Genomic DNA, 72,089 nt, shown 5'->3' on the forward strand with positions numbered 1-72,089 from the left:
TTGAAAAAAAAAGTCCTTTGTCGGGCTAGTTTTCAAATATCGTAACATATGCTTGGCAGCTTGAAGATAAAAGCCAGTAGGACATGCCATAAATTGACTTAATTGTTGAATGACATACATGATATCTGCTCGAGTAGTGGTGAGATAATAAATCGTCCAACCAAACAGCGATAACTAAAAGGGTCAGATAGCAGGAGACTATTGTCTTGATATAGTCTTGTGGCACTATTCATTGGAACAGAGGTAGGTTTGGCACCTAATAAATTAGAATCCTCCAAAAGATCAAGACAATATTCTCTTTGAGATAAGTGAATTTTCTTTGATGATCAAACAACCTCAATACCCAAAAAAATATTTTAATGGGCCAAAGTCTTTAATTTGAAAATGTTGGTGCAAAATACATTTAATGGCAACAAGTTCAAAAATGAAATTACCAGTAAGAACGATGTCATCAACATAGACTAGAAGTATAAAAATTTGAGCACCAATGAATTTAACAAATAGACTATCATCAGATAAGGTCTGCTGATATTCATGAGATAGCAAAAGATGAGAAAGTTTATCATACCACATATGACTGGATTGTCGTAAACCATACAATGACTTCATCAGCTTGCAGCATTGATTTGGTCGAGGAGATGTAAATTCGGGTGGCAGAGTCATGTAAACATCTTCAAAAAGATCCCCATGTAAGAAAGCATTATTGACATTCAACTGATGTATGGACCAATGCTTCATAGAGACCAATGCCAAAACTAATCTGATGGTGGCAGGCGGGACAACAGGAGAGAAGATTTTCAAGAAATCAACAACTTTAGTCTGTGTGAATCATGTGGTCACAAGGCATGCCTTATATCGATCAATTGAACCATCAGGTTTGCGTTTGATGTAACAGACCCACTTACAGCCAACCGGCTTAACACCTATAGGACAATCAATAAAACGTCAAGTTTTGTTCAATTAAAGAGCATCCAGCTCATCTTTCATAACAGTATGACAATTAGAGTGTTGATTGGCGTCCTCAAAGGACTTTGACTCAACATCAGAATGTAGAGATAAAAGAAACTTATTATGTGAATATGAAAGAGAAGAAAAAGACATGACTGAAGATAAAGGATACATGCACTTTGAAAGAGAGTGATTTGGGGAGGTGAGAGAGGAATTACACAAGTAATCAGAGAGATATGCTGGAGGTCGATGAGGTCGGTCAGAATGACGAGAATAGGGATGCTCAGGTAGCGAAAAAGATGAAGTGGGAAGAGGAAGTGATGGTAGACTAGTATCTAGTGCGGAAGGAGATGAGGGTGTGTGACTCGAAAGAGATTTGGTGGTCATGAGTTCAAGTTGGTTAGGACACGACAATGAGAAAGAATGAGAGGTTTTTTTTTTTGGTCAAGGAAGGAGAGGTTGTTGGAGAAAAGAAAAAATTAGATGGAGGTGAGTCAATGAGTATGGGTGAGAGTTCAATTCGAAGTGTTTGTATTTTTGGGTTATGTGTTTTAATTGGATTAGAAAAATTGTTTGATTCAAAACTTTTTGTTGGGTTGAAAGGAGAAATCGGGCCATTTGTCTGGACCAAAAGAAAGACTAATTCATACAAAATAATATTTTAAAAAATTTTAATCTTTTTGTCATCCAAAAGATAAATGATATATTCTTTAAAACTATTTTGAAAACTAATGAAAACATCATTTTTGACTCTTGAATCAAATTTTGATTTATTTATCATTAGGGTAGAAACAAAACATAAGCATTCAAAAACTTTAAGGTCATGATAATTTGGTAGATGATTAAATAAAATTTCAAATGGTGTTTTAAAATTAATTATAGATGATGGAACTCTATTAAGTAAATAAACAGCATGTTTAACAGCATAAGATAAAAAAGATAATGGTAAATTAGATTGAAACATAAGAGCACAAATTATATTTAAAAGATGTTGATGCTTGCATTCTACCCTTTCATTGTGTCGTGGGGTTTTTAATACAACTACATTGATGAATAATGATTTGAAGCATAAAAATCAATAATGATTTGAAGTATAAAAATCATGTAAAATAAATTCTAGTTCATTATTGGAATAGACAATTTTAACTTTAGAGTTGAATTATATTTCAACTAAAAAAATAAAATTCTTTATATGATTTTGCACTTCTGCTTTTGGTTTTAACAAAATAACCCATCTAAAGCAACTAAAATCATCAACAATAGTTAAAAAATATTTATGATTATAAATAGAATTTTGTCAAAACAAATCCCAGATATCAAAATGTAACAAATCAAAACTTGCATTAGCTTTATTAAAGTTTTGAGAACAGGAAAGTTTCTTCTATTTAGGAAAAGGGAAAAGCTTTGCATACAAGTCATTAGGGTTTGTATGCTTTACAAGTTAATTAACGAATAAATCTCAAAAACGCGATACAAGGTCTACGTTCTTTTTCTTCTTCCTCTTTCTCTTCTTCTTCTTCTTTTCTTTCGTTTCTTGCCTTCTCTTTCTCCTTCTTCTTCTTCTTGCTGCACATTCTTCTTCTTCTTCTTTTGTTTCTTGCTTTCTCTTTCTCCTTCTTCTTCTTCTTGCTGCACATTCTTCTTTTTCTTCCTCTTCCTCTTCTTCTTCTTTTTTTTTTCGTTTCTTGCCTTCTCTTTCTCCTTCTTCTTCTTCTTATTCTTGCTGCACGTTCTTCTTCATTTACGTGCTTTTCTCTCTGTTTTCTTTCTTCGTTATTTTCGATTTCCATTTTTTTTGACATCAAGCTCTGAAATTATTTTTAAAGAAGAAGAAGCAGCAGAAGAGGAGGAAGAGAAAGAGATCTGAAATATGCATAAGGTGTACTTCGATGAATTTTGGGTGTATTTCTTAAATCCTTTGGGTGTATTTCTGTAATCCTTTGGGTGTATTTCTATAATCGTTTGGGTGACTTCCTGTAGCCGTTTGGGTGTATTTTTGTAATCATTTGGGTGTATTTCTGTAATCGTTGGGGTGTATTTCTGTAATCGTTTGGGTGTATTTCTGAAGTTCTATTATCTTCAAATTTGGCAAGAAAATTGTTTTCATGGAGGAAGAAGAAGAAGAGTAGTTCATAATGCATGGTGAGTAGCGCGCTTTAATTTGGAAACAGGAAGTTGTTGAATAACGTGCGTTTTATTTACTCTTGAATGTGGAAGTGTGTAATGCGTTAATTAAGTGTAATGCGTGTGTTTTATTGGACTTGTAAGACATGTAAGCCAAAAAGACTTGTATGTGTAGCAGATCTCTTAAAAAAATGACAAATATCACAAACTTTATCATGATGCATAGAAATAAAAGAAAATTACTTATCTAAATAATTAAGTATTTGTTCCGAAAGATGGCCCAAACGAAAATACCATAAGTCGGATAGCGTGATGGCTGATTTTGTTTTGATGGTATGAATGGAGTGTGAAGTTGATGAATTGTGACTGGGGATACTTTCAACAACATATAATACAAGACCAAGTTGTTGTAATATTCCCAAGTCGAGAAAAAATAATCAGGCAGATGAGAGGAGATAGTAAAATTCATATTTATTTTTGAAATTCATAGCCATAATGAATTTTCATTGTGGGAGGAGGTTGAAGGGATTTTAGGATCTGAATTGGTTGGTTTATCCATGAATGTCAACAGAGTTCATCAAAAAAAATTCTGAAACTATAATAAAACTGAAAGAGTACGTAAAACTGATAAAATATTGTTATGTATTTCTTTAATTGAAAAATTAAAAAGGTAAAATTATATATATAATTGTAATAAAATTTATGTATTCTGAATTTATGGATTGTGAAACTTTTTTATTGTCATAGACTAAGTAGATTATTTTTATAATGTTATGGACTAAGGTGGAAGAGAGATTTAATAACACTATAGCTCAAATATTAGGTTAAATTTAGTATGGATCATCATAACCCATTTTGGAACACTGCTTGATGAAGCATGTAGGGTAACGTACTCATATTATGGATTCTCTGTTGTGTCAAAGAAACTTCTATATTGGCCACGTTTTCGTCATCATATCTTCCTCAAAATGATTTCACCAAATTAAAAGTTGTGGCCTCCATGATATTCCTTTCTAATTATTTTGTTTTTCCGTTTAGAATTCATCAAGATACGTATCTTAATAAGTAGACTTTTACAATAATGCTCATGACAACCTATATAGCGAGCAAAGATTTGAATATCCATGCCACAATACCATGTGCTTATTTGTGTTTGTACTTGCATTTATTTATTGATTTTTTTTTCTTCTTCCACAACCATTTAGTTGATATGATATGATATAAATACTACTTAAGACTTGGTCGGTTTTAAAAAATATATCTTTTAATTTCAATATTTATTGTTTAAGAATTTTATTAAAAAATACGTTGAAATATTTTTTTTTGAAAAAAAATTAACGAAATTTCAAAAAATAAAACATTAATTAAGGGTTTTTCCTTTATGTGCATATATAGTTGTAGTAGTTTAGCTTAAAATATGTTTTGGTGTCATGGTAACGTAAGCATGCACCAAAGGAAATGAAATGAAAAAAAATATCATCGAGGATGGATACCGAGATTTTAGTGTATTGGAAATTGAAGAACATATCCATGGACTAATTATTATAAGATTGAGAATATATTAATTGAGGTGTATACAACGGGAAAGTACGAGGAGTCAATGGAATATTTGTATAATGTATATAATAGAGGTTTATAGAGTATTAGATATATAACCATTAGTGTTACTTTTTTTATCAGCCGAAGCTTTTGAGATGAGTGATATTATGACATGGTATTAGAGCGCTAGATCTGAAAGGTCAAGAGTTTGATTTTTGGTAAACTCTAAAATTAGTTTAAACTTTTAGAAAAATATTTATTATCCTTAATACTCGAATGGTGTTATTCTAGATAATACAGAAAATGTTTATTTTGTAACTCAATAGTCAATAACTCATTATATATATTGTACAAATAATTCATTGTCTTCCTAACAGATTCGTATACAATATAAAGGAATTTTGTGATTTTGTTGTCTTGAAAGTTTGGATCAAAATATGATGTTTCACAAGTGCACTTGTTTTAATGATTACTCATTTAATCTATTAATAGTTGAAACATGCGTTGGATAGAAAACAAGAAAAGAAGTTTTTTCATCTAATTATTCAATACTAGTTAACCATCACTTAATTAGTTAATTATAAACAAATATTCATTTAGTAATAATTGATGTTCACTACTACCGACATATTTTCTCTTATTACCACGTGAATATTGAATTCATGCCGACACATTTATTTTTCCCACCCTTGTTAGGTGAATTTTATTCACTCTCAAATAATACTCTGCATATATATGATAAATTTCTTGCACGCATAATAATTGATGTTAATATATATTTAATTTTAAAAAATCCTAAAAAATACCGGTGTTTATTATTTTTTATTAGTGATTATATTATTAAATTGTTAAATTAAAAAAATTAGACTAATAATTAAAAATAATAATTAAAAATAATAAATTCTACTAACTTTCTGACATTTTAATTTTTTTAATTGTAAAACTCTCTAAATTTTGATTATATGATGCATGATTATATATATATATATGATAATAAGAATAAATTGAATAATGATTAAGAATGAGGGGAAATTGGTGGTAGTCTCCATTAGGAGATATGAAATGTCAACCTCATTCGTCACATGAAAAGTGATTTCCACCATACTCCATGCTTATTGACAAGGAAAATTAATTAAACACTTTTTACAAAATTTAATGGAGCCACCAACATGACTTCGATAGTGACCTTCAATTCATTGACAAAGACAAGTGTATGTATATGGTTTTCAAATGAATCCTGGCATCTTTTTTTATTAGTTTAAATTTTTTTAAAAAATAAAATTATAATATAATATTAAAATTTTATTTTTAAAATTTTATTTTTTATAAATTTAAAAAATAAAAAAATAATATAAGAACAAAAAAAATATATGCAAAATCAAATAATTTTTTTAAAAAAATTCTTATTTTAAAAAATTATTAAAAATATAACTATTTATATTTTTTTCTATCCATTTAAATTTTTAAGAAGAGTAGAATCACGATAGATATGTTATATATGCATGTGCTTCGATAGCTGATCTTTGAGATAAGAGAATGTATGTGTCATATCTATTATTCTGATCTTCCACGTTTGAGATTTTTTTATGCTGAACCCACAAATTCGTGTCCATTTTTATGGATTTTATTTTTCTTCGAATGATAGTGAATGTGTTTTTAAGAAAAAATAAAAAAGAATAATTATGTCTTTATTTAATATTTACAAAAAAAAAAGTGGAATTATATACGTACTAATTATTAACGATTCACGTGGACTTCATATTCTGATTAATGATTGATAATTTAATTTCAACTAATTGTAATGGGCTATTATTATTATTATTATTATTATTTAACAGCCTTAAACGAAAGCCCTAGATAGTTTACTTTCCTTGTAGCCAAAGTACCATCATCATCCTTCATATATAGTATGCATGAAACAAGTTAACCTCTCGTTATTTTAATTAGAGCAATGCTAGGGGCCAGCAGTTTTATTGAATTTTGGCCAGCATGTAACTAGCAGAAGAAGGTGAGCCATTGGATGAAATCTCACACCAATCTTACACCATCAAATCATCATTGATAGCTAGGTGATGGCTAACAATCACAAAAATTACTGGCCCCTAGACTTTTCCTTTTAATTATTGGTTATAGCTGGTGGAATGAGAAAGGGACTTTTCAAGGCACTTTATTCAGTTTGATTCTTGAGTTTTCATTCTTTAATTTCCTCATCATAATTGCTTTGCTTATACCATGCATGCTCTATATATTTGTTTTTTTTTTCTTCTTCTTATTTTGTTATTTATATATAATCTGTATCTAAATCTACTCACTTAAAATTGTGAAAGAAAAAAAAGAAATTTTTGTATTTCATTAAAAGATATATGATATTTTTAAGTTAGTTTATCACCAAACAAATATGTACAGTTTAATTCTTTCTTTTATGTTATAGTCATATTTACACTTTTTATTTTTATATTGGATTGACAATGATATTTTTTTAGACTATAGATTATTAAGAGTGTTAATTTTAAATGTGACACCGTTTAATTTGTGGTAAAAAAAATTGGATTTTCAATTTCTGAAACATCCAAATTCTCGGATTCAAAATTGGACTATCCAATTTATGTTTCAAAAAAATTAAAAAATTTAAAATACAGAAATTAAATTCTCCAATTTATATATTTTTTATAATTTTAAAAATATTAAAAATTATAATATTTAAGTATATCACTCGTTTTACTTTTATAAAAAAAAAAATTTTGGCTCATATTTATAGGTTGGTCAATTCTCAATTGTATGAATGTTATAATCATATGGACAATGTTGTCACTTGCCACTTTATTCTTTACCTAGGAGGAATCAACTTTAAACCGAAAACAGGGGGAAGGTCTCTCTTCTTGTAGTTTTCACTTTTCACATTTGCATAGCTGTTTAGGCTTTATTGGTAGTCAATCTTGTGAGAAAGTTTTTCACTTACTATGTCTTAACCATGTCGGATACTGTTAAATTTAGTTTCTGACTTCCATTCTTTATAGAAATGAAAGCTTCTATTCACTCACATTTTCTTCACTATAAAATCAGATATTATTTACACTATTTACACAATTAATAATAAATGTGATGTGGGTAATTGATTTTCCTGTTTTTTTTTTTTTTTTGTTACTTGCAAAAGATCATTAAATTATTATTATAATTTTGAGTTGAATTCTTAGACGATAGAAAAAAAAATTACAATCAAAAGAATTGAATTGTAATTTTATTCACACTTAATATTCTACCAATACATTTTTATTTATTATTAATCAAATAAAACACAATATTTTGATAATTATCATTCATCAATGGTTTCTTTAATTTGGGAACATAATATTTTGATAATTCAAACGTTTTTGTCCAACTTAAAATAATTTAGGGACTTAATTGAAAAAAAAATTATAAGAATCTAATTATAAATTTGGCGAACTATACAGATCACAGAGAAAGTAAATTTTAAATTTTTTATTGTAAAAATATTTTTTAACCTTTATTTTTTGAAGGATTTAAAATTTAAAATTTAAAATTTTAAAAAATAATTGATATTAAATGAAAAAAAATATATTGCTAGTTGAACTCTTTTATCTAACAGTATTAGATTTTATCTAAAAGTAAAAGTATGTAATAAGGGAGTGAGAATATGGCATTTGATCACTTTCGAGTATAAAGAAACTTGTAAGAAAAGCCAAGTGTTCATTGTCTACATATGACTGCTCCATTCCCTGTTTCATTCTTGATAAATCTAAATTCGGTTCTATATATAGTGGCAGATTATGCTATTAGATTCATCCACAACAATAATGAAACATTTAAAAGAAAATCAATATAACTTTTCAGAGAATACAGAATTGTAATTTGTGATATTTGATGAGGTGAAACTTTAATACACAACCATAGAAGAATAATTAATACTGATCTGTAGTTATTCTTTACAAATATTCCCATTGACTCCATCAATATAATAAGGGAATATAAGTTTCATTCTTTAACTCTATTCAAATTGTATCAAATTCTATATTATTTCTCTGTTTTTTTCTCATCTATCTATTTGGAGCAGAATAATAATGTTGCTTTCCTTCAAAGAAGGAATCACATTCTCTCTTGAAATTTTTCTTTTCCTTTTTTCGGTTTCATCGGAAAAGCTTCTTCTAGGTGGCAAACACCAAAAGGCTAGTACCATGCAAATCAATTCACTACTGTCCGGTTTCGAATCTCGCTTTGTTCACGTAGTAATTCTCAAATGGAATTTTAACCTGCAATAAATTAGTCCTTAACCTATTGAATTTGGAAAAATCGTAGGAAAAAAAAACTAAAATGAGATATTTTATTTATACTCAATTCAAATTTATATAGAAGAAAATGAGAATGCAAAAAATTCTTAAAATCTAGTTATGGGTGCAAATATCCAAAAGCTTCTTCCTTGATTGAACAATGTCATCAAAGAAATCATCAAGTTGCCCTGTTATAGTCTCAAGACCACATCTCAAAAACCCAAAACAATGCTTCAAATTCTCAACTTTCTCTTCAATCACAACCTCTTCATATTCTTCTTCATACACCACTACTCTCTCCAACTCCACTTTCACTTCCTCCATGGCAACCTTTGCTTGTGTGAATTCATGTAGCAAAATCCCTGCCTGCCCATTATTATTAATCTCATGTTCAATCTCTTCTGCAACCTTGTGCTGCAACCTTCCCATTGAAGCCATGAAGCTTGATCCAAAACCCATGTTGTTGTTGTTGTTGTTGTTGTTGCCTTCATGATGATGATGATGATCATAACCTGTTTGTTGAAATGCAAAGCAAGAAAAAGAGCAACAATATGCAACCCCACATAGGAGAATCATGAGGAGCAATGAGCTAACACTCTTCATTGCATAAAGAACACCTCTGAATCCATTGAACTCATTCAACTTTGACTCAGTTGTGATACTCTTGTTTATACATTCACACAATGGTTGAATCCTTGCCTCCATCAAGCTCTTGTTCTCCTCTTCCAATCCTAGAATCTCCCTTTGACAAACTTTTATTGCCCTAATAACCTGCACATACATAAGAACATTAGACAATATTGTTAAAAAACTATATATTTCTATGTGGTCTCTGCTGCCATGATTGATTTGATTGTAAAGAATTGTGATCATGGCAACCTGATGTGAAAGCTCAGGAGTGAAGTGATGGTAGTTATCCATTGAGGAAGCTATATTGGAGGCAGAAGAGTAATAGTTTTCCATTCCAGAGATGGCAGATTTGAGAGCATGACACACATCCCAAAGCCTAGAGCTTTCATCCATGTACTCATCAAGCCATTTTCCTCCAACAGGCAAGCAAAGCCTCTGGACAAGAATGGTTAACTGTGAATGAAAAGATTGTAGAGATGAAAGAACCTTTGACATGAACTGCATAGACATGAAGTTGTTGTTGTTCTGGTGAAGGTTGTTGAGTCCTTGAGTAAGGAAGTTGTAGAAGCCATTGACAGAAGAGTTGTTGTTGTTGCATGGAGAAGCCATAAGCAAGATTAATAAGAGAAGAAGAAATAAGAAAAGAGAGAGAAGGGTTCTGAAGGAAAGTTGATGGAGATTGATGGGGTTTATATATAATTGGAAAGGTTAAGGAAAAATGGGATTGAGGGCAATGGAAGAAACGAAAGTTGGTAGTTTTTAGAGAGATTTCATTGATTTAACTTTGTGTGGTGAAAGTTACTCTATGTTGGGTGCAATTATGGCTGTTTCCTTTAGAGAGTGGAGAGGATGATTGAGAATCTATTGTTTTTTTCATTTTTTTAGTTAGAAATTTAAGTGCAGTTAATTTTATATAAAATTAATAGTTGATGGTTGAGAGTTATTTAAATAATAATTTAGTCAAACATATCAAATCATTTAACGACTCTCAAAATTTTATATAAAGTTAATTGTATTTAAATTTTTATTTTTTTATATAAAATAATCTTTTATTAATGTAAACAGATTGGGAGGGGAAAGAAAAAGAGTAATGCTTCTTACAAGACAAAAAAAAGGTATTAATTCCTTAAGAGTAATATTATTACAAAATGTAAAATGCACGTGTAATGAAAAATATAACTAATAAATTAGTTAACTAATAGTCTGACTGATCGGATAATGAATTAGATTCTAACAATTATGATCGGTGCAAAAATTTGACTTAGATCTTTTTTGGTGAGATGAGGTTAGGAGAAGAAGAGGAGTCTATTGTGTATTTATGCTTGTTTTTATAATTAATTTTATTTACTTCTTTGTTTCTATAATAAAAAAAATTGTGTAACAAAATAAAAATATATAAATTTATTTTAAATAATTAACAAAAATAAAATAATATATTTTATTAGATGTTCATCTTTTGATATTTCTTTTTGCAATTCATTTTGATTTTGGCTAAGAAAGAGACGTATGTTAATAGGATCATTATTCAATCGTATACAAATTACAATACATTTTCTATTTTTAGTTACACCCAACAATTTCATTTTATTGCCAATGAGTAATAGTTCAAATGGCATAATTTTCTCATACTCAATTAAGAGGTTGCGAGTTCGAGTCTCTTATCTTTGGTTAAAAAAAAAACAATTTCATTTTTAAATGAATAAATGACAGTAACATGACATACACATCTAGAATGTAAAACATATTATAATTTGATATTTTATGAGTAAATTTTATTCTTCATTTTTCTTCAAAATTTATTTAAACAAATAAATAAATTGATTATTTGATTTTAATATCTATGGTCAATAATGATAAAATCAGTACTCAACAGTATAAAAATTGCAATGCACTTTCTTTTTTTAGTTAGTGTCCAATAAATCTATTTTATTAAATGAATAAAGGACAATAATATGGCATACACATCTAGAATGTAAAACGTATTATAATTTGGTATTTGTTTTAAATATATGAATAAATTAATTAGTTAATCATTTTAAATTGAATAGCATCTAAAATTTTATTCTTCATTTCTCTCAAATATTTACTTAAACAAATAAATTAATTAATTATTTGACTTTAGCATCTATATGCAATAATAATAAGATCAGTACTCAGTGCAGTGTGCTATATAAATTACAATGCACATTCTCCTTTTAATTAACACTCAACAATGTAAATCTTGTTATCTATAAAATTATGTGAAGATTTTTCTTGTAACGATCTAATATTTAGTATGCTATGATCATAATAAAAATTAGGCGGAACTTCAAAAATTTGGGAGGAGGATTTTAACATAAAAATTTTATAATAATATTTATATTAAAATAAATTTATAAATATACTTATTTTAAAATTTATTACTAATATGACAATAAATAAATAACTATGATGTTTGATTAATTTTATTACTAGTGACACGTGGCATGCTGACGTGGATGGTTATTCCGCGTGTCACAATGTTATTTGACCATGTATCCGTTTGTGTCACGTGTCGCAACAGTATTCGTCCACGTGTTATTCATTATGTCATCGTTGTATATGCACTAAATTAGTCCCTCACTTTACATTAAGTGTCTCATTTTAGTCCCTGAAATTAAATATCGTGCACCAAACTAGTCCCTTCACTAATTTTTTCTCATTTTTTTTAAATTTAAAATTTTAATATCTTGGATACACTAATTTCAATTCTATTTTTTCATATATCGTTTAAATACAAGTGTTTTCATAAAAAAATTTTAAGATTTTAGTTTTAATTATATAATTTAGGGAGTCACTCACATAAAGACTCTTAAAATGTCTTTTTTTAAAGATGATTTTTAATAATTAATATTTAACTTATATAATTGATCAAACTGTGTTATTTTTGTCAAAATTAGACCAAATAAATCAATTTGACTGAAAAATCGATAAATCAAATCTTGAACCGATCTAAATTAATATTCTTTTTTATAGAAAATGACTATAATACTCTTATTGTAAAAAATGACTAAAATATTCTTATTATATATATTAATTTTAAAAATCTTAAATTCTAATTTTATGATGGCATAGAGAGAAGAGAAAGGGTGGAATTTAGATTTTTAAATATATAGTAGAAATATTTTAAGTCATTTTCTGTAATAGGGGTATTATAGTCATTTTAATAAAAAATATTAATTTAAATCGGTTCAAGATTTGGTTTATCGATTTTTTGGTCAAATCGATTTATTTCATCTAATTTTGACAAAAATAACACAGTTTGTTCGATTATATAGGTTAAATATTAATTATTAAAAAAATCTTTAAAAACAGATGTTTTAAGCATCTTTATGTGAGTGGCTCCCATTTTTTTAATAATTTAACATTGGTAAATTTTATAATATATAAGTATGTTATTATAAAAAAATAATTATATGATTGATTAGACACATTTTTTCATAAAAAAATATGTGTTTTTAACAAAAATTAATAATTAAAATAAATATTTTTTTTATGAAATACACGTTTTTGTTATGTGTAAATGAGCTAGATTGAAGACACTTCAAGCACCATCACTACCATCTTTGACCTCTGCAGTCTAGACGAAAGAGATTGGAGATGGTAATGAGGGAAGTTTGAAATGCCTTCACGTCAACTCCAAGACGGCGGTTATTAAGGGTATCCGCAAGAAAAAAAATATTTTATAAAAGTACTGAAAGAGGTCGGAGATGGTAGTGAAGGTGCTTGAAAAGCCTTCACGTCAACTCCAAGTCGGCGATTAGGGTATTCACAAGAGAAAAAATATTTTATAAAAACAATTTTATTTGAAGAACATGTGAAAAAATAGAATTGAAATTAATGCATTCAAAAATATTGAGAATTTTGAATTTATAGAAAAAATGAGAAAAAACTGGTGAAGGGACTAGTTTGGTGCACGACATTCAATTTCAGGGACTAAAATGAGTCACTTAATGCAAAGTGAGGGACTAATATGGTGCATATACAACGATGACATAATGGATGATACGTAGACGAATACTGTTGTGACACGTGGTATAATCATCCACGTCAGCATGTCACGTGTCACTGGTCACCACATCATCATACCATTACACGTGGCCAAATCATGAAGTGACACGTGTCACTTACAGTCCACGTCATCATGCCATGTCATCACGTCGTTAATAGAAAATGGGCCAGGGACTAATTTGGTACACTTTTTTCAATTCCAGGAACGTAATTGGTGCAATTGGAATCTCAGATACGATTTTAGTGTATGACGACAATCTCAATGACTATTTTGAGATTTAACTCGTATAAATAAACTAATAAGACTTTTAATTTATAAAGTCTATTGAAGTTCAAATATAAGATATTATTGTAAAATAAATAACTATATAGATAAAAAAAATTAATTTTAATACAACTAATTCCAACACTAAAGTTTTTAAATCTGATTGATAATAAGAATAATAAATAATAATGAAAATGAGATTTTAATTTGTATGAATAAGTCAACAAAATTTTTAACTTGTGAAAGTCCATTCAAGCCAAATCCAAAATATTAATGCTTAAAATAAAAAATGATTGAATAAATACGGAGAATGAGAATGATTCTATAAATCTAATATAAAAATATAAAACATAAATTAATTGGATCAAATTTGTTTTTTTTATAGTAATATTACTAGTTTTTTTTATAAAAATTCTGGCAGTTTTTATGGTCAAACTAAGTTCTGCCTATGAAGAGAGGTGTTGTTGGATGATTGGATCTAAATCTAGTCGATTGCAAACGTGACTCTAGTTGAAAGTCTTTAAATTATAGAGTGTTCAATTTATCAGGAGACTATGATACTTTTTAATAATAAATATGCTATTTAATTAATATATAATTAAAAAATACAATTAAATTATTTTATATTATTTTAATTTTATATTTATTTATTTTTAAATTAATTATATTTTTAATTATAAATAATTATTATAAATATAAATTTTATTACACTTACCAAAAGATAATAAATATTTTTATTTATTATAACATAATTTTTTTATGATTACATAATATTTATTAATCTTATTTTTTAATAATTGCACATAATATATAACAATATAATAGATATAGAATAATTAATTAATTATAAAAATTTAAAAAATAAAATTTATTTATTTTAACATAAAAATAAAATAAAAAATATTTATTGTGAAAGAAAAAATATTAAAATTTTATATAATTATTTAAGTGAGACTGATTTTATCGATTATAACTTATTAGTTAAATTAATAAATTAGTAAATTAGTAATCTGATTCGATAATAAATTAGATTCTAACAATGATGATTGAAGCAAAAATTTAACTTTGACTTTTTTCGGTGAGATGAGGTTAGGAGAAAAAGAGAACTCTATTGTGTATTTATATTTATTTTTTAATTAATTTTGTTTATTTTTTGGTATGGTATTTTGATGGAATAATTCTATAATAAAAAAATTGTGTAACAAAATAAAAATATATAAATTTATTTTAAATAAATAATAAAAATAAAATAATATATTTTATTAGATGTTCATTTTTTATATTTCTTTCGTAATCCATTTTGATTTTGGTTAAGAAAGAGACGTGTGTTAATAGGATCAATATTCAATTGTATACAAGTTACAATGCGTTTTCTATTTTTAGTTAACACCCAGCAATTTTATTTTATTAAATAAATATAAGACAGTAATATGACATACACATGTAGAATGTAAAACATATTATAATTTAATATTTTATGAGTAAATTAATTATTTAATCATTTTAAATTAAATAGCATCTAAAATTTTATTCATTATTTTTATTCAATATTTATTTTAACAAATAAATAAATTGATAAAATCAGTATTCTTCAGCAGTATACAAATTAGAATGCACTCTCCTTTTCTTCAGTTAGTATCCAACAATTTTATTTTATCAAATGAATAAAGTACAATAATATGACATACACATTTAAAATGTAAAACGTATTATAATTTAATATTTTTTAAATATATAAATAAATTAATTAGTTAATCATTTCAAATTGAATAGCATCTAAAATTTTATTCTTCATTTCTCTCAAATATTTACTTAAATAAATAAATTATTTAATTATTTGACTTTAGTATCTATAGTCAATAATGATAGAATCAGTACTCAGGGCAGTGTGGTATACAAATTACCAAGCACGTTCTCCTCTTAATTAACACTCAACCATGTAAATATTGTTATTTGTGAAAGAAATTATGCGAAGGTTTTTTTGTGTAACGATATAATTTTAGTATATTATGATCACACTAAAAGTTAGATCGAGTTTTACATAAAAACTTTATAATAATATTTATATTAAAATAAAAATTATAAATATACTTATTTTAAAATTTATTACTAATATGACAATAAATAAATAATTATGTAGGCAGATATTATAAAATATTTTAACAATTTCAGAATTTAAATGGTAAAATAAATAAGTATATAGATAAAAATTTAATTTTACAATAAAAAATTAATTTTACTATAACTAATTCAAACATTAAAATTATAAAATCTAATTGATAATGAGAATAATAAATAATAATGAGAATAAAATTTTAATTTGTATAAATAAGCTAATAAGACTTTTAATTTATAAAAGTCTATTGAAGTTAAGATATTAAGGTAAAATAAATAGCTATATAGATAAAAGAAATTAATTTTAATACAACAATTCTAACACTAAAGTTCTAAAATTTGATTTTGTATAAAGTCAAGTCCAAAATATTAATGTTTAAAATTGAAAATGATTGAATAAAAGTAGAGAGTGAGAATTGATCCCACAAATCTATTATAAAAACACAAGATATAAATGAATTGAGTCACATTTATTTTTTATAGTAATATTATTAGTTCTCTTATTAAAATTTTGGAAGATTTCATGGGCAAACTAAGCTCTCCCTATGAAAAAAGGTGTTGTTGGATAATTGGATTCAAATCGAGTCCGTTGCAAACGTTGCTTTAATAGTTTTTAGTTTATCACAAGGCTCTGCTATTTTTTAGAAATAAACATGTTATTTAATTAATATATAATAAAAAATATAATTAAATTATTTTATTTTTTTAATTTTATACTCATCTATTTTTAAATTAATTATATTTTTTAATTATAAATATTTATTATAAATATAAATTTTATTAAACACCTACCAAAAGATAATAAATATTTTTATTTATTATAACATGATTTTTTTATTACATAATATTTATTAATGTTATTTTTTAATAATTGCACATAATATATAACAATATAATAGGTATAGAATAACTAATTAATTATCAAAATTATAAAAATAATACTTACTTTGGTATAAAAATAAAATAAAAGATATTTATTATGAAAATTAAAATATTAAAATTTTATATAATTATTTAAATAAGGATAATTTTATTGATTTTTTTTTGTGACTATAATTTTATTGATTTAATTAATGATTTATTAGTTAAACTAGTAAACCTTTAAATTAATATTTTAAATAATTAATAAAAATAAATAATATATTTTATTAGATGTTCATATTTTTATATGTTTTGCTCGTAATCTATTTTAGTTTTGGTGAAGAAAGAGAAGCACGATGAAATACTCAGTTTAATACAATTTACAATGTACTTCTTATTTTTAGTTAGCACCCAACAATCTCATCATCTTGTTAAATGAATAAAGGACAGTAATATAACATACACATCTAGAGTTAAAAACTAACATATTATAATTTGATATTTTAGAAGTAAATTAATTATTTAACCATTTTAAATTGAATAGCATCTAAAATTTCATTCTTCACTTTTTTCTCAATATTTACTTAACCAAATAAATAAGTTGATTATTTGACTTTAGTATCTATAGTCAATGATAATAGGATCAGTACTGAGTGCAGTGGTATACAAATTACAATGCATATTCTCCTTTTAATTAGCACTAAACAATGTAAATCTTATTATTTACGAAACAAATTATGCGAAAGCTTTTTGTAACGATCTAATTTTTACTATGCCATCACATTAAAAGTTAGGTAGAATTTAAAATTTAGAAGGAGGATTTTAATATAAAAGTTTTATAATAATATTTATATAAAAATAAAATTTATAAAAATACTTATTTTAAAATTTATTACTAATATGACAATAAATAAATAATTATATAGACAGATATTATAAAATAAAAAATTTTAGAATTTAAATGGTAAAATAAATAATTATATAGATAAAAAATTAATTTTACTATAACTAATTAAAATATAAAAACTATAAAATATAGTTCATAATGAGAATAATAAATAATAATGAGAATAAAATTTTAATTTAAATAAATAAGCTAATAAGACTTTCAATTTGTAAAAGACTATTAAAATTTAAATCTAAGATGTTATTGTAAAATAAATAACTATATAGATAAAAAAATAGATTTTAATACAACTAATTCCAATACTAAAGTTGTAAAATTTGATTGATAATAAAAATAATAAATGATAATGAGAATGACATTTTAATTTATATGAATAAGCCAATAAAATTTTTAATTGTCAATGAGTTATAACTTAAATAACATAGTCTCTTCATACTCAATTAAGAGGTTGCGGATTTGAATTTTTTGTATTTGGTAAAAAAATAAAAAAATAAAAAAAAATAAAATAAAAATAAAACTTTTAATTTGTGAAAGTGCATTGAAGTCAAGTCTAAAATATTAATGCTTTAAATTAAAAATTATTGAATAAAGATAGAGATTGAGAATTGATCCCACAAGTCTAATATAAAAATATAAGACATAAATTAATTGAGTCACATTTATTTTCTTTTACAGTAAATATTAGTAGGTTTTTTATAAAAATTCCCAAAGTTTTCATGGTCAAACTAAGCTCTGCTCATGGAGAAAGATGTTGTTGGGTGATTAAATCCAAATCGAGCCGATTGCAAACGTGACTCTAATTTAGAATCTTCAAATTACAAAGTGTTTTAATTTACCATCAGATTTGGATACTTTTTACTAATAAATATATTAGTTAGTTAATATATAATAATAAAGTATAATTAAATTATTTTATATTATTTTAATTTTATACTCACTTATTTATAAATTAATTATATTTTTAATTATAAATAATTATTATAAATATAAATTTTATTCAACACCTACCAAATTTTTTTTATTAATTATAACACAATTTTTTTATGATTACATAATATTTATTAATGTTATTTTTTAATAATTGCAATATATAACAATATAATAGGTATAAAATAATCAAAAAATGATAATGAGAATGAGATCTTACTTTATACAAATAAGCCAATAAAACTTTTAATTTATGAAAGTCCATTGAAATCAAGTTTAAAATATTAATGCTTAAAATTAAAAATGATTGAATATAGATAGAGATTGAGAATTAAAATTAATCCCACAAATCTAATATAAAAATATAAGATATAAATTATTTGAGTCACATTTATTTTTTTATAGTAATATTATTAGTTCTTCTATTAAAATTTTGGGAGTTTCCATGGTCAAACTAAGCTCTGTCCATGGAAAGAGGTGTTGTTGGGTGATTGGATTCAAATCGAACCGGTTGCAAACATGGCTCTAATTCAGAGTCTCCAAATTATAAAATGTTTAATTTACCACCAGACTAAAATACTCTTTAGTAATAAATATGCTACTTAGTTAATATATAATAAAAAAGTATAATTAAATTATTTTATATTATTTTAATTTTATATACTCACATATTTTTAAATTAGTTATATTTTTAATTATAAATAATTATTATAAATATAAATTTTATTAAACACCTATCAAAAAAATAAATATTTTTATTAATTATAACATAATTTTTTTTACGATTACATAATATTTATTAATGTTATTTTTTAATAATTACAGATAATATATAACCATATAATAGGTATAAAATAATTAATAAATGATAATGAGAATGTGATCTTACTTTATCCGAATAAGCCAATAAAATTTTTAATTTGTGAAAATTCATTGAAATTAAGTTCAAAATATTAATGCTTAAAATTAAAAATGATTGAATAAAGGTAGAAATTGAGAATTGATCTCACAAGTCTAATATAAAAGTATAAGACATAAATTAGTTAAGTCACATTTTTTTAAAAGTAATATTATTAGTTCTTTTTATAAAAATTTTGGGAGTTTTTATGGTCAAACTAAGTTCTGTCTATGGAGAGAGGTGTTGTTGGGTGATTGGATCCAAATCGAACCAGATACAAACATGGCTCTAATTTAGAGTCTCCAAATTACAAAGTGTTTAATTTACTACCAGATTAAGATACTCTTTAATAATAAATATGTTAGTTAGTTAATATATAATAAAAATATAATTAAATTATTTTATATTATTTTAATTTTATACTCACTTATTTATAAATTAATTATATTTTTAATTATAAATAATTATTATAAATATAAATTTTATTAAACACCTACCAAAAAATAAATATTTTTATTAATTATAGCATAATTTTTTTATGATTACAAAATATTTATTAATGTTATTTTTTAATAATTGCAAATAATATATAACAATATAACAGATATAAAATAATTAATAAATGATAATGAGAATGAGATTTTACTTTATACGAATAAGCTAATAAAATTTTTAATTTGTGAAAGTCCATTGAAATCAAGTTTAAAATATTAGTGCTTAAAAATAAAAATTATTGAATAAAGGTAGAAATTGAGAATTGATCCCACAAGTTTAATATAAAAATATAAGACATGAATAATTGAGTCACATTTATTTTTTTATAGTAATATTATTATTTCTTTTATAAAAATTTTGGACTTTTCATGGCCAAACTAAACTCTGTTCATGGAGAGAGGTGTTGTTGGGTGATTGGATTCAAATAGAATCGGTTGCAAACGTGGTTCTAATTCAGAGTCTCTAAATTACGAAGTGTTCAATTTACCATCAGACTAGAATACTCTTTAATAATAAATATACTAGTTAATTAATATATAATAAAAAAAATATAATTAAATTATTTTATATTATTTTAATTATATACTCACTTATTTTTAAATTAATTATATTTTTAATTATAAATAATTATTATAAATATAAATTTTATTAAACACCTATCAAAAAATAAATATTTTTATTATTTATAACATAATTTTTTTTATGATTACATAATATTTATTAATGTTATTTTTAATAATTGCAGATAATATATAGCAATATAATAGGTATAAATTATTAAAAAATAATCATGAGAATGAGATCTTACTTTTTAAAATGTGAATGCTTAAAATTAAAAATGATTGAATAAAGGAGGAGATTGAGAATTGATTCCACAGGTAGGGGTGAATGCGGATCAAATCGGATCTAATATCCACAGTTTTAAAGGTTGGATCCGATCCCCAAATTTGCGGATCGGATCGAATATCGAATATATCCTCAAAACATAAAAAAAATTTAAAAAGTTTATTTTTATTAAAAAATATCAATAAAATTCATTTTTTTAGTCTTTTAAATATGTTTACTCTTAAAATAATATTAAACATACTTTTCTTAAATAATAAATTAAAATAATACAACATATATTATAATTATTAGTTGAAATAAAATATGAAAATAATATTTATCTATTTATTTTTTTTATTTTTACGGATACGCGGATATGCGGATCAGATATGCGAATACCAACACAAAATCTGCAATCCGATCTGACAAGTGTGCGGATCTGATCCGATCCAAAAGCCTTGCGGATCGGATCCATATCCGCAATTTTTGGGTCGGATTCGGATAAACACCGGGATATACGGATTGGATTCGATCCATGAACACCCCTACCCACAAGTCTAATATAAAAATATAAGACATAAATTAGTTGAGTCACATCTATTTTTTTATAGTAATATTATTAGTTCTTCTATAAAAATTTTAGGAGTTTCCATGGTCAAACTAAGCTCTGTCCATGAAAAGAGGTGTTATAGGGTGATTGGATCCAAATCGAGCCGTTGCAAACGTGGCTTTAATTCAGAATCTCCAAATTACAAAGTGTTTAATTTACCACCAGACTAGGATACTCTTTAATAATAAATATGTTAGTTAGTTAATATATAATAAAAAAGTATAATTAAATTATTTTATATTATTTTATTTTTATATACTCATTTATTTTTAAATTAATTATATTTTTAATTATAAATAATTATAATAAATAATATATTTTATTAAACACCTACCAAAAACATAAATATTTTTTATTAATTCTAACATATTTTTTGTATGATTACATAATTTATTAGTGTTATTTTTTAATAATTACGGATAGTATATAACAATACAAATAGGTATAAAATAATTAATAAGTGATATTGAGAATGAGATCTTACTTTATAGAAATAAGCCAATAAAACTTTTAATTTGTAAAAGTCTATTGAAATCAAGTTCAAAATATTAATGCTTAAAAATAAAAATAATTGAATAAAAGTAGAGATTGAGAATTGATCCCACAAATCTAATATAAAAATATAAAACATAAATTAATCAAGTCACATTTATTTTTTTCTATAGTAATATTATTAGTTCTTTTAAAAAATTTTTGGGAGTTTCCATAGTCAAACTAAGCTCCGTCAATAGAGAGAAGTGTTGTTGGGTGATTGGATCCAAATCGAGCCGGTTGCAAAAGTGGCTTCAATTCAGAGTCTCCAAATTACAAAGTGTTTAATTTACCACAAGACTAAGATAATACTCTTTAGTAATAAATATGCTACTTAGTTAATGTATAATAGAAAAATATAATTAAATTATTTTATATTATTTTAATTTTATATACTCACATATTTTTAAATTAATTATATTTTTAATTATAAATAATTATTATAAATATAAATTTTATTAAACACCTACCAAAAAAATAAATATTTTTTTAATTATAACATATTTTTTATGATTACATAATATTTATTAACGTTATTTTTTAATAGTTACAGATATATATAACAATATAATAGGTATAAAATAATTAATAAATAATAATGAGAATGAGATCTTACTTTATACGAATAAGCCAATAAAATTTTTAATTTATGAATGTCTATTGAAATCAAGTTTAAAATATTAATGCTTAAAATTAAAAATGATTGAATAAAGGTAGAGATTGAGAATTGACCCACAAGTCTAATATAAAAATATAAGACATAAATTAATTAAGTCACATTTTTTTTTTTTACAGTAATATTATTAGTTCTTCTATAAAAATTTTGGGAGTTTCCATGATCAAACTAAATTGCCCATGAAAAAAGGTGTTGTTGGGTGATTGAATCCAAATCGAGTCGGTTGCAAACATGGCTCTAATTCAGAGTCTCTAAAGTACAGAGTGTTCAATTTACCACCAAATTAGGATACTCTTTAATAATAAATAAGCTCATTAATTAATATATAATAAAAAATATAATTAAATTGTTTTATATTATTTTAATTTTATACTGACTTATTTTTTAAATTAATTATATTTTTAATTATAAATAATTATTATAAATATAAATTTTATTAAACACCTACCAAAAAAATAAATATTTTTGTTATTTATAACATCATTTTTTTTATGATTACATAATATTTATTAATGTTATTTTTTAATAATTGCAGATAATATATAACAATATAATAGGTATAAAATAATTAAAAATGATAATGAGAATGAGATCTTACTTTATACGAATAAGCCAATAAAATTTTTAATTTGTAAAAGTCCATTGAAATCAAGTTTAAAATATAAATGCTTAAAATTAAAAATGATTGAATAAAGGTAGAGATTGAGAATTTATCCCACAAGTTTAATATAAAAATATAAGACATAAATTAATTGAGTCACATCTATTTTTTTTATAGTAATATTATTAGTTTTTTTATAAAAATTTTAGGAGTTTTCATGGTCAAACTAAGCTCTGCCCATGGAGAGAGGTATTGTTGGGTGATTCGATCCAAATTGAGTCGGTTGCAAACGTGACTCTAATTCAGAGTCTCTAAATTACAGAATGTTCAATTTACCACCAGATTAAGATACTCTTTAATAATAAATATGCTAGTTAATTAATATATAATAAAAAGTATAATTAAATTATTTTATATTATTTTAATTTTATACTCACTTATTTTTAAATTATTTATATTTTTAATTATAAATAATTATTATAAATATAAATTATATTAAAAATCTACCAAAAAAATAAATATTTTTATTATTTATATCATAATTTTTTTATGATTACATAATATTTATTAATGTTATTTTTTAATAATTGCAGATAATATATAATAATATAATAGGTATAAAATAATTAATAAATGATAATGAGAATGAGATCTTACATTATACGAATAAGCCAATAAAACTTTTAATTTGTGAAAGTCTATTGAAATCAAGTTCAAAATATTAATGCTTAAAATTAAAAATGATTGAATAAAGGTAGAGATTGAGAATTGATCCCACAAGTCTAATATAAAATATAAGACATAAATTAATTAAGTCACATTTATTTTTTTTGTAATAATATTATTAGTTTTTTTATAAAATTTTTGAAAGTTTTCATGATCAAACTAAGTTCTGCCCATGAAGAGAGGTGGTGTTGAGTGATTGAATCCAAATCAAATCGATTACAAATATAGCTCTAATTCAGAGTCTCTAAAATACAAAGTGTTTAATTTATCACTAGACTAGGATACTCTTTAGTAATAAATATACTAGTTTGTTAATATATAATAAAAAATATAATTAAATTATTTTATATAATTTTAATTTTATACTCGCTTATTTTTAAATTAATTATATTTTTAATTATAAATAATTATTATAAATATAAATTTTATTAAACACCTATAAAAAAATAAATATTTTTATTAATTATAACATAATTTTTTTATGATTACATAATATTTATTAATGTTATTTTTTAATAATTGCAGATAATATATAACAATATAATAGGTGTAAAATAATTAATTAGTTATTAAAAATTTAAAAATTATACTTACTTGCTTACTTTGGTATAAAAATAAAATAAAAAATATTTATTATGAAAAAAAATAAAATTTTATATAATTATTTAAATAAAAATATTTCTACTGGTTTAATCGATGATTTATCAATTTAACTAATAAACTAATATTTTAAATAATTAATAAAATAAATTAATATATTTTATTAGATGGTCATCTTTTTATCTCTTTTTTCATTATCTATTTTGATTTTAGTAAAGAAAGAGAAATACGATGAAATATTCAATCGTATACAAATTACAATATATTTTCTATTTTTAGTTAGTACCCAACAATCTCATTTTATTAAATGAATAAACGACAGTATGACACATACATCTAGAGTTTAAAAATAACGTATTATATAATTTGATATTTTACGAGTAAATTAATTATTTAACCATTTTAAATTGAATAGCATCTAAAATTTTATTCTTCATTTTTTCAATATTTATTTAACCAAATAAATGAATTGATTATTTGATTTTAATATCTATAATCAATGATGATAAAATCAGAATCAGTACTCAATCGTATACAAATTACAATACACTCTTTTTTAGTTAGGACCCAATAATTTCATTTTATTAAATGAATAAAGAACAGTGATACGTACACATCTGAATGTAAAACATAGTATAATTTGATATTCTATGAGTAAATTAATTATTTAACCATTTTAAATTAAATAGCATCTAAAATTTTATTCTTCATTTTTCTTTAATATTTATTTAAATAAATAAATAAATTATTATTTGATTTTAGTATCTATAGTCAATTATGATAGAATTAATATCAGTCGTATACAAATTATAATACATTTTTTATTTTTAGTTAGAATGCAAAATATATTATAATTTGATATTTTTTTAAACATATGAGTAAATTAATTAGTTAATCATTTTAAATTGAATAGCATCTAAAATTTTATTTTTCATTTTTCTCAGATATTTACTTAAACAATTAAATTAAGAGTAAATATTCTTTTCGACCCCTGTTATTTTTAAATTTTGACTACTTGTCCCCTTACGTTTATAAAATATCAAATCGGTTCCTATCCATCTATTTCGTAAGACCAATAAGCCCTTTCGTAGGTTTTTTTCCGTTCATAGTCGTCGAAAAAAACTGTGGTATAACATACAGCCTGTGACATGGCTTGAGGGCATCCTATTATGTTTTCGTTGGGACCATTAAGCCCCGTACAATCAACAAAATGACGTAGTTTTGCTTGAAAGTCCTTTTGTGTCTTATTGTAAAATTCCATTTCCCCCCTTTTCTGAACCTAACACTAGCTTCAAGCATGAGCGATCCAGAGCAATCTTCAACCTCTCACACACGCCATGTCTGGAGGAAGACTACGGTGGGTTCGAGTAGTAATGCAAGGGAGGACAAGAAGGCCGAGTTCCAGCACTCTAAATGCAAGTGCGAAACTTATGCAATCATGCAAGAATTTGTGACATCGAAGAACCCAGACAGAATCTTTCTGGGTTGTTCCTACTATCATGTAAGTGTGCTTCTATCTTCCATTCATGTAATCAACTTCTTCTGTGGTTTAACAAGTTGTATTCACTATAATGGCAATTGCAGACGGAACAACGTCACTACAACTATTTTGTTTGGTTGGATGAACTGATTTCTAAATATTTTGGGCATGAAGATGACAATGATGATGAAGGAAGAATGATGATACTGGAGAATAGATTGGAGCAACTGAAATATAAGATTGAGCTTGAAAATGAAAAAAAATAAAAAATATGTAGTAATTACTATAGTGTATTTGTTATGCTGGCAATGTTAATTCTATTAACAGCAATTGTGTATGTAGTATTTTAAGGTATATTCTGTTGCTGTAAGTAATATATGGATAAGGTTAAGACATGAATTAATTTACTCTGTAATTGCAGGTTCTATAAGAATGGAATGTGAAATTTTTTTTTGTAAGAATCCTAAGTGTGAAACCATGATAATTATGGACAATGATGTATAAGCAAAGCATAATATATATATATATATATATATATATATATATATATATATACTGCTAAGTACAAAGACCTACTTTAGTTTGTTGATGTATCAGCCAAAAACATTATCATATGTCTGAAATCACAAAACAAAAAACATGTTTCAGTAGTCTACCAAATTTCATAATTGTAGCCTTAAGTCTATTACATATTGTAATTTGACAACCAAAAAAAATTACACCAAAATATTCATAGTCTCCATAACTATGAATACAAGTATGTCATTTCTAAAGTCTTGGCAGCCTAAACCCATATGTTCGCTTGAATCTAGGGATACATTTAGGCTTATGGTGGGGACAAACTTAAAGGGAGTTATGGCAGTCCCTGAACTAGTTGCTCTATCAGTTATTTGTTGCTGCTGACTTGGTGGTGTTACACTTAGGGATGATGCCTGCTGGAGAAGGTGCTGAACTGTTAGGGTTGTGGCCGATTGCAGTGGGTGCTGAATTGTTAGGGTTGTGAATTGCGGTTGAGGGTGATGAAGTGTAGGTGCTAGTAGCCTGGTTATTGTTTGCTTGGGTCTGAAATTTGGTTATTGTTTGCTTGGGTCTGAAATTTGGTCCCTGATTGAGTGTAGTTGGGTTGGTAGGGTTTGAGTGCTCAGTATTGAAACCGACTCCCTAAAGCACATGAAAACAATAGAATTCAGAGGATATGCTCATGAGCTAAATATGTTGTAGTGTACACAAGAATCTAAAAAATAAAATTACATCTGTAGGTGGTGGGACAGACTGTGAGCATTGTATCTCAACTCTTGCCTCTTTTTGGACTGAAACAGGGGTGGATCTCTTTGGAACCTTTTTCTTTTTCTTTTTTGCTTTAGCCTGTAAAGTGCATAAAAGAAGTAAAGTTGTTCATAAAAAAAAAACAAACACTAACTAACTATAGGATGTAAAAAAGCGGGCTACCACTGAGTTCAGTGGTGTGGCAATAACATTTTGGGGGTTATTTGGTTGAGCTCCTTTCCTGGCCTGTGTATAAGGAAAACAACATCTCAACTACTTAAGTGCATAAAAGAAATAACTACTCAAGTTGTTTCATGCATATAAAGAATTAGAACTATTCTGCTCATTCTATGCATGTAACCAATATCTAGAATATAACAAAAATATGTAGAACCCTTTAACCTATGTTGGAGGTTGATCTATAGGGGTCTATGATAATTGGTCTCCATTTTGTTGTTGCTTTGCCTTCTTTCATTTTGGCTGTCAATTCGGGTTTATAGGTACGCCTTTGTAAGTCCTATGGTAGTATTCCTTCTGGCTACATTTACTGCATGTTACCTGAAATGACTTCTTCACCTTGGGACCTTGTGGCAGCATTTGAGACTCAATCACCACATCAATAGTCCTTTTTTGTTGGTCTCCCAGCGAGTCTCTTAATTATTGGTGCTTCTAGACGCAACTTGTTGGTTTCTTCCTAAAACTCTTTAGAGTTCACTAGCTTTATTGAATCCCCATAAGTAGCCTTAATCGCTTCCATTGTAAGCCATTTGTGTGCAAAATTCTCTCGCCTCAGATTTTGTTTCCTTAGTCTTGATATAGCAGCTATTACATGTTTGCATGGCAATCTTGTCAGGAAAAGAAACATGAATCACCGTTAACTGAATCTACAGCACTATAACATAAGATACAATGCCAGGCACAAAGTAGATGATTAAACTTGTTATTTGCCAAACATTACAAGCACATGTTTGTCTTTGCAAATTCACAACAACTCTTATTTGGTATCTCTGGACTTCAAATAAGACCCTGGTTTCATCCCCAGCCCACTCTGCCATCCACCTGTTATTTTCAGGGATGATGTACTCATCTAGGCTCCAGCCTTAATTACTGAACTGGAGCCAATTTACCATTGCACTTGCTTAACCTATGTTTGTATCCTGCCATCTTTCGCATAGTGTAGTTGCGAAGCTCTTCGCACATAGTTAAAATTGGTTTGGCCCTGTACTCCATGATCTTGGCATTCCAAACTTCGCACATGTTGTTGGTTATATTGTCACACTTTGGACCGTGACTAAAGTACGCCTTGGTCCATGCACCAGGATCAAATTTGCGTAGATACTCCTAAGCATCCTTATTCACCTTCTTCACAAGCTCCATTGAGTTCTTGAATTCTCTCATTGTTGTGCTATTAGAAGCCTTCCAAATTAGTCCTTTTGTTTACTTGTCCTTGAAGTGCTTGATGAAGTTTTTTCATATGTGTAGGACACAATTTCTATGATGAGCTTGTGGCATTACCTCATGCAAAGTCTTGGCCAATCCCTTTAATAACATGTCAACCGAATTTTAAATTACAAACGAATAAGAAAAACGACGTATGGTTAAGAATGAGGGTGATGTATGGTTGCTGAAGTGTGCACAAGGGGGATAATGGGATTTCAAAATAATATGCCAAAAAGGCTTCCAAGCAAAATGACGTCGTTTTGTTGATTGTACAGGAGTTTAATGGTCCCAACAAACACATAGCATTCCACGTAGGATGTTCTCAGGCTATGTCATAGACTGCACGTTACATCTTAGTTTTTTTTCGACAACTATAAATAGAAAAACCTACAAAAAAATTTATTGATCTTATGAAATAGATGAATAAGAACTGATTTGATATTTAATAAACGTAAGAGAGCAAATAGTCAAAATTTAAAATGAACAAGAATCAGAAAGGATATTTACTCTTAAATTAATAAGTATTCCACTTTAGTATCCATAGTTAATGATGATAGGATCAGTAATCAGTGTAGTGGTATACAAATTACAATGCACCTTCTCCTTTTAATTAGTACTGAACAATGTAAATCTTGTTATTTGCAAAACAAATTATTTAGAAGTTCTCTGTAATGATCTAATTTTTAGCATGTCATCCTATTTATTAGCTAATATTTATTTATCTCGGTGAAAAAGGTTTGGTGGTTAATATTTCAGTCCAAAGACACAAATAACATTTACCGATTTTCATAAAATTAATACTTTATATTATAAGTTTCTGTTCTCTTTTTTCTATATTAAATTATTAATGTTTTCACTTGTCATATCTTTTCAATTTTATAACCAAACATAACTTTTATTTTTAAATGTTTTTATGAAAAAGTCTCTAAGATTTGTGTGACTAAATATTCTTTTTACGTGTTTTATTATAATAAAGGTTATATTCCCTAAATTTTACATTACTTCCCTCAGCTCAATCTTTTTGGGCGTCCGACGCCCAGCGCCCAGCCACCAGAATATTTTAAAACGTTACGTAAATATTCAGTTTTTAAATATCAAGTAATCAACTATTAAATATTAATCAAGCATCTAGCAACATAATTAATTTATGATTAATTTACCAAATTTTATTTATCGGTATTAGCTTACAAAACCGATTTTTTCTCGATATTTTCTAGTTCGCTTCCTTCTTAGCTTTCGATCAAAACAGTATATATATATATATATATATATATATATATATATATATATATATATATATATATATATATATATATATATATATATATATAAATAATCGAATCTTCAGTTTTGAAAAAATTCTTTATTTTAACAAATTTAATATGATTGTGAAGAGGAAAAAGAAATGAACGCTTTAATTGATTTAAAATCTTCTTTAAAATTTTAGAATCAAACTCAAGCTTGTCAACTATGGTGATTTCACTTTTCTCTCTCGTTCTCTTCTGTCAAGATTACTTATGACAAAGAAAAAAAGAAGTAGAAGGTGGCTTGAAATGAATCATCAAATTCAATTAATAAAATATTATTATAAAAAATATTAATATACTAAAATATTATTATTTAAATATATTATTATTGAATAAATTATTATTATTATTTTCATAAAATATCATTATTTATTTTTTTTATATTTAAAATGGGCTCGTCAAACTAAATCTAGTCTGGTCACTCAAATTTTGCGAATCCTAGCGTATAAAGCTCGAAAAATCAGTTACTGAAAATCTGATTGTTACGCTTTTAATCTTGTTAATCTTCGTCAGGATATTTGTAGTTCGGGATACTACCATAAAGATGCTTAAAATATCTTTTTGTAAAAATGCTTATATTTCACATTATTATTGGACGTATTAATAAATTAGTTATTTTAAATTTTTTAACAAATTAGAATAAAACTAATTTTTTTATAACAATAATAATAAATTCATTTTTTTTAGAGATTTAATTATATTTTTAAATTTTTAGAGATTTAAATATCCACAAAACCAAAAATCAGGAATATATTTGTCTTTTTATTAAAAATTTAAAAATATTTAATTTAAATTGTGTAATTTGATCGGATTAAATTCAGTCTAATAATTATAATATAAATAATTGAGTTTATTATTATTGCTATAATAAATTAATTTTATTATGCTTTATTAAAAAATAAATTATTAACTAATTTAATAAAAATATTCAATAATAACATCACACACGTAAACATCTTTAAAAAAAATATTTTTAATATCTTTATTAAAGTGGTCTCCTTTATAGTTTTGTTAATCCTTTAAGCTGGGTTTATTTATCAGCAAGAAACATTAAAATAGGAACATACAAATAGACATTATATTTGAATTAATATATTTTAAAAGTCAGAACGTAAAGACACTAATAAGAGACATAATTTTATTTTTATTTTTTGTCATTATTTTTATTAATTTTTTATATTTATTTTATTTTATTATTATATATTTTAAAAAATTTTAATAAAAAATTAAATTTTTATAATTTATTATAATTTATTACGAAACAAAATATAAAAACACTAATTTTGATGAAAATTCTATAGTAAATGATGATAGGTTCGGTAATGTAGTGTACAAGTTATAATACACCTTTTTTCGTTAGTACCCAACAATTTCATTTTATTAAATGAATAAAAGACAATAATATAATATACACATTTAAAATATAAATCATATTATATTTTGATATTTTCTTAAGCATATGAATAAATTAATTATTTAATAATTTTAAATTGGATAACATTTAAAATTTTATTCTTTATTTTTCTCTAAAATTTACTTAAACAAATGGATCATTCTATTACGTATTAAAGCAGAACAATAATAGTAACTCCAATGATAATTATTTTAAGTTTCTTTTTTGACATAAAGGCATTTTTGGTCGTTGGAGTGTAAACTCAAATGAATTTCTTTTTCAGAGAAATTCTCAACATCCAACAAAAATTTGACATGTGGAATGTCAATAAAAAAAGTTAAAAACATATATAAAATGATAATTGCAGAAATCATTTTTAATATGGAAAGAGAGATGGTGTTTTAGTTGAATATTGATATTTAAAGTATATTATAATATTGTGAAAATCATTCAGCATACCCCTACGTGATGCAACACGCCCTCTACGTGTTGGTTAATATATTGCCACGTGTCCAACACGCTCCCACGTATTGGCCAGAATGCTGCCATGTGTCTAACACGCTCCCACGGATTGCAACACACCCTCTATGTGTTGATTTCTCTTCTACAAAATTTACCCATCTATAATTACACCAAATAATCTCATTTCCCAAAAAAACACCAAAATTTTTTTCACACAAAAAAAATCAGCCTGATAATTCTATTATATGCATTTATATTATACCGACTGCTATTACATATAAATGAATTAAAAAATATGTTACATATAAATAAATTAAAATATATATTACATACATATTATATGTATGTTAATTAATTTTACAAATTAGTTTAATTATATTTTTTTATATTAAATAATTTTATAAATTAGTTTAAATTAATTAATAATTATAATAATTAAATAAGCAGCAGCATAGATAGTTAAAAGAGAATTTAATTAAATACATATGACAATTTCATAATATTTGTTATCAACTATAAAATTTAACTATATTTTTTTGTATTAAGTAATTTTACAAATTAATATAATTCTGAATTATATATTGTGTATTATTGTTATATATGATTTTTTTAATATTAATATCTTTTAATAGTAAATTATTTTTAATTTATAAATTTAAATAATATTATTGAAAAAAATAATAGCTATATTAATTTTAATTATTTTAATTAATTAATTAAGTGAAACCATAACGGGAACTAAAGTTAGTTCCTTCTAATGGAGAAGAGAGAGATGTTTTGAATTCTTATTTACTATTTATGACTGATATGGAGTTATTTTTTATGACCCAAGGTCGTGGCATGCTTGTAATATGAAAATGTACTACAGTTAAAAAGCGAACTCTACTCCCTGATTTACTCTTTTCCCAACTTCATGATTTTTTCCCAAAATCAAAGGGTTTTTTCTGGAGAAGAGTTTTTAACGAGGCATCATAGTAGAGGCTAAGGGAAAAAAGGCTATTAAAAACCCTTAGTAGCAAGAAGGTATCTCCCCAATCAATAAAGATCTTTTTTCATTTGCAATATCTCCTATAAACTCCTTTCTATTTTCTAAGTCTTTCTATGAAACGCGCCGACTTAAGCTCGACAAAACGTGAAAATCCCATGAACCGACCTAGATGGTCGTCAGGATAAAACGACGAGGTACAAGTCGGTGTAATGAGGTTATAAAAGTTGATCGTAAAAAACTCGGAAACATCCCGACTCATAAGTCGAAAGGAAAAAACCGAGTAGAAAAGAAAACGAATCGCAAAAATAACCTAAATCATAAGAATTCAATAAAACAAAGTTGAGTATAAGGGATAACAAAAAAGAGATTGAAGTTTAAAGGCTGTCAAAAAGTCCTTACACAAAAGGGTTCAGAAAAACAGACAAGCCAAAGGAAAAGGTTTTCAGAAAAAGATCAAGGGGACTTCGAAAAATCAAAATCAGAAAAGCATACACGCATAAGTTAACTTAAACCCTTATCCAAAAAAGGGTATTTATTTTGTTAATTTAAAACCCTTATTAAAAAGGGTACTTTTCAAATATTTTGTTTATGGCCTTAAAAGGCCAAAAGAAATTGTCCAAACACCACCAACAAACAAAGAGTTTAAATAAGGGGGACACACAGGCCGAGCCCCCATATAGCCATAAAAAAGTTATTTCTGCAGAAGAGTAGACGGATCACCACCACCAGAGTCAGGAAGAGCGCCACCAGGATCAGGAAGAGAGGCAACCCCGGGAGATGAAGAGGAAGTCGGAGGAACAACAGAAGAACTCGAAGCGTCCTTGGAACGAGGAGGGGACTCAATAATCCTCTGCCCCCGAGTCTTCAATTCTGACTCGGAAATGATTACGGGGGCAGGAGGATCCACAATAGCACCATCAATGATGACTTTGTCTGGATCTAAAGGAGAAAGATCCAAGTCAGGAGCAATAATTCCGACCTGCTCCTTAAAAATCCTCCAAGCCTCCTCGGCACCATCAGCGACAGAGTCCTCCAACTCGGCATACGCATTTCGAGAGTTCAGCAAATCCTTCTTCACAGATACAAGATCTTGAAATAAACTCTGATAATTCTCCTGTGCTGCTTTCCTCAAACCCGCCTCCATATTGCATTGGGATTGCAGTTTACTCTCCTTCTCCCGAAGGCTATCCCTCTCCGCCCTCAGCTTGGCAATCTCCTCCTTCAACTCCCTCTCATGCTCTTGATAAGAAAGAAGCCTTCCCTCCAGCTCTTCAACCTTCGAGGTTAACCCCAAAGAGCTGAGAGGAGTCTTCTCAAAAATATCCAAGAGCTTGCCACAAACACCCGCCGCCCTAAAACTCTCCTCAGCCAGAGTGGTAAGGTGGTTCCGAACAGAGACATCATCCATACTTATATGAGGATAAATGTTCTTTTGGACGAATGCGAGAGCATCCGCCTTAACCCCACCATCAAAAGAAGAGCCAGACTCTAAAGTCTCGCGCTTCTTTTTCTCTGGCTCAGAAAGAAGTCGGGCGGAGGGGAGCGGCCGAGACAAAGCTGAAGAAGAAATTACAATGGGCTGGGAAGGAGTCCGCATAGTCTGAGGAGGAGGAGGAGGAGAAGGAGGAGAGATGATCGCCCTGGTACCACCAGTCCTAGCCCGAGATCTTGCCTTAGCCTCCTGAACTCTTTGGTAAGATTCCTGAGCATTCTTCCTTGCCATATCTGCAAAAGAAACAATTAGCAAAAATTACAAGTCGGCAAACCTCAAGTCGGCAGATACAAGTCGAAAATAAGAAATGTATATACATATATAAAAACTACCTAGTTGCGACCGAACAAAGGTCGGCTATCCCTGGAGGAATTTCCTAGTATCCAAGTATGGGGCCCTCCCCCACATTTCTCGGAAAAATCCCACAATGGCCGCCTCCACCTCATCCAGGTCGTCCAGACCGTACTTCTCACAGGGGGAGGCCTCCAACCAATAGAGGGGAAAGCGAGGGGAAGAATTCTCATCCAAGAAAAAGGGGTGGTGACCCTCTACAGCTTGCACTTTGAAAAAATAATTTTTGAAGTCGTGGAAGGATTCGTCAAAAAGGGTGAAAATTCTCCGACCTTGTATGGCTCGGAAAGACACCCATTGCTGCTTGTTATTTAGCCCACTGAAGGGCTTAGTCATGTGGAAAAGATAAAAGAAAATCCTCAAAGAGGTCGGAAAGTCCAAAGCGTGACTTATAAATTGGTAAATTCTCAGAAAACCCCAAGAATTGGGGTGAAGCTGGGTAGGGGTAACTCGACAGTGGCGTAAAACAGCTATTTCAAATTCAGAAAACGGAAGAAAAACACCCAAACGGGTGATCATACATTCATACATAAAGAAAAAATGAGGGGCCGCCTCATTGGCCCTCCCAAAACAAACCCGGTCTTCTGAACCCGGGACTACCAACTCATACTTTGGCTCGTCCTCCTCAGAAGTACAAATTCTGTGGTGAGTACGAAGGTGGGTGATAAACTCGGCGTCAACCAAGGGTTCCTCCCCTAGGACTGTGACATCAACCCATTGAGAAAGAACATCTACAGAAGCCATTTCCTTTTCTTATAAAGGGTGACAAAAACCTACAAAAGAAAAAAGAAAAAGAAAATCAAAAACACGGTCTCTAAAGGGAGGAGATACGGAACCAAAGTCTACAAACCAACCTATCTATCTACAAAATAAAGCATGCAAACACAAAGCATGTTACGAAAGAAGAAAAGCTAACCTTTATCCAAAAATGAAGGTTGGAAGAAGCAGAAGTCTCCGAAACACAAGAATGCAGCATGAACGAAGAAAGAAGAAATTCGAAAAATTGCAGAAACGAAAAAATGAAAAAGAGCGAAAGTATTTATAAACGTGCTAAGGGACATAATGGTAAAAGCGGGGCAGTCATTAATGAGAATGCACCGTTATCAAGACCTACGCACATCCCTAACGGACACGACGCTTGATTAGACGTAACTGTCAGAACCAAAAGGACACAGAAAATCACGTCGGTCCTCCAACAAGTCGGCTGCGACCCCGAGCAGAATACTTGAACCCAAATCTTGAAAAAATTGGGCTCGAGTAGGGGCACTGTTCATACCCTAGCCCAATAATAAAGGCCCAGGATCAAGCAAAAGACCTAATCCAAAAGGTTGGGCCTCACCATTACCAATCCTCATCCTATGAAGTCGGTACTCACCACGACCTGTTCTATAGAAGTCGGGCACGAGATTAGCTGGCGGATAAACACTCATTCAAATGAGTAACTGCCCATAGAATCTCTCTAACCACTTCCACGAGCCATATCTTAACCTCCCTAAGATAATGGGACGGTTAACACCCTAAAAATATGGCACTACTCCAACGGTGGTTATTGGTTCACCAATATAAATACGCTGACACCCCTCAAGTATCTCTAAGTTCCAATACATTCTAAACCTGCTTAACCCCATGCTGACTTAGGCATCGGAGTGTCTTTGCAGGTACCACTCCCCATTCTCTCTCACACACAAGTCGAAAGGAGACTCCCAGACGTAAACCAAGTCAGAGACCACCCTCCTCTAGCGCTTGGGCCTCACAAACAAGCCCAACCACCATCCGGTTCTAGGTAAGCCCCGGAACAGTAGTGTACAAGTTATAATACACCTTTTTCCGTTTGTACCCAACAATTTCATTTTATTAAATGAATAAAAGACAATAATATAATATACACATTTAAAATATAAATCATATTATATTTTGATATTTTCTTAAGTATATGAATAAATTAATTATTTAATAATTTTAAATTGGATAACATTTAAAATTTTATTCTTTATTTTTCTCTAAAATTTACTTAAACAAATGAATAAATTAATTATTCAACTTTAATATCGATCATTCTATTATTTGTTTCCATCCGTATTAAAGCAGAACACTAATAGCAACTCCAATGATAATTATTTTAAGTTTCTCTTTTGACATAAAAGCATTTTTGGTTGTTGGAGTGTAAACTCAAATGAATTTCTTTTTCAGAATTCTTACTCAGAGAAATTCTCAACATCCAACAAAAATTTGACATGTGGAATGTCAATAAAAAAAGTTAAAACATATATAAAATGATAATTGCAGAAATCATTTTTAATATGAAAAGAGAGATAGTGTTTTAGTTGAATATTGATATTTAAAGTGTATTATAGTATTGTAAAAATCATTCAGTATAACCCCACGTGATGCAACACGTCCTCCACGTGTTGGTTAATATATTGCCACGTGTCCAACACGCCCCCTACGTATTGGCCAGAATGCTGCCATGTGTCTAACACGCTCCCACAGATTGCAACACACCCTCTATGTGTTGATTTCTCTTCTACAAAATTCACCCATCTATAATTATACCAAATAATCTCATTTTTCAAAAAAATACCAAAATTTTTTTCACACAAAAAAAATCAGCCTGATAATTCTATTATATGCATTTATATTATACCGGCTGCTATTACATATAAATGAATTAAAAAATATGTTACATATAAATAAATTAAAATATATATTACATACATATTATATGTATGTTAATTAATTTTACAAATTAGTTTAATTATATTTTTTTATATTAAATAATTTTATAAATTAGTTTAAATTAATTAATAATTATAATAATTAAATAAGCAGCAGCATAGATAGTTAAAAGAGAATTTAATTAAATACATATGACAATTTCATAATATTTGTTATCAACTATAAAATTTAACTATATTTTTTTGTATTAAGTAATTTTACAAATTAATATAATTCTGAATTATATATTTTGTATTATTGTTATATATGATTTTTTTAATATTAATATATTTTAATAGTAAATTATTTTTTAATTTATAAATTTAAATAATATTATTGAAAAAATAATAGTTATATTAATTTTAATTATTTTAATTAATTAATTAAGTGAAACCACAACAGGAACTAAAGTTAGTTCCTTCTAATGGAGAAGAGAGAGATGTTTTGAATTCTTATTTACTATTTATGACTGATATGGAGTTATTTTTTATTACAGGTGGGTCATAAATAAAAATTGAAATGAGTTTTTTCCGGAGATGGTTTAAGCCATAATATCAAAAAACAAAAAAAAAAAACTAAAAAATCTTCGTTTTTAGCATTTAGAGCGTCATTTGTATTATTATATAAAATAGTTATATTTATATTACTTTTTATCTATACTTTTTTTTTACATTTTTGTAATATATAATATTTTTTATTATATAACTGTATAATAAATTTTTTTAATTTTTAATGCATTTAATTCATTTTCCAATAAATTATTTTTAGGGATTTGTTTACACTAAACAATTGCCTTATTCATGTACACTGATTTAATTTGAGAGATCCAATTTTAACAGAAGTATAATGTACTAAAGTTATGAAGCACAGTCATTTTTTTATTACTTATCGATATTTGTTTAATATGCATGTTTTTTTTTGTTCAATCGTATCTTAAAAAAAATAAAAAAATTATTTGGATATGTTTGGACATATTTAAATACTATTATGTGATAATGTATCCAATCTTATTCTTTAACATGTATTTTTGAAATGAGTTTAAAAATAGTATATATTATTAATTATTAATAAAAAAATATTTTATATATTTTATATAATTAAAAAAATAAAAAAATAATTTTATATTTTAATATCAATAAAATACTAAAATATTATTACAGTTTATAAAAAAAACCTTATATTATATATATATCATACCCACGTATTTTATAAAAATTTTAAATTCATCTGTCCGCTTATCTCGTATCATATCATGTCTCGTATCTGGATCAGTATTCGTACATCATAGTACCAAAGCAATACCGAACTAATTCATCAATGAAAGGACAACACTTTTATCTACTGTTAACTGATTTTAAAGGCAAATGAGAGCTTTGCATAAAGCCATAAACCATCATCTTCTCCTTCGTTCTTTTTAAAAATAAAATAGTTGGTAGAGCAAAGTGTATTATTCATGTTGTTTCTGATATTAACTCATCATTACCGTGTCTAGTTCTACCGAAATAATTAATTAGATTTTTGACATAATGACACACAAAAATAAGCCCACGTCAATTTCATTTATAATATCTTCAACATATTTTGTGGTATTTACACAGTTGATTATAAGTGAATATATTTAAATTTCTTCTAATATATATTTGGTCATAAAAGTGAAACGTATAGTTATTCAAGTGATACTAAATCTCATTATTTGTGTGTGTACATTTAAATTCAAAAAATCCGTTATTTAAAGTTCTTTGAGTATTTCAAGTATTATTGAATTAATTATTGTATTAATAGCAAAACTCAAACTATAGTGAAGTCTGTTTAAAGTGCTTGTAACGGCCACTTTCCATAAAACACACAACATATGCTTAATATTGTGACAATATACACAAGCTTTTTAGTTAAGAATATGATATCATCCAAATATATATTTTAATTATAACTTAATTTAGTTACATCCTCAATCTTACTTTTCTTTATACATGTATATTTTTACTATTCTAAATAACTACGGGAAAAACATGGTGTGCAAGAGCCATTGGCCTATCTGGAATTGGTGGAATCTCAATATCCCCTTCTAACATCTTCAAAGCATCCAAAATTGTTGGCCTTGAATCAGCTACTACATGAGAAGACAGAACACCAACCATTAAGAATCTTTCTATTATTTTCCTACTAGTAAGGTTTTCATCTATTAACATAGAAGCATCCAAAGCTGATTCTAAGTTACCAGATTTCAGCAATGACCAAACCCAATCTGAGATAAAGAATGCAGATGTTCCAGATGAAGATAAATCAAGAGCTTTTCTTCCACACAATATTTCCAGTATAACCACACCAAAACTATAGACATCACTCTTTTCAGATAATTGGCCATAAAGTGCATATTCTGGTGCCAGGTACCCATGAGTTCCAGCAACTCTTGTATTTATCAGAGACCTACTTTCAATGTTTTGTTTAGCCAACCCGAAATCCGCAACTCTTGCATTCATACCTGCATCAAGCAGAATATTGGTGGTTTTGATATCTCTGTGATAGATTGCAGGTTTAACTCCAAAGTGCAAATAGACCAACCCATTTGCCACATCCAAGATTATGCTCTTTCTTTGAGACCAAGTAAGTGATTTCTTCATATTTCGGTTGTCCATGGAAGAGAAGAGATGGTCTTCAAGGCTACCATTTGGCATGTAATCATAAACAAGATATCTTTGGCTTTCTCTGTACCCGGAATCCTCCTCTTCTTCTTTATCAACCACACAACACCCTCTTAGCAGCACTAGATTCCGGTGTTTCAAGTTGCTAATAATCTCCACCTCCCTGTAGAATTCTTCATCTCCTTGAGAATCCGATTCTTCTATCCTTTTAACTGCAACGATTGTGCCATCAGGTAGAATGCCCTTGTAAACTAAGCCAGAACCACCTCTGCCAATGAAGTTCTGGGTTGAAAAATTGTTAGTGGCCTTCACTAGGTCCTCAAACTTGAACCAAGTTGACCCTGTATTTGGTCTCACTCGAGTCCTAGACCCTTGCACTGTCAGTTCAGCACAGACATACAAATTCTCAGCAGCTTTTCTCGTCCCCAACCTGTTGTACCATAGACACAAACCTATCAAGGAAGACACAACCAAGATTCCAATTGAAGCTCCAATTAAACCAAATACAAGAGCATGATTATGGCTCCTTCTTCTGGCACCTCTCCCTTGATCACTAATAAGTGGCAACTCATAAATACAAGACATAGCACCTCTGCTTTCAGGGCCAAGCTCGTTTGCGATTCCAGCAGCATATAGAATTGAAAAATAAAAACAGTCTTGGGAATGAGAAGCATTTCCATCAATAGCATTCATCTTTTGCAGAACATTTAGACCTTCTGTGACACAAATGTCGCAGTTGGCAGAGACACTGAGGTCTGGCTTACAGGCATCGTTGAACCGAGTTGTAGGACCAAGATTGTTGATCCAGTCTTGCTTAGATTGGATGTTAGCGCATAGGTTGGGACTGATAACAAATTGAAGCGGGTCAAAACAAGAGGAAACAAGGTTGTTTGGAAGTGAGAGAGCACTGAGCTTGGATTGGAAGTGATGAAGGCAGGATTTTGAGGTGGGAAGATTCGGGAACTGGAAAAGGGAGTTTTCTTTGAGGTTTTGAGCAAGTGCTATGCCAAAGAGGGATAACAGAGCAGTGCAACAAAAACTTGAACGTGTTTTGTTTTTGGATGGGAAAGGTTGGAAGTTATGGCAGCTAGAGGAGTTCCATGGGACTGTCAGCACGTAATCCATTCCCACTGGGCATACAGAGTTGTTGCTGCTATGGGAAATGGTGGGAGATGATGATGATGATGATGATGATGATGATGACGATGATGATGATGAGAATGGCCTTGTAGGAGCCACAAGAAAGATTAGGAGAAGCACAAAAACAGGTTTCATGTTTATGATTACTGTGTTTTTGCTGTGTTGTTTGTTTCACATTTTGTGTGTATTTAAGGATGTTATAGAAGAACTAATGAGTCAATGACATAGTGAAAGACGGGGTAGAAAGAACTGAGCCACTGACACCATTTCAAGGAACACGGCATTGATCAGAAATAAAAGCTTATGACTTTGCATTAACAAGAGTGGTTGAAGACTTGAAGTAAGTTCGTATGGAGAGGTAGTGCGGAAACCAATGCACTAGTTGACTTTGAAATGCTCATTCGTCATAACTATTTTCCAATTCTTTTACATGATTTTATTTTATTTTATGCTAATTTTACTCGTGTATCAGGATTCACCAATTAAATCTCGATCCAAAAAAAAAAAAATTCAAAACCACCATAGTATATATACATAAGTCCAAATTTGTTACTCTCTTACAAAACATAATGCTAAAATGTCAAGGCTTGTACCAAAATTTGTATCTTAATATATTATAAACCAAGAGATAAGTAAGGATTAAAAATGAAACATCAGCTTAACACGTAACTTAGAAATTTTTAAGTGATGAATGAAGAATTCATTTCCGGCTGATGAAACTCTCTTCTAATAAAGAAATTTTTTAACACTACACATTGACAAGATTCCTCCTCGAAAGGTATAGTGTATTTTCTAAAAACTTTATCGAACTATACATAAATAGCCTCCAAATATGAAATAGGCACCAGTTGTATTCAGCCATTAATAATTTAGCAAACTAGTTAAAAAAAAACGGCCAGTATGATGCATGAAGTTTTCTTACACTTCTACCTGATCCGACATCAATATGCTATGCATCACAAATTCATAATCACACTGAACCACATTGTTCTATTTTTCATGCCAAAAAGAATCAACCAGTTGAACTACCAGAAGGCGGCTGTTGCTGAGAAAGGAAAGGAACTTCCACCACTGTTCCACTGATGTTGTCTCCCACAACTACAGTATCTCCTTCTGAAGCAGCTTGCCTCTTAATGTAGCCTAATCCGTAGTGTTCAGATTGCTTTCTTCCTGATGCATAGCTGGTCAACTTTCCAACCTGCATGATTCACAGAAAACATCAACTTCTTCCAACCCGTTGAAGATAAAATCAGGATTACAGAATGCAACTCAATATCAGGTGCATAGGGAACTAGTATTACCTAAGAGTTACCAATATCTCTGAGGTGATAGGGGCCAAATAAAATGCAACAATTCATTAAAAATAATGCAATCATGAATAAAAAAATGAAATAAATAACCTTTTTGCCATCAACTGTAATAATGCTGCCAGGTTCAGCAGCAGCAGAAAGATGCAATCCCCATAACCGCTGCTTGATTCCATCATAAGTTATCAGCCTAGCTATAGTTTCCTGTCCTTTGTAACAACCTAAGATCAAAAACAGACCTAAGCATCCAACAAGTATCAACGTTATATGCAGATCAGTAGCTGCAAAATAACAGTCAACACACCCTTATTTAGAGAAATCGAGTTCCATAGACAGGCTTCTAAGACATTGAATTCCTTAGTAAGCTCCATTCCTGGAGCAGGCCTTCCTGAGAAGTCAAGTCATGATCAAAAGATAATGCAAAAGTATGTATATATTAATTATATATAAAGTCCATATAATCTAAAGTCAAGTCAGTGATACTCTCAATACCTTGAATTATCCGTAATTTATTCCATGCATTAGAACCCATTGGAATAGCCCCTTGAGCAAGAATAGCATTCCAGACAGATGGAGCAGCTGCTGGAGACATCAAGAATGAAAAACCACCTTCAGAAAGGATATTTCCAACCCCTATAGTTAAAGGCTGCTTATCAACCTACAAATTTCAAAGACATTTCAGAGAATTCCTTTACATGAATATTAATAGATTATGTAGGTTTTTAAGCTTTTCAAGTTTTCAACCATAGGAAAACATTATAACAGATATTAATTATGTAATGCTGTTGAAACTTTATATGGGAAGAATAAGTTTAAATCATTTTAAGAAGTTATGAAGAAGTTAAACATGCAAAATTTGAACAACTAATAATTGGTACACATCACACTAGATTATCAGTATGGTCACGCTCACATTAAAATGTTGATGTGTGCCATATGGTTTTCCCACAAGTTCACCAAGTTTCAAGTTCTCCATGACCTGTTCATTTCATTATTTTGAAAATTACCAACTTAGTCATTCAAAACACTAAGGTTGTTTGTACCTTTGTGAATTGGATGTTTGGTGGGAAGGAAAGGCTTATAGTGTGAATTTTACACTACAAGTACAAGCCCTCCATTCCTCTCCAACCTTCCAACTTGCAAACAACCTAAAGGTGTAAAAGAAAAATACTGTTTCTTGCTTTTTATCTAATAAGTAAGATGTTTCTTACCTGGTCACTTTTAGGTCCCAACAAAACAAATAAGCTTGTTTGCTCAGTAATGTCTTGAATCTCTACCTTATCAGCAAAAAATATGTACCTTGAAATCATTATATGGAAAGATTTAATTCGTGCAGCTTCCATAGTCTGATGATATTCCTCAAGAAAAAAGCTTTTCCTTTTCTCTTATCCTCCCCACCCCCCAACTCTCTTAACCCAAAAAAAAAAAAAGGGTTTAAGCTCTTTGTGAGAATGCTATCATTAAATGATGTTACCTACTTATTCAGCATTTCCGTAATGGTCCTACAGGTCTCAGGTGAAACCACTAATGTGATTGCATTTTTCTGTCAAAGCAATAGGAGAAAGTCATCAGCTACTTCAAAACTTAGATATCACTACATTGTAGAAAAGAGAACAACCACTAACAAAGTCAGAGAAAACAAGCAAGAAATGAAGTTTACCATGATCCATGCATGTGCAATATCTATTGTTCGAGCTGTTGGGGTCACAAAGGCAGTGTCACATCCCTATGGATTTCAGTTAGAAATCCCATTACTTAAGCCTGTATTATAATATGAAATATAAAAATAAATTGAAGAGAACTTCCAAAGAACGCCTTAGTTCAATGAAACAATGCTACTTTCTTCCAGTACGTACTTGCCCCGGCTGCAGACATTCAAAGTTTGCAGTAGTCTGATTGTGAAGGAACTGGGTACGATCTTCTCCACTGACTTCATTTCAGATTTGACAAAATATATGCATAGAAAATTAATAAAACATTAAACATTTCAAGGGTTTACTTCCCCAATAGGTTTAAGTTGTGTTGTGAATGCTTAGTTTTATACCACATTTCACTTGATCTACAAGTAACTAATAAGTACCACATTACACACTAATCATGAACAGAAAATAGCAAAAGAAAAATAGTCATGCAAAAATATTTTGCCCCTTTTTTTTGTCGTTAGTGTCTCTTTATGCATGTTTCTGCCAATTTTACTTTATCTAACCTAATATGGCTAGGAAATTTTGTTAACAATGATAGAGAAAGCAAGTATACCTCTAATCCGCCCAAAATGTGAAAGATCAACAACCTACACAATTAGACGCCACAAAGAATCAAATTAAGTAAACAACTAAATCCCACATATTATCTAGCACAATTGTAATGAACCTAGCTAAAATGGTACATTCATCGAACTATTAGACTTCAAAAATTGTATTAGCTTTAACATTTTGTTAGACACATCCAAAGCAATGAGTATTTAGTTATGGTAATCCACGAAGACTGAAGCATCTCTACTTCTCTAGAATCACGGATTAATCAGCTCAAGGAACTAAAACAAACCGTCAACTAAAAAGCAGCAAGTTACAGGCACAAATAATCAAATAAAACAACAAAATTACCGCAACTCCGTTCTCCGAGCCATCGAGCGCTTCATCATCATTATAAAATGTTTCAACGATCCCTTCCTCAGAAACCCTAGCACCTGCAGTTTTAACAGTGTCCTGCAAAAGAATCAAGAAAATAATAACACAACTAAAGAAAAGAAAGCTTTAAAAAATAAGAACAATTAAAAATAGTAAAAAGAGAGAAGCTGAGAGCAGACCAGGAAGTCATGGTCGATTGGCGGAGGGGAGAGGTCGAAAGAATTTGCCGAAATGGACCATGAATTTAGCTTACTCTTTTGATGATGATGATGATGATGTGGCGACCAAAACGCAGCGTTTCGGGGAACACGATATCTTGAGAGCAGTGAGAGATGAGATGCTACTAACATGGTGGTAGTAGTAGTAGTTGCCATTTCGCAATTCACACGCACACTTGCTTTGGATTAGAACGCAAAATCTATAGGAATTTCAAAGCAGGTGTATTGTGCATATTGAAATTTGAAAATAATAAATAATAAAAAATAAAGTGTGTGGTGGTGGTCTGGTGGAGTTGGAAGCCCAACATAGGGTTCAAATGGACCTTGGTACTGGTGTGTCCAAAACCCAATCCTTTTAATATTACTGATATTAGCATCCATTTTAAGCCCAATAATATTGAATCTCCGTATATAATGAGCTCATATTGGACTCCACATGGGCTATCACAATCCTCCATCTAGGTTGCCCTGTGTATGTAAACACCTCATCTTGCTTTGTTTGTTTTTATTTTTCGTATTTGGTGGTAATGGCATATATGTGGTGTCTTGCGTTGTTTTCAAATTTTCATAGAGACCAACTTGATGTGAGATCTTAGACGTTGAACAAAGCTTGTGTGAATATCTAGTTATCTTCTAATATATATTGGCCGTATTCCTTTTGAAAAAATCTCAATTATGCAAGAATTGATCCAAATATCACATTGATCAGTAATTTTTAATGTTGACATTAGTATTAGCATAATTAAATATCAAAATATATCTGTCCAACTCCACGCTCAATCCTGGTGCATTTCATACTTAGTATATTTCATAATGAACTTCATGTTTGTAACCAACATATTATGGGGATATAAAAAATATTATTTATACACCAACATCAGTCACTAAAATCAGTTAGTAATGTATTTGTATATAAATATATGTGTGATATTTCAACATATATTTTATACGATAGTTTACATTGATGGCTGATTTTAATGTATACACGTAGTATAATTGGATAGATTATAGATATATTATGTATGAAAATTTTTTCCCCATAATCTTTTGTGCCCACTGTTATGCCATTCATTCACATTCTTCATGTTTTAAAATTTTGCCTGATTTGTTTGCCATTGTAGACGTATAAACGGAGCAGTATAAGGGAATCTCGTTTGCAACTGGTGTGTTCATAATTGAATTTGATATTTTGTCAGCTATGTTAAACTGCAATAGTGACTATCTGCTGGTCATGATTTAGAGCAATGATGAAAGAAAGCCAAGGCCAATAATCTAGCTTGTTCACTGGTGAAAGTGGTGCTCGGAAAACCAAGACAACAAAATTTATTAGAACAATATAATAGAACATGTTCTTGAAGTAAGATGTTTGTTGAAATGGTGAGTTCAGGGGAGATGAAGGGAAGAACTTCACGAAACTTGAAAACAGAGGAGAGTGTATTTTCTGTCACAATTCTGTCATTCTTGAATTTATCAATTCTGTCATTCTTGAATTTATTTTCTGTTTGCACACCAAAAAACCAATTCAATTCACTTTTCTTAGCTAATAAATAGCAACAACTTGATGAGCTGCATAACTAACTATCTAGTCAGCATTCTAACAAACTTATTTCCTAATTACTCACTAACAGAATCTGCCTATATCCACAACTCCTAACTAACTAGCTTGCTAACCACTACACATGACTCATTAGCTCACGTAACACCCCCTCTCAAACCAGAATCGGTGACATTCACCAGTCTGAGTTTGCTACAACATTTTTGAAACATGTTAGGAGCTAATACTTTGGTTAATATGTCAGCTGTTTGGTTAATTGTGGTAATAGGCAACAACTTGATTACTTGTTCTTGCCATTTATCTCTTACAACATGACAATCCATCTCTATATGTTTGGTTCTCTCGTGGAAGACGGGGTTTGCCGCAATATGCAAGGCTGATTGGCTGTCACAATACATAGCAATTGGCTTCTGTAGTTTCACTTGCAAATCCTCTAAGATGTAAGTAATCCATTGTGCCTCCCTAGTAGCCATAGCAAGGGCTCTGTATTCTGCTTCACATGATGATACGGCTACTGTACTTTGTTTTTTACTTTTCCAGGACACAATAGAAGTACCTATGAAGAAGCAATGACCAGATATTGATCTTCTTGTGTCCGAACAGGTGCCCCAATCGCTGTCTGAAAAACCGGTTGGCTCCAAATCTGTCTGAGATGAAAAGAACAGTCCCAATGCTGGCTCATTCTTGAGATATCTAAGTACCCTTATAGCTACCTCAAAGTGTTTGTCAGTAGCACACTCCAAAAATTGACTCAATCTTCCAACCGCATAACATATATCTGGCCTTGTATTGGTTAGATAGAGTAATCTTCCAATTAACCTTCTATATTCAGATGTTGAGCTAAGCGGAGTTCCAGTATTCTTTGTCAACTTGCTGGTGTAGTCCATTGGAGTTGAGATTGCCTTGGCTTTCATTAACTCGTAGTCTTGGAGTAGATCGATGCAATACTTTCTTTGACATATTGCAATTCCCCCTTTGCTTCGAACTACCTCCAATCCCAAAAAAAATTGCAAGTCCCCAATGTCCTTGATCTTGAAGAGATCATGTAGATGTTGCTTGATGAATCGTATTTCACACATATCATCTCCAGCCAGTATTAAATCATCGACATACACCAGAATGGCTGTGAATTTGCCCTTGTTTGATTTTGTGAAAAAGCTATAGTCATGTCGTGATTGAGAATATCCAGTTTGAAGTAGTGTGGTGCACAATTTTGTGTTCCATTGTCTGCTGGCTTGTTTCAAGTCGTAAAGAGAACGGTTCAATTTGCAAACCAAATCTGGTGAGGATAGTTGGAGACCTTGGGGAGGGCGCATATATACTTCTTCAGCTAAATCACCATGCAAAAAAGCTGTGTTGACATCCAATTGGTGGACAAACCAGCCTCTCACTGCAGCAATGGACATGAGGATTCGAAAGGTATTCATTTTCACCACAGGACTATATGTTTCAAAATAATCCACCCCTGCTGTTTGGGTGAACCCTTGAGCAACCAGCCTGGCCTTGTGGCGATCAATTGAACCATCAGGCTTTAGTTTCAAACGGAATACCCATTTACACCCGACAGCCTTCTTTCTATCAGGAAGCTTGGTAAGTGTCCAAGTTCTATTTTCCCTTAGAGCAGTTAATTCAGCATTGATAGCCTCCTGCCAACTAGGATCACAAACGGCCTCGGCATAGCATTTTGGCTCTTTGTGTTTGAGTTGAGAAGTATGTGTGGTGGATAGAATTGAAGATGCATTAATTGGGAGGAGGGGTGAAGGTGACTCTGACTCAAAAATAAAATTGTGGACTGATCAAAGAAATTTGTTGTTTGCTCATGTAACATGTTTTCAAAATTTTTCAAGAAAAATTGATGAGAATCATGTGAATTAAGAGTTGAATTCGAGGAACAATTGGTGTATGACACAACTGGCATGCAATGATAATCCTCTAGATATGCAGGGGGCTTTCTATTTCTTGTGGACTTTCTAATCTCCTGAGGTGAATTAGATGCCATGCTAAGATGTGGTGAATCATTGGACTGTGAAGATGCAGGCATGGTGTTAGGTATAATATTCTCATGTTGATGTTCATCTAAATGATTGACTGATGGTGATGCATGGGAATTAATGCTACTATGAAATTCAGAAAATGGATCATCAAATGCTAGATTGTTTAATGTAGTAATAGGTGCAGGATCAATAGCAATGTTATTGTCAACTAAATTTTGCAATGAAAAAGGGAATACATGTTCATAAAATGATACATTCCTTGATATTAAAATATTTCTACTTTTCAAGTCATATAGAACGTGCCCTTTGACACCTTTTTTGACACCCAAATACACACATTTAATAGCCCTCGGATCTAATTTTGATCTATGAGCTGAATTTGTTGAAGCAAATCCTAGACATCCAAAGACTTTGAGGTAAGATATATCAGGCTGTTTTTCTTTCAAAATTTTATAAGGAGAATGATTTTGCAATAGCACACTAGGAATTCTATTAATTATGTGAACTGATTGTGCTACTGCAAAATTTCAAAATTTCTTTGGCATGTTAGAAATGGAACATCAAAGCTCTTGTGACTTCCAAAATGTGTTGATGCTTCTTTTCTACAATGCCATTTTATTGGGGAGTTTCAACACATGAAGTTTGATGAATGATTCCTTTGGATGCATAAAAATTGTTCAGTTTGAATTCATTTCCATTATCAGTTCGGATCTTCTTAATTGTTACTCTGAATTGAGTTTCAATCATTTTAACAAAATTCTTGACTAATTCACTAGCTTCACTCTTTAATTTCATAAAATACAACCAAGTGAATCTACTTTTATCATCCACAATAGTCAAGAAATATTTGAAACCCGAAACAGAAATAGTATTGAGAGGACCCCAAATGTCAATGTGTACAATGTCAAAGTTGTTCATGCTCTTAGTGATCCTTGACATAAAAGGCAACCGTTTTTGTTTTGCATAATGACAAGAATCACAAGGCTTACTACAAATTGAAAACTTTAAATCTTTGTATTCCTTTTTCATAACAACAATTCTATCATTAGGTAAATGTCCTAATCTAAGATGCCATAGTTCAGAGTGCCTTAAGTGTGTGGACTGTGCTGACAGTGTGGATGCAAGTGATGCAGATGCAACTTGTGATGTAGCTTGAATGGGTGTGAGGTTCTCAAAAGCATAGAGCCCTCTCCTTTGTTCAGCTACACCAATTGTTCTCTTGGTAGTTTTGTCCTGGATTTCACATTCATTTTCATCAAAAATCAATTTGCATTTCAAATCGGCTGTCAATTTTGAGACAGAGATCAAATTGAATTTAAAATTTGAAATATAAAAGATATGTAGCAAAGAAAATTGATCAGAAAACACAACTGTTCCTGCAGTATTGACTAATGTATTTGTGCCATCAGGCATGCTAACTAGTACGGGTTCAATTTGGTACAGGTTTTGAAATGAATTTTTGGCATATGACACGTGATTGGTTGCTCCTGAGTTAATGACCCAGGATTTAGGACTGAATGTAGAAAGTGACAAGTTGATTTATGCTATGCTTTGGGTGTGCATCTTGTTGGTTCAGAAGAGCAAGCAAAGCCTCCTTTTGTTCTAAGGTGAAATATGGCTCAGATTTGCCAAGTTTTTCCTTCTGAGATTGATTGCTTACTTCATTATCATCTTCAGCAACCATGTTGTTGATCATGGCTCCATTGTTCTTGAAATGAGGGGGGAAGCCATGCTTTTTGTAGCATGTGTCTGCCAAGTGACCATGCTTGCCACAATGAGAACATTGTTTGGAACCTCTTCCATTCTTTGCATTGTTGCCATAGCCTTTTCCCCCTCTACCTCTGCCTCTTCCTCTTGTGTTTGTGCTACTATTTTCATTTCTTGAATTGATTAACAATGCCTTTTCTTCCATTACTTCATTCAGGTTCAGCTGCCGCTCTTGTTGCAATAAGGATGCAAAGGCTACATTCACCGTAGGTAACGGCTCCATCAGCATGATCTGGGATCTCACAGTTGAAAATTGTTCGTTAAGACCTCTCAAAAGCCTAACTGTTCTAGATTCTTCCTTGTAACCTCTCATTATGTTCACCTCACAATTGCACTTCTCCACACATCTTGAACAGTTTGGAATTGGACGTAAATTTTCCAATTCCTCCCAAATCGATTTCAGCTTAGTATAGTAAGCAGTTACTGATGCATCTCCTTGCTTGGTTGCAAATAATTCTTCCTCCAATTCTGCTATTCTATACACGTCACCATGACTGTACCTATGCTTCAATTCTTTCCATAATTCTTCGGCTGAGTTAATCCACATGACGCTTTGAGCAATTTCAGGGCTTAGAGAGTGATTGATCCAAGAAGCAATGTATGTGTTGCAACGATCCCATGCTTCAAACAATGCATCATCCTCTGATGGTCTTTGAATCGATCCATCCACAAATTTCAGCTTGTTCTTGGACTTCAATGCTCTCCACATGTCTCTTTCCCACTGTTGAGAATTACTCCCTACCAATTTAACAGCAACTATGGCTGATCCTGGATTTTCTCCAGGATGTAAGAAATAAGGACTCACCGGATCCAATGCTGGATTTGATTGACCTTTGTTCGTGCTTGATTGGTTCATCATGTTGATCTGATTCACCAACGCAGCAAGTGCATGAATGTCTACTGAAGGAACCGATGCAATACCTTCACGTTCCATCGCCTCTTGTTCGCAAATCCTAATTTCAGAATCAAATCAATGAATCTTGTTGATGCAGATTTAGAACTTCTTCCCTCAATCTCGCTGATCGGAAATGTTTGCCAGTGCCGGATTGATGCACGACAACGCAAATCTCATCAGTCTCTATCGATTGAGTTTAAGGGAAGAGGAGAATAATTAGATGAGAAAAGTGAGAGAAAATTGATTTTGTAAGAAGAAGACAAAGAATGAAGAAATGTGCTGCAGACTTCTTTCGAAGTTTCTCAACCTTTTATCATCATTCCCCTTCCACGCTCACCGCACCATGTTGAAATGGTGAGTTCAGGGGAGATGAAGGGAAGAACTTCACGAAGTTTGAAAACAGAGGAGAGTATATTTTCTGTCACAACTCTGTCACTCTTGAATTCATTTTCTGTTTGCACACCAAAAAACCAATTCAATTCACCTTTCTTAGCTAATAAATAGCAGCAACTTAATGAGCTGCATAACTAACTATCTAGTCAGCATTCTAACAAACTTATTTCCTAATTACTCACTAACAGAATCTGCCTATATCCACAACTCCTAACTAACTAGCTTGCTAACCACTACACATGACTCATTAGCTCACGTAACAATGTTCTTGAATTGAATAAATTGTTAGTTCTCCAATTTTTATATATGCATGCAATTTCAGCTGGATTGAATTGAATTTACTTTTACAGGCATTTGACAATTAAAGACTACTCACAATGAATTTTTGTTATCCTTGACAGTTATAGGAGTATTCATGGGTTAGGTAGATTTAATTAAATCCGGACCAATTTCAAAAGGATAACAGGTCTATTTTAATTCGATTTAAAAGTGACTAAAAATAAATTAGGTTAAACCAATTTGTCTTGATATAAAATTAGTATATACAAATTTATAAATTTTAAATATTACAGTAATAAAAATTTATTTATAAAAATTAAATTTAATAAATGGTATATTATATTTATATTAAAATAAATTATTCTAAAATAAAAATAATATTGTATAATACAAAAAATATTAATTAAAATATAAAAATATAATATGATACTACTAATTTCACTCTAAAATATATAATTTTTATTATAAAAAATCAATTTCAAAATTAAATGTGGTGATACAAAACATAACTGAAATCTGATTCAAAAATAAAATCGAACAAAAATAAAATAATCAAACCCAATAAAATATACTTTCAATCCACACTAAATTGGTGTTTGCGATAAATTATCTTCTATGATGAGACAGTTCCTTTGGAAGGGTCAAGTTGATGGTAGAGGTCTTTCTCTTGTTAATTGGAGGACCGTGATCATTCCAAAAAAATTTGGTGGCCTGGGTGTTAGAGACCCTGCTTGTGTTAATATATCTTTACTTGGTAAATTGGTGTGGCAACTTTTTCATTGTCAGGACAAGCCTTGGGTTGCTCTATTGAGGGCAAAGTATCTGAGGAATGAGGGAGTTTTAGATGGCCCTGTCCCTTGCAATGCTTCTCATGTTTGGAAGAGTATCTCAAAGGCTTTTGGTGCTCTTAAGGATGCCTTCTCTTGGTGCGTTGGGTCACTTGATCAATCTTTTTGGTTTGACAATTGGAGTATTGAGGGCTCAATTGCTCAAGATGTCCCTTTTGTACATATATCTGACTCTGATTTAACTATTAGAGACGTTTGGAAAGATGGTCAATGGAATCTCCATGATATTTTCTCTATCATTCCAGAAGATGTCAAACAGCATTTGAATGCTTATAATCCGGATTTGAATGCTGGAGAGAGTTCGGGTTGGTCGTGGGGTGTGGCATCTTCTAGACTCTACTCAGCTAGGAGTGGGTACAGTTGGCTAGCCAAAAGAAAGTTTGACTGGAATGAGCATGATAATTGGTTGTGGGTATGGCGTCTGCATATTCCTGAGAAGTATAAGTTCTTGATTTGGCTCAGTCTTCATAATGTTATTCCTACGGCAGAGTTTCGTTTGGGTCATGGTTTAGCTTTATCTAGCACCTGTCATCGGTGTCAGAATGGTTCTGAATCCATTCTTCATTGTCTTCGGGAGTGCCCTAGTGCCAAGGAGGTCTGGACCCTTTTAGGCCTGTATTCAGATAACTCGAATTTACATGATTGGCTCTACAGAGGTGCAAGGAGTGGAGATGTTTTTCTTTTCTTTTCGACCATCTGGTGGATTTGGAGAAGCAGGAATCATGACTTATTTAATATAGATGATTCATGGAGTGCTAGTAAAGTGGTGAGTTTGATTCGTAGTTCAGTAAGGGAGTTTCACACTATTTTTGCTATGCATCAATCTCTGTCTCCTCCTTCACTTTGTTTGCATTGGGTTCCACCTCCAGTTCATTCTGTTAAATTGAATTGTGATGCTAGTTGGTTTGCTCCTTCTGGCTATGCTGGTTTTGGTTGTATTATTCGCAATCCTGATGGATGTTGGTTGAAAGGTTGCACTGGAAAAGTCGAAGTGTGCAGTGTTCTTTTTGCTGAATTGTATGCAATTTGGAGAGGTTTACTTCTTGCTTGGGAGAGTGGATTTCGTGAGATTATTTGTGAAACAGACTGTTTAGAAGCTCTTTTTTTGGTAAACCAAAGAATGCTTAGTAAGGATATTCCGGAATGGGATTTGGCAAAGCATATTCAGAAGGTTATGAATTGGAATTGGAGAGTCTCTATTATTTTAATTCAGAGGACTGCAAATAGTGTTGCAGATTGTATGGCTAAAGCAGCTGCTTCTGTCGCGGACATTCACTCGAATTGGAGCCAACCATGGAGTGAGCTTCAACATCTAATAGATTTAGATATGACCCTAGCCAATTAATTTGGTTTTGTCTCTTTTTTTTTTCTTTCTTTTCTACTTAGTCACTAAAAAAAAATCCACACTAAATTTTGAGTCGATGACAGATCTTAATAATCCCTAATTTTCAATTCCGTGTTATGTTCTCTTTTCCCTTGAATTCCACTGTTTTCTTTTTAATAGTGTTTTTTAGTCTTTTCACATTATTGCAATCTAGATCTTATTTAAATAAAATAAGAGAAAATTTAAGAAACTAATATTTTTATTAAAATTTAATCGGTACTTAACTAACAAAAAAATGAATAATCCTATATTATTAAATATAATCTCATATCATTAAAAATGTTAATAATAACTCATTAATAATTACAAATTATTAAATTTATTGACCTCTTAACATTCATCATCAAATAAATATTAAATAATCACTCAGGTATTTAAATATTGAAAATATTTTCAACCTTTCGATTCAATATTACAAAAAAGCACTAAGGTAAAATACACTACATCTCCAAATTATTTATCTAAATCTTAATATTAGAATAATTATTTACACATCTAATAAAATGAACATCTAATATATTTATTATTCACATTATTTAGTATTTTCATTGTATGCCTATACTTTTTCATATGAAATTAAGACCACGTTTTGGCAATTAAAACACTGGTACAATAAGTCAATAACCCAAACACTCGTACAATAACCCATATTATTAATTAAAGGTGGATACTCCCATGAAGATATTATAATTGTCTTCATGTGATGATTTTTCTTTTTGACCTTTAGATGATGGAGTGTAGGGTTAGATTTTGATATGTTATAAAAGTGTTGTTTTTATTTGAAGTGTGGCCAAATTAATAAATTACACTTTTATACAAAGCATCTTCATAAAAAGATGTTTTTTGCATCTTCATTTGAGTAGCTCCCTTAATTAAATTGCATGCAATCTTTGCTTCCATCACGGGGTTCATACCAAATCAAAGATATCATAAAAAATAAAATAAAATAACACGTAGGTCATACTCATACATACAATACGAATTAAATATCAGAGGGGATAAGATTTGTTGTCTCCTCAATCTTCGATATGAAAAGCTTCTGAAATTCAGAGTCAACATTAAGAGCCACTTCTTGAATTATAGGGGACATAGCTCCCCACACCGATGCCTTTCCAGCCAACTCTTCAAACAAAGGACTGCAAACAAATAAAAGAGTATTATTGTAATATAACCAAATATTAATAAGAAAAATGTGTGGTATGGTTTCAGTATAAAAAAAAAATTATCTTTCTCAATTATGTTTGGCTCAAACTTACTTTTCAGTGGTTACAACAGAGTAAGTCTCCATTCCTTGATCACCAGCAATTTGAGCTGCCACAAAGAACTGTGGCACAAGAAGTAATTGACCAGCCTCAACCTGAGTATCCAACACACTTTGTCCATTCAAACCCACAATTTCAATTTTGCCACCTCCTCTGGCAATGTAAATTAACTGAGCCACAGGGCTAATTGAGTGTGATGGAGTCTTAATAGCATTAGGTTCCAATTTCACTATAATCACACTCAACCCAACTTCCCCAATAAAAGGGAACTCTTTGCTTGTTACTGTTGTGACTGAGCCACCTTTATTGACACTATAATCAGGTTTTGAGGCATCTATATTATGGACCATCTTTTTGGTGAGGTCTACATGGGGATGAGGCATGTCCTGAGCCTTTTCTTTTTGTAATTTAATTATGACAGCACCAGTTTGGCTTGTTGTGAGTATTTTTGTCTCATCTTTGTTGAGATTATAGGATTTGCTTGTGAGATCAGAAGAGAAGCCTCCTAAAATTCCTCCAAAGCCAGATAGGAAGAAGTAGTTGATTTGACCAGGGAAAATAGCCTTTGAGGTTTCACCAAGATAAGCAATGATAACATCTGAATCTCCATTGTTGAACCACCATGAGACAGATCCTATAGGCACTGGTATTATGTCACCTTGCTTAAGCTTTACAACCACTTCTTTTTTAGTGTTGGCGAGTACTATTCCTGCTACACCATTGTTCCCTACATATATATATGTGCCATACTTACAATTCAAGAAATAATAACTTCAACATGTAATTTGAGTTTGAGTTAATTAACTTGAGGGAAAAAAAAATACACACAAATATATTTTAGAAAAAAAAATGCTAAAATTTGTTGAATTCTCTTTATATATATAATAGACATAGATTTTAAGAGAAAAATATATTTTAAAATAACAAAAATCGTAAAGTAATTAAATAAAAAATTAAATATTATTAAATTTATATTTTTTATCGTATATGTAAGTTTTATAATTTTGATTAAAAATAGTTAATTTATATTTTCTCACTTTACCATTGTCTTGAATTTAGAGAAACTTCATCCTAAATTTACTACTTAAATAATCATATATACATAAGGGTATGCAAAAAATGAATAAGTAACTTATTTAGAGCTACACAAGGATCGGATTGGATATAGTCTTTAATTCTATTTTATTCGCACTACATTTACGAATTGGATCGAATACGATATCCACATTTTTTTAGGTAAGATCCAATTCGATCCGCAAGTGTTTTAAAGCCCTGTTTGGCTGTTTTTATTAAAAATATCCAAAAAATCTATTTGTTTACCTGTTTAAGTCTATTTACTTTTAAAATATTATCAATAAAAATTCTCTTGAATAACAAAACAAAGTAATAATAACACAGTATCTAAATTTAATTATTCTAAGTTAAAGACAACATAAAAAATTAAAAACATTATATCATAAACTATACTATTGTATGAGATAAGCCGATATGCAGATCTGCAAATCGGATCTGCGAATATCACTGTCAAATCCGCAATCCGATCCTAACGCAATGCAGATCAGATCTGATTTGATGGCTCTGCAAATCAGATAATATCCACAAAATTCGGATTGGATGTGGATATTTATCGCTGGTATGCGGATATTTATCCAATCTACATACAACCTTAGACTTACTTTTTTTTACTAATATTAAGAGATGTATTTAAATTTAGTTTTTTTTTTATACAAATAAAATGATGGGATGATAATAATGTTAAAAGAAATTAAAAAATTAACTTTTAATGAGTTAATATTAATTGATTTTAGAATTTAAATTTATAATTGAAGACTTATAGTTAAAGATCTATGATTTAGAATTTATAATTTAAAGATAAATAAAAAATTATAAAAAGGTAACTAATGTTAATTGGAAAAAAAAAAGTTGGCTAGCATTACTCTAATGTTAAATTTTATAGAGCACTAAATTTAACTAAAAAGGAAAATAGAAAATATGAGAGTGTAGGTTACCTTGAATGACATAACCAACTTTGGAAACATCTCCATAATGAGGAAGAGCGAAGCCCCAAGGCTTAAGGTGAAGGCGACCACCACCCAAATTGAACTTAGACAACATAGGACTTGACCAAGCGTAGTACCCTCCTCCATCTCCTTCAAACACTATTTCTGCTCTCTTTGGTGTCAATTCCAACTCCATTTCTTTTTCTTTGGGACCAATAATTTCATATCAATCATTGTATCATCTTTTAATATAATTTTTACTCGGATATTAAAAAAGAAAAAAAAGAAAAATTAACTCTTTGCACCTTAATCATTGTATCCTCTTTTAATATAATTTTTACTCGGATATTAAAAAATTTTTTTTTGTAGTTATCAAAATAGAGATTAAATACAAAGACCAAGAAATAATAATAATAAAAAAAAAGCCTCTAGATCTCACATTTGAAAACGTAAAATTAAAGAGAAAAATAATTAAATACACATGTATATGTTGTAAAATAAAACACAAAACAGTTCCATTTTAGAAAACTATCCTTTTAGTTAATAACCCATCAACAAAATAGAAAATGGGTAAGGGTGAAGGGCTTGGATTTCTATTGTAACAAGAAAAATATTTTTAAAAAAATTAATATATACCACAAGTTTCTTTCTATTATTTAAGACAATATAAGATTATAAGAGAAGAGAAACATGTACCTGTACTTGTGCAATGTAATATGGAAGGAAGAAGTGTATAAGCCTAGGTTGTCCCAAATCCTTTCTTCTAATTAAGAAGCCACAAACTCAACAGACATCATTGACATTTATAGAGTTCCGAGTGAAGGGGCAAGCGCATGTATCATGTATGTGAGACTTGACAATATATTTAAACAAAGTGGCATTATTAAAGCTAAATTCTACTCGATTTTCACTAAAATATAATATGTAAGTTATTTTTAAAAATAACTTATATTTTAATTGGTTATTATCTTAATTTATAATTAAATTATTTTATATTTAAATTATTATTTAAAAGGGATAATTTAATAATTTCTTAAAATATCAAAATTTCTCCTCCGTTGATTGAAGCATATTTTCACTTCCCCATCACGTAGTTTCGGTATTTTTAGGTATCGCTATCGTCGTCGTGACAAAAAGCGGTGACGTCGTCACCATCTACTGTCCTCAGTTCTTCTTTCTTTAGTGTATCTGTTAGAATATAATTAGGATCAATTAGTATTATTTAGTATATCTGAATATTTATTATAGGAGATTACGTCTTTATTATTACGAATTTTTTAGTACCTATGAATAGCCTTTATATTGTATCATTTCAGATAACTTGAATAGACAACTTGAATATATTTAATAATACACAAATCGTTTTTCCAGTTTAATCTCTTGTTTCTAACATGGTATCAGAGCCATGGTATCCTCCTTGAGGAGGGTCGGTTATTTTTCTTGCGATGAAATTACCGTAGTTTTTGCATTTTTTTCTATGCCATTCTTCTTTTCTTTTGTCATTCCTTTGATACTTTTTTACCTCACCGACTAGCTTATTTTCTCTGTCTTGTGTTTTTTTCGAGTCGAATAATCAAACACCATTGTCATCTGCTACTTACCTATTCTCATGAATAAATCATATAGTTTTCGTTCTTTTTCAACAGTTTAATCTGCGCTCTCTCGTGGCAGTTCCACCTGTGTTCTCTCGTGGCAGTTTCACCTGCTTTCTCTCGTAGCAGTCCCGTTTGTGTTATCTCGTGAAAATTCTGTCAGTTTTCTAGTAACAGTTCCGTCTGCTGTATTTCCTTATGGCAGCTCCGTCGGCCTTTTTTTCTGACAATTCTGTCTGCACTTCATATAGCGGCAGTTCCGTCTGTGCTTCCTTCAGACAAGCGGCAGTTCCATCTGCGCTTCCTTCAGACAAGCGGCAGTTCCGTCTGCGCTTCATTCAGACAAGCGGCAGTTTCATCTGCGCTTCCTTCCGCCAATTCTGTCTGCACCCGTTTTATCAGTTTATACAATTTTTTTTCTTTATTTCGTTGTTTTAAATAAGTTTCAAATTCAAGTTGTCACTTGAATTTGAGGGGGATGTTAGAATATAATTAGGATCAATTAGTATTATTTAGTATATTTGAATATTTATTATAGGAGATTACGTCTTTATTATTACGATTTTCTTAGTACCTATAAATACCCTTTTATATTGTATCATCCCAGATAACTTGAATATACTCAATAATACACAAATCTTTTCTCCAGTTTAATCTCTTGTTTTTAACAGTATCATCTCTTAAAGACATAGTTAAATTTCTGTAGCTCGTAGCACTTCTTCTCAGTATAGCCAGCACCGATGTCATCACTATCTCCTGCCTTCTCATTCGATAGTTTGGTTATTAATTTTTCAGTAAAAAAATATATCTTTATTTAATTACATGATATAACATATATTCATATGTAAAATATAATATAATAAAATAAATCTATTTAGAGTACTTAAAAGTATTATTAAAGTCTAGAACATACAAATATAATAGTAAAATTTGTATTCTAAATCTTTTTTTATCATATATAATTTATTTAAAAAATAAATAAATTGTTAAAATTAATAACACAAGTTTAAAAAGATAAAAATCAATTTTCTTACAAGTATTTTTTATAGTATTATTTTTATTCTTTTAATTTTTAATTTATTAATATTTTATTAATTAATTATTGATTAAATAAATTATTTTTATGAGAAATTATTTGTTGTATTATCTTAAAAAAGAGACTAATATGACAGTTTAAAAAATAAAGTAAAAATAATATTTAAATAAAAAATATTTAGTATTAAAATTTTTAGATACAAAAGTAAATTTTATAGACATTTAAGAGATAAATATGAAATACATGTCTAAAATAAATAAAACAGACAAAATAGAAGTGCTCTTGAGAAATAGAAAATTATATCAAATATTCTTGCAAATATTTTTTTTATGTCTCTTTTCGATTATTGTTAAACTTACTTTTATCATATTCACATGAAATTAAAAAATACTCCATCTCAAAGAAATTTTAGGTATCATCAGAGAAGATGATAAAGGGTAGAGAGTAACTAGCAATGACATAGGGATGACATAGGAAATCGCACATTTAATACTTATTGAGAGGCAAGAATTAATTGAAAAGAACAACACATGGGAATCGATAGATCGCCCTTCAAACAAAAATGTCATTGGAGTTAAATTGGTATACAAGACTAAGCTTAATCCCGATGGATCCATTCAGAAGCATAAGGTAATGCTCGTAGCTAAAGGATATGCATAAATTCCTGGGATAGATTACATAGAGACATTTGCACCTGTAGCTTACCGGTCTGGACCGGATCGATTCTAAATTATAGTCCAAAAAAATACTTTTTTCCTATTTTTCGTTCAACTTTTATGATTAGTCAATTATATACATGATACTTTCAAATAGTGTCCGTCACACTTTTTCTTTACTTTATTGATTGATCCATAGTAGTATAAATTTTTTGATGATGATCGAGTATTTTTTTATTACGACGACGCTTGAAAGTCACTGATGAAAAAAAAATAAAGGAGTAAAAATGTATTTTAATTAATGAAAAGAAATATTTTTTTAGGTAATAATTTAAAAAGATAAAAATAAATTTAATTTTTAATATTTTAAAAAATTATATAATTATTTATTTTAAATAATAATTTAATTATAAAATAATTCTACTATATTAAAATAGTAACTAAAATTAAAATAAATAATTAAATATCTAATTAAAATGTGATACATTATAAAAAATAACATATATATTATTTTAGAAGGAGTTAATAGAATTCACCTTTATTAAACAAAAATTGACGGTCTATGTTATATATATATGATATAATATGATATGATATGATATATCATCGCAATAATGCATTAGATGTATCCGACAGATAACCCCACAGATATCTAAAATAGTAGCCGATACTCGGTACTATATTAAGCCATGCTTCGCACGCATAACAGTCACAAGATAAAAGCAAAACAATATATACTAGCTAGCAGCTAGCTATTACATAAAATTTAAAATTTATATAACTAACCAAAAAATATATCACCATAAAAATAAAAATATAATAAAAAATTAGATTAGTGTTATTTATTCTTAATTCTTTATTCACTCAAATATTATTGTTTTATAGTTTTCTACTGGTTTCTTATCAAAAGTAATTTTTGAGAAGGATCTTATTGCGATTAATATTCTAGAAGATATATTATGTAAGAATAGAACTGTTCTTGTGAATAACAGCTAAGGAAGTGTATCAAAGAGAGAAAACAAATGTAAATAAGATAGGCACCACTCAAATAAAGATTTCAAAAACAACTTTTTCTAAAGACGTTTACGTGGCAAAACCTCAATTATACATTATAAAGCTACACTTTTAACTATATAACACTTAAAACCATAACATTTTATGAGAAAAGCGTCACCTAATAGAAAAAAGTAAATTAGAAGATTTAAGAGAAGAAATAATTAAATTATCAAAATTAATAGATCAAAAACTAATGATTTTAACTAATGTTAATTGTAATGATACCGAATTCTTAAAATCAATACAAAATAATTTTTTTCAAAATCTTTATTTTACTATAAGTTTTATCGAATGATTTCAAAAACCTGAAAAAACTTATATTTCACATGGAATTTCTAAAAAATGTTACCATGGAAATGATTCTCCACATCTCTATCATACATTTAACCCACAATTAAATTCTATAGTAGATATGCTTGAAGAAATATTAGTATCCATAAATTTTCAAAGAAATAAGGAAAAAGAGGAACCTAATATAAACGAAATTAAACAAATATTAAATAAATATTTTCAGAAAGAGAATCCCAAAAGAAGAAAAAATTCAAAATATAGCCAACATAACAAAACTAAAAATAAAACGACCATTGAAATTATGAATATTGAAGAAAAATTAGAAGAAGTTACAATGCTTTTTAAACAATTAAAAATGGCTCAAGAAAATAATATTATGGAACAATAATTTCAAATAGAAGAAGAATTAGTAAATTCTGAAAGTATAAAAAATGAAGAACACATCTTAGATTATTCAAGTGATGAAGAACCAGCAATTCCAATACAAGTAAAAAATGAAGCTGGAACATCTAAGGATAATCAATCTCAATTTAAATGGGAAATAGGGTTTGAAAATTATGCTTTTAAAAAGGGATTTATAAATAAAAATTCAAAGTATACAAAATACCATCAAAGTACGTTCCTAAAATCCAGGAAACGGAAGGAGAAAGAATGCTCGATTTAGACTGTAAAAAGAACGAAAAAGAAATTTTTGAGAACTGGTTGAACTCCTTATTATTAGAAGCCTTTACTAATCCAAAACTTAGTGAATTGTCTGGAGGAGATATATGAAATTATATATGATTTCATACTAAAGGAACTGTAAGAGATTATATGACATCAATGGAAAACCAAATAATAGAAGAATTAGTAACAAAAACAACAGTTTACAATAAGATATTACATATAATGATAATTCTATATAAAGAATTTTTTGGAAAAAATATTATAGATCATAGACAAGAAGTCTATAATAAAAAATATCAAGAAGCGAAAAATTATTTAGCTAATATTCAAATATATGATTTATGTAATGTGGAATCTTACATATGTGAATATAGAATACATTATTATAAACTAAAAGAAGAAGATAAAAACCATTATCTTAGTATGTATATAACAAAACTTCCATACCCTGCTAATGAATTTATAATAGGAAGATTTATAAGAGAAATAAATAGAGGAACAATTGAAAATAATTTTGGAGGAGCAACCTCTACAATAAGAGAGGAAATAAAAGAACGTTGTATGCAAGAAGCAACTCAAAAAAGATTTGAAAATATAATTAGAATTTGCTGTCAAGATAATGAAGAAATACCTCAAAAATATGGTCTTAATAAAAATTTTCAAAGAAAAAGAAAATATCAATTTAGAAAAAGAAAATACTATCCAAATTGGAGAAAAAAGAGGTATTTTAGAAAAAGAAGTAACAGTAAAAATAAAAAACAAAAAAAATGACTATTGCCCAAATAAAAAAGAAAATTGTAAGTGCTGGTATTGCCAAGAAGAAGGACACTATGCAAATGAATGTCCAAAAAAGAAGGATAAAAAAGACCTTACCAAACAATTAGAAATTGCTAAGTCTTGTTTCATGGAACCATTAGAAGAATCAGATGATAACTTAGACTATATTTTTGAATATGTCTCAAAAACAAACTCAAAGACTGAGCAATAATGCCACATTTATTACTATAAAAATAACAGAAAAGTTTATAAATACTTTCATAGATACTGGAGCAACACAGTGCTTTGCTAGTACAAATATAAAACTTGATTGGAAAAAATTAAAGAAACCATTAAGAGTTAGAATAGCTGACAAATCAATACATAAAATTGACCAAAAAGCAGAAATGGCTGAAATATTTATTCAAAATTATAGGTTCATTGTTCCATCCATATATATGTTAGATTCTGGAATGAATTTTATCATAGAAAATAACTTCTTAAAGCTATATCATCCATTCATTCAAGAATTAACATATATAGTTTTAAAAGCTCCACACGATTCTTCAATAAATCAAAAATCAAAACGTATAAAGATACCAACTACTACCATAGATAAGATTTTAAAATTTAAAATATTTTCTATATGTTAATGTTATTTAAATTTATATTTTCAGATAAATATCCCAAAAAATAATCTTGAAATAAAAATAGAAGAACTTTTGGATGAAACTTGCGCTGAAAATTCTTTAGATGTTAAAAATACAAATAAAGAATTAGTAAGCATTAAATTAAAAGATCCTACAAAAGAAATAAATGTTCCAAATAAAATTCCTTATTCCGCAAGAGATAAAGAAGAGTTCTCATTAGAATGTAAAGATCTTTTGGAAAAAGGAATTATAAGACTAAGTAAAAGTCCTCATGCGGCTCCAGCCTTTTATGTCGAAAACAATAATGAAATTAAAAGGGGAAAACGAAGAATGGTAATTAATTATAAGAAAATAAATGAAGCAACTGTTGGTAATGCTCATAAACTTCCAAGAAAAGATTCTATTTTGGAAAAAATCAAAGGAGCAACTTGGTTTTCATCTCTTGATGCAAAATCAGGATATTGGCAACTTCGTTTAGACGAAGAAACAAAGAAATTAACTGCTTTTACTTGCCCAACAAAAGAGTTAAATGAATTTATTCTAGTTTATATTGATGATATATTAATTTTTACAAAACAAGATAAAGAAAATCATCTTCAAAAATTATTAATAGTTTTAGAAAGATGTAAAGAAAAAGAATTAGTTCTTAGCAAAAAGAAAGCAAAAATAGCAAGACAAGAAATAGAGTTTCGTGGGTTAATTTTATCCACTCAAGGAAAGCTAAAACTTCAACCAAATATTTTAGAAAAGGTAAATTTATTTTCTAATAAAATAGAAGATAGAAAATAATTACAAAGATTTTTAGGGTGTATAAATTATATTTCTGATCAAGGATTTTTAAAGAATATAACAGAATACACTAAAAACTTATTTCCAAAAATAAGTACTAAAAAAGAATGGAAATGGGAAGAAAAAGATAGTATGCAAATTCAAAGAATCAAAGAATTATGTGAAAAGCTTCTGAAACTTTATATTCCAGTAGAAAATGACTACTTAATAGTAGAAATAGATGCTTCAGACATAACCTGGTTAGGATGTCTAAAAGCTAAGAAAGCTATAAAAAGTTTGGAACAAGAAAAAGAATCACTAGATTCTAAATATTTCCCGAAGGAATTACTTTGCATGTATATTTCAGGGACTTTTACTCCAACAGAATAGAGATATGCTACTCATGAAAAGGAAACTCTAGCAGCAATTAAATCTCTTAAAAAATAGAAAATTGATTTACTACCCAAAGAATTTACATTAAGGACAGATTCAAGTTACATAACAGGTTTCATTCGATACAATTTAAAAGTTGATTATAATCATGGGAGATTGGTAAGATGGCAATTATTTTTGTTACAATATCCAATAAAAATTGAATATATTAAGGTGACAAAAATATTATTGCAGATACATTGACAAGAGAATGGAGTTCGTTTACAACGCATTAAATCAAGAAATTCAAAAATATCATCAAGAACTCGAAGAATGCAAGCATTGTCTGCAAATAAGGGCACAGATCCAATCCCTCAAGAAAGCTATTGAAGCAATGAAATCAACACAACAAGCAAAACCATCAGAGTTTGGCTAGCTAAGCATGGTGGACAAACCAGGTGAAGAAAACATTTCAGAAAATAAAACAATTGCTGAAATTATTAAAAAATCTATACAAGATAAAAAATATTATGTAATTTATAATGGCCCCATGAAAGGAGTATATGATGTCTAGAAAAAAGCAGCACCATTCACACATCAATCAAAGATAGTTCATAAAGGAGGATTTTTAACACTGGAATAAGCAAAGGAATCCTTCAGGGAATATGAAGCTCTTCATCTAGAGCAAACCCTAAAAAGAGTAGATAAAGCTCCAATTCAAGCCCAAAGAACAGGAATAATGAGAAACATTCCTACAAGGGCTGAAATCAAGGAAAAGAAAAGGGTCTGTAGATCAAATATCAGAGAAACCCTTAATATAGTCCTGAATTGGACTGAAGAAAAAAAAAGGCAAGTTTGGGATACTATCCTATTGCCAAAGAACAGCTAACAAAGCTGGTTCTTTTTCCAGAGGCTTCCCCATCTGACACTTATCAGTTTTTCCAGTATGGATTAATTGATACAATTTTAATTTTTAATGATCTAAAAATTATTAGTGAGTTTCCTGCAGGATTCGTTGATGCAGTAAAGAGATTTAAAAATATGATTGAAAATGTAAATCCAAGGGATATATCCCTAAAATTTACAAATAGTCAACCTATTTTTAGTGAAGAAGAAGAATGCTTAGTTCCAGCACACCAAGTAATATTCATGTCCGTCTTCTCAGAAAACTTTCAACCAATTGATCAAATTCAAGATTTAACAATCTACGGTCATGAAGGAAGACTAGCCAGCACATTAGCAAGGGTCTTTGAAAGAACTCAAAAAATAACAAGGGAATCTCACACAAGAATTAATTATAAAAGCAGAAATACTCTGCTTGTGTCCAGCAAAAGAAATGAAATTGAATAAAGAGAGATGAGACTCTTGGTGGAATTTGAATCTGCATTCTACAATTTATCCGGACTCTTAGAAAAGCTCCCTGAAGGGATAAAAAGGAATCTCTGCTATTTGATAAAAGACAGAGAAGAGCACAAGTGCCAGCTATGTGCCTCGAAAATATCTGAAGAAAGCAATAATGAAATGGAATCCACCCACATGATAAAAGAAGAGGACAATACATCCACCCACATGATAAAAGAAGAGGACAGTGCATCTGAAGCATCCCTCAACATTATTGTATAATGACGTAAGCGCTTAGGTCATAGAGCACCAACAGTGTAGTTGGTGCAAGATAATAAACAATGACGTAAGCAATGACGTCATAAGAAGGGTAAGGATGGAAATTGTCCATCAGACCCAACCATTATAAATAGAGTTTTTAGGCAATTGTAGAAGCATCAGAAAACAGAAAGTAGAAGGCTAAGAGTACTCATATGCTAGGAGAGCAAGGAGGAAGCTGCCGAGGCGATTCTGTAGTCTGACAAAAGAATTCCCTTAGGAAAAAATAGTTTTAAACTCCACTCTGGAGTTAATATCTACAATCTCCCCTCTGGAGATAAAAACACCTTATGTAAAATATACTAAATAAAGGAAGTTTTTCTCTAGAATGGTACGCCTTTATCCTAATATCTTAGTTATGAATTATTTAGAAAGCTTAGAATTAATGGAAGAATCGGATTATTATAGATTAACTGCTTTATTAGATAATAAAAAACAGGTTGTTCTGAAAACAGAACTAAATCTCAAATCAAATAAAAATTTTAATAAATAAAGTCTTTTAAAAGAAGTTTTTAATAGAAAAAATATAATATACTATGAAAAAATTCAACTTGAAGTCCTGTAAAAATAAAAACTGCTAATAGAGAACTTGAAATAGATTTGATAAATGATGAAGAATTAAGTAAACAGATTGAGAAAATTAAGGATCAACAGAAAAGATCTAAAATTGGATAGATTCATATTAGTACCATACAAGTTTTAATTAAATCGACATATATGAAAGGAATTAATTCACCAATAAGTTTAGCAATCTGTGATAAAAGAATTACTGATGACGCAATAGATCAAATAATTGAAATTGTTCATGGAAATTTGGCAAATATAAATGTTAAATTTAATGCCCATCTTGGATATGTCATACCTTTATCAACTGAAAATCTTGGTAGATCTATAAGTTTAGCTTATAAATTTCATAGAAAAAGTTTAATGAAACAAGATGATGAACCATTTTCAATTACATATGCAATAAATTATGCTTTAACAAATAGCCATCATAGTATAATATTTAAAAATAGAGAAAGAATTTATGTTGATAAATTATTTCAGAAAATTGTAAAAATAGAAATACCAAAATATAAAGTTATGAAAAACTCAGTTCTATTATTAAAAGAACCATAAAAAAGATCGGTTTCATCAAATTTTTAAATAAGAGAATCTAAAATCAATAGTCCTTTAAGTTTATCTAAATTAAAAATTAAAGAAGAAAACTCTGAAATAAAAGAATTAACAAAAAAGGTCGAAAAATTAAATGAAACCCTGAATACTAAATTATGACAATAAATAAGGAAGAAATATATGTAACTTATCAAGATAAGAAACAAGAGCTCTTTGAAAAAGAAAATCGTTTGAATTATTTGCAGTTTTCTGAAATAAATCAAAGAGTATTTAAAGCTCTAAAAATAATCTATAACAAGTTAAAAAGAGAAGTTGAAGAGCTAGAAAAATTAATAGAATCTCTGAAAAATAGTGATGAATCAATGATAGAGTTTGCAGAAATTCTAAAATAAATAATGATAAACAAAACTATTTTAGGAATTATAATAAGATTACCTAATTTATGAGGCATAAAAAGATTGAAAAACCAGAAAATAAAATAAAAAGGAAAAGAGCGAAAAAATTAAAAAATAAAATAGAGGAGTATAAAAGAGAATTAAATAATCTTCAGATCGAAATTGATGACCTTATAATAAAAAGGATAGAAATAAGAATAAATATAAACAAGTTAGAATTAAATTTAGGAAATTTATAAATGCCTGAAAAACCATATTACAATTTAAAAGAATTAAAACTGTTGATAATTAGAAATAAGAGAAAGTGTAGAAATAAAAGAAGTCTTTGAGAATTTAAGAAATTATAAACTTATTCGAAGAAAAATATGAAGAGTTAGTAGAAATTTCGAAAAAGGAATTAAAAGAAAAGTCGAAATTGAAAATTGGTATCAGAGCCAAGTTAACGATTAAGGGTAACACTTTCTCTTTAAGCAACACTTTTAATAATACGCTTTTAAATCAATAACAACCACAAAATGAAAAACATCTTTACAAAAAGATGAAATTGACAACTTTACCATAGCATCCACCAAAAATAAGATATCATAAAACTGTTCTTGCACGAAAAATAATTTTTTTATATTTATATATAAATATATGTGATTTAATTTATTTTTAATATATATTTTATATTAATAATTAAATTTTGTTATTGATTTTAGTACATATAATATAGTCGTTTTAATTAATTCATGTCTTTAACTTTTGTGTCGTATTATTTTGTGTAGATGATTGAGTTAAGATGTTTTTTGGCTAACAATTATGCATCGCCAAACACTATCATTCATTCTTAATATAATTTTATAATTCACTTAACGCGACTATGTTAGAGTAGATCCACTCGATTATGATGCGTCTTCTGTTGGATCAATAGTGACACCAATGAAAGGGATGAAAAAAGAAGCTACCCATAGTTGGTTTGTAATTTAAACGGTGCATGGCGATGCGATGCTAAATTTAAAGTGGTGTCACATCTGTTACAATTTATGCATCAAATGATGTGGTTATACACATTGATTAGCTTTTTCTATACATTATTTAACCAATAAAAAATCAATTTAAATAGTTTAGAATTATTTTATTTAATATTTATTATTTACCACTAACTTACTAGAATAATTAAATAATTTTAAATATAATAAAAATATAATTATAAATATTAAATTAAATGAAATAATTTTAATTATTATTTTCATAATCTAACCATACCATAGAATAAGACTATGTTTAGATAAATTTTTTAAAAAATATTTTTTTAAATATTTTTTAAAAAATAAAAATAATTTTATATTTAAATATCTTATAAAAAAATTTTATTTATCAATTATATTTAAGTATAATAATATATAAATATTTTTATTTATTTATTAGGTAAAAAATAATTTTTTTAAAAAATTTAAAAATAATATAAATAATAATTTTTTAAAAATATATTTTTTAATTTTTAAAATATTTTTATTTTTATTATTAAAAATTTATTAAATATACTAAAAAAATAATTAATTTAATAACACTCGACCAAACACAAAATTTTTACCGTCCAACATAACGTACGTGCACTAGTATCTCGCTGGCACATATGGTACGTACCAATAATAACATAAATCTATAGAATGGATTCGGTGGGTATAAACATATCACGTAAATACAAAACGTTTTTCATTATCAAAGTATGCGCGGCTACACTAACTTGAAACCAGCTGTCATTTTAGATTTATTAATTTAAATTGACGTTTTGTTATTAGATATATATGGGGACCACACCTGAATTTCGCATGAGATAAGGATTGATAGTTTGATGCTATATATTCGGAGAAAAAGGGATGGATAACATAAACATATGATGCTGTTTTCGATCATTATATAAAAAGCTTTTAGACATTCTGAATCCAGAATCAGAGCCACTTGTTGCATTGCAACGTCGGTGATATAGCGTTTCCAAATGATTACAATTATGTGTAATGTGTTGTAATGTTGTATACATAGTCAAATAATTAGTTGGTCAACAGAGTAAATTGTAGTAACACTAGTCCATATAGCAGTTACACGAAATAAGTCTTCATTCCTTCGTCAACCATAAAGAATTGTGGCACGACAAGCAATTATTGATCCGTGAATTTGATCAGGAAGGTAAAGTCTACAAATGTATTCAAATTGGTAACTATCATCTATATTAAGTAGGCAATCTACATATTTAAAACATTTAGGAAAAAACTTTAAGCAATTATAATTTTTTAAAATACTAATGTAATTGCAACTTTTTTTAATTATATGTAAATCGCAATACCTGTCGCAGATTAGAATTGTACGTAAATTCGCTACATTCGGTCGCGGTTTACACTAAATTTGGCTTGTGCATAAACCACTACACCAGTTTATATTGACTTTTGTAAATACACAATGAACAGAAATGGCATCGATGAAGAAACCGCGATATCCTGAGCTCTTAACAATTTCAAATTTTATTTTATATTCGGCTTTGTAAAATTTATAATTATAGTTATAATATAATACGTTTATTATCAAAATTTTGCATAATATAAATTATGATCTATCAAAAATGATAAATTAAATAAAAAATTAATTATAAGTAACAATAGAAACATAAATAATAAAAATTTATAGTTTAAAATAATACTAAATTAAAGAGCCCTGATAGTATACTAAAAAATTATAAAATATTTTCTTTTTGTTTAACATTATAAAATTTAAAAAAAATTTCAAATATATTAGTACATCGGTATTTCAGTAATTTTTAATCATTAATTTTAATTATATATATATAATTTTTTTATGATCTTAAGTATATGATAAATAATTTTTATATTGTTTTTTTAGTATTCTAATTTTTCATGTATATTATTATTTTTTGCAATTCTTATTATTTCTTTGTTTATATTATCGTTTTTTAGATATGAAGAACAGGAAATGATAAAAAAAGTTAATATGAACAAAAAATAATAAGAATTGCAGAAAAAAATAATATACATGAAATATTAGAATACTAAAAAAAATAATATAAAAATTATTTATCATATAAATAAAAAATAAAAATATAAAATAGAGTACTATAAATTTTAAAAAAATGTTCAAGTGTAATGGTACACCAGTGTTTTAATGATTTCTAACCACTTATCTTAATTATAAATTATATATCGGTTAAAAATCACTGAAATACCGATGTATGAAAACTTTCCTAAATTTTATAATGTTAAACAAAAAAAATATTCTATAATTTT

General features: G+C 28.7%; 4 protein-coding genes across 4 annotated transcripts; all 4 read right to left on the reverse strand.

The window, feature by feature from the left end:
• Positions 1-8,464: 8,464 nt before the first annotated feature.
• LOC112792128 (uncharacterized) lies at positions 8,465-10,314 on the reverse strand. Its single transcript, XM_025835222.3, has 2 exons — positions 9,777-10,314; positions 8,465-9,668 (listed from the first exon to the last, which is right to left on the reverse strand). Exons 1-2 carry the CDS (start codon positions 10,134-10,136, stop codon positions 9,012-9,014), a joined length of 1,017 nt encoding a protein of 338 aa, XP_025691007.1. The 5' UTR covers positions 10,137-10,314; the 3' UTR covers positions 8,465-9,011.
• A 29,059-nt stretch (positions 10,315-39,373) lies between these two features.
• On the reverse strand, positions 39,374-41,778 carry LOC112792129 (probable receptor-like protein kinase At1g11050). The gene has a single exon (XM_025835225.3). The coding sequence runs from the start codon at positions 41,402-41,404 to the stop codon at positions 39,476-39,478; it is 1,929 nt and encodes a 642-aa protein (XP_025691010.1). The 5' UTR covers positions 41,405-41,778; the 3' UTR covers positions 39,374-39,475.
• A 194-nt stretch (positions 41,779-41,972) lies between these two features.
• On the reverse strand, positions 41,973-45,694 carry LOC112792130 (putative transferase At1g60990, chloroplastic). The gene is made up of 12 exons (XM_025835226.3): positions 45,383-45,694; positions 45,180-45,281; positions 44,833-44,866; positions 44,433-44,506; positions 44,237-44,302; positions 44,055-44,119; positions 43,788-43,875; positions 43,490-43,555; positions 43,069-43,234; positions 42,881-42,964; positions 42,670-42,797; positions 41,973-42,467 (listed from the first exon to the last, which is right to left on the reverse strand). The coding sequence occupies exons 1-12, from the start codon at positions 45,575-45,577 to the stop codon at positions 42,282-42,284; spliced, it is 1,254 nt and encodes a 417-aa protein (XP_025691011.1). The 5' UTR covers positions 45,578-45,694; the 3' UTR covers positions 41,973-42,281.
• A 9,598-nt stretch (positions 45,695-55,292) lies between these two features.
• Positions 55,293-58,653, reverse strand: LOC112792131 (cocosin 1). The gene is made up of 4 exons (XM_025835230.3): positions 58,495-58,653; positions 57,808-58,002; positions 55,793-56,525; positions 55,293-55,672 (listed from the first exon to the last, which is right to left on the reverse strand). Exons 2-4 carry the CDS (start codon positions 57,992-57,994, stop codon positions 55,519-55,521), a joined length of 1,074 nt encoding a protein of 357 aa, XP_025691015.1. The 5' UTR covers positions 57,995-58,002; positions 58,495-58,653; the 3' UTR covers positions 55,293-55,518.
• Between the last annotated feature and the right edge of the window lie 13,436 nt (positions 58,654-72,089).

This window comes from Arachis hypogaea, chromosome 13 (assembly GCF_003086295.3).
Source record: "Arachis hypogaea cultivar Tifrunner chromosome 13, arahy.Tifrunner.gnm2.J5K5, whole genome shotgun sequence".
Taxonomy (NCBI): Eukaryota; Viridiplantae; Streptophyta; class Magnoliopsida; order Fabales; family Fabaceae; genus Arachis; species Arachis hypogaea.

Bases quoted from the DNA above. Each gene is read 5' to 3' on its own strand.
- LOC112792130 (XM_025835226.3), bottom strand. From the start codon at position 45,577: ATGGCAACTACTACTACTACCACCATGTTAGTAGCATCTCATCTCTCA. The intron at 45,282-45,382 runs GTCTGCTCTCAG...ATTCTTTTGCAG, and splicing joins CAATCGACCATGACTTCCTG to GACACTGTTAAAACTGCAGG. The intron at 43,876-44,054 runs GTAGGTAACATC...AATGATTTCAAG, and splicing joins ATTACGGAAATGCTGAATAA to GTACATATTTTTTGCTGATA.
- LOC112792128 (XM_025835222.3), bottom strand. From the start codon at position 10,136: ATGGCTTCTCCATGCAACAACAACAACTCTTCTGTCAATGGCTTCTAC. The intron at 9,669-9,776 runs GTTGCCATGATC...ATGTATGTGCAG, and splicing joins CTCCTGAGCTTTCACATCAG to GTTATTAGGGCAATAAAAGT.
- LOC112792131 (XM_025835230.3), bottom strand. From the start codon at position 57,994: ATGGAGTTGGAATTGACACCAAAGAGAGCAGAAATAGTGTTTGAAGGA. The intron at 56,526-57,807 runs GTAACCTACACT...ATATATATGTAG, and splicing joins AGTTGGTTATGTCATTCAAG to GGAACAATGGTGTAGCAGGA. The intron at 55,673-55,792 runs GTAAGTTTGAGC...ATTTGTTTGCAG, and splicing joins TCTGTTGTAACCACTGAAAA to TCCTTTGTTTGAAGAGTTGG.
- LOC112792129 (XM_025835225.3), bottom strand. From the start codon at position 41,404: ATGAAACCTGTTTTTGTGCTTCTCCTAATCTTTCTTGTGGCTCCTACA.